At 50.7% G+C, this 56745-nt stretch overlaps 1 protein-coding gene across 3 annotated transcripts; it reads right to left on the bottom strand.

Annotated features, from left to right (window-relative positions):
* Positions 1-28712: 28712 nt before the first annotated feature.
* Positions 28713-55726, bottom strand: rce1a (Ras converting CAAX endopeptidase 1a). 3 transcript variants are annotated; one of them, XM_078428004.1, is made up of 9 exons: positions 55594-55717; positions 50193-50268; positions 42724-42826; positions 40788-40871; positions 39029-39107; positions 37214-37381; positions 36163-36234; positions 33360-33422; positions 28713-30920 (listed from the first exon to the last, which is right to left on the bottom strand). In XM_078428004.1, the coding sequence occupies exons 4-9, from the start codon at positions 40851-40853 to the stop codon at positions 30691-30693; spliced, it is 678 nt and encodes a 225-aa protein (XP_078284130.1). In that variant the 5' UTR covers positions 40854-40871; positions 42724-42826; positions 50193-50268; positions 55594-55717; the 3' UTR covers positions 28713-30690. The 3 variants fall into 3 exon arrangements, with proteins under 3 accessions (XP_078284130.1, XP_078284127.1, XP_078284131.1); XM_078428001.1 differs by lacking the exon at positions 50193-50268 and having other exon boundaries at positions 55594-55725; XM_078428005.1 differs by lacking the exons at positions 42724-42826; positions 50193-50268 and having other exon boundaries at positions 55594-55726.
* Between the last annotated feature and the right edge of the window lie 1019 nt (positions 55727-56745).

Here is a 56745-nt window from a genome sequence, read left to right as displayed (position 1 = left end):
TGACAATAAAGGCATATTATTATTATTATTATTTCTCTCTCGCTTTTGCTCTCTCTCTCTCTCTCTCTCTCTCTCTCTCTCTCTCTCTCTCTCTCGATCTCGATTAGTATCTGAAAGCAAGAGAGCATCTCAGAGCCAAGGCTCCTTCCACAAAAAACAGTCTGTGAACAAACGCCCACCCTCGGAAGCAGCGCTTTTGAGGATTTGACTAATTGAAAGAAATGAAACGCTTGACGAAGCTGAGTTCTCGTCGTACGTCCGCTCTGTTGGATTTGTGTGTCGGGGAGGGGCGCTGAGCATCCAATCGCATCCAGATTCAACTAATGCATGAACACTGCAAAAGAGATCTACCATAAAGTAATATGCTGAAGTTGCTGGCAAAACACACCCTCATCGGTCTTCAAACCCCCCACACAATTATTTCTATGCAAATTCTGGAAGCCTACAGGTCTCTCCAGCTCCGTCCAAAAGAAAGGAGTGATTTAATGCTTAATTAAATCGGTTGCGTTTAAATTGGGATTCCCAGAGGAACATGTTTCTTGGTGTGTAGGCGGGATGAGAACAATATTATGCTTCATCCAGACATCATTTCCTGAAACATCACCTTAGGCAGTCGTAACTGTACTAGGGAACGTAGGATGCCTTGTATGTCCAAACTGGCTTCCAACTATGCCTAAAGCTATTCATCTCTGGTGGCACTGTGAGGTAAGCCTTCTTCTTCTTCTCCTCTATATTTATTTCACGGGAGTTTCGATCATTATTTACCCTAGTGAAATCACTCTAGCTTCCCACAAGAGGTCAGATGTTTGCATTAGGGGAATTTCACGCTAATGAGCAGTTGCCGTGTGTATTCCCCTGCCGATTCTGACATAAAATGGATAGGAAAGTAACTGCAGGTGCTGGTTAAAAATCGAAGGTGTCACAAAAAGCTGGAGTAACTCAGCGGGTCAGGCAGCGTCTCGGGAGAGAAGGAATGGGGTGACGTTTTGGGTCGAGACCCTTGAAGGGTCTCGACCCGAAACGTCACCCATTCCTTCTCTCCTAAGACGCTGCCTGACCCGCTGAGTTACTCCAGCTTTTTGTGAAACCTGACATAATGGATACATTTGTGAGGGGGTAATATTTATTTATATAAGAATCTGATATGAGTTGGACCATGAATGTGTGTGTGTGTGTGTCTCAGCGTCTGCTCCTGTGCTTGTACTGTGTGCGTGGTATAAGGGGATTGTTTGAAACATAGAAACATAGAAAATAGGTGCAGGAGGAGGCCATTCGGCCCTTCGAGCCTGTACGCACCGCCATTCAATATGATCATGGCTGATCATCCAACTCAGTATCCCGTACCTGCCTTCTCTCCATACCCCCTGATCCCTTTAGCCACAAGGGCCACATCTAACTCCCTCTTAAATATAGCCAATGAACTGGCCTCAACTACCTTCTGTGGCAGAGAATTCCACAGATTCACCACTCTCTGTGTGAAAAAAAACGTTCTCATCTCGGTCCTAAAAGACTTCCCCCTTATCCTTAAACTGTGACCCCTTGTTCTGGACTTCCCCAACATCGGGAACAATCTTCCTGCATCTAGCCTCTCCAACCCCTTAAGAATTTTGTAAGTTTCTATAAGATCCCCCCTCAGTCTTCTAAATCCCAGAGTTGGATTTGAATGTGTGTGTGTGTGTGTGTGTGTGTGTCTCAGCGTCTGCTCCTGTGCTTGTACCTTGTGCGTGGTATAAGGGGATTGTTTGCTTCTGCTCCTGTTCCAGTACAGGGCATGTATGCCTCAGTGCTTTGCTATATGTATCGTGCATAGTATACTCGAGAGAGAGAGAGAGTAGTCCACGAGAGAGTAACTGCATGGGCTTTTAATGTGGTCAGCTGCTGTACATTTATGGCACCCAGCCGGTGGCAGGCAATAATTTGCTCCCAATACAACCACATGTGTCTCTGCTGTAGCTCCTGTATATGTAGAGTACCCAGCAGGTAGAGGTGAACAGTTCTTTACCCTCTGGTATTGTACAGCCCTTAGATTCATAGAGTGATACAGTGTGGAAACAGGCCCTTCGGCCCAACTTGCCCACACCGGCCAACATGCACCAGCTACGCTAGTCCCACCTAGTCCGTCATTGAATGATACCGCGTGGAAACAGGCCCTTCGGCCCAACTTGCCCACACCGGCCAACATGTCCCAGCTGCACTAGTCCCACTATGTGTATCTACACCGATCAGCCAAAACATTATGACCACTGACAGGCGAAGTGAATAACATTGATTATCTTGTTACAATGGCACCTGGGCAGGTGGGACTAGTGTAGCTGGGACATATTGGGCGGTGTGGGCAAGTTGGGTCGAAGGGCCTGTTTCCACACTGCATGATTCTATGACTCCTATGTTGGAAGGAACTGCAGAGATGGGCTTAAATCGAAGATAGACACAAAATGCTGGAGTAACTCAGCGGGTCAGGCAGCATCTCTGGAGAGAAGGAATGGGTGACATTTCGGGTCGTGACTCTTCTTCAGACTGATATCAGTGGAGTGGGAGATACATAGATAAGGAAGTGTCAGGTGTGAAAACAGGACAAAAGGAATGGAGATCAGGGAAAATGTAGAATAGATCATTGTTAGTTAGGAGAAGGTAACAACAAAGCAAACAGAGATAAAATGTACATAGATACATAGAAAATAGGTGCAGGAGGAGGCCATTCGGCCCCCATCGAGCCAGCACCGCCATTCAATGTGATCATGGTTGATCATCCATAATCAGTACCCCGTTCCTGCCTTCTCCCCATGTCCCTTTATTCTGCTAGCCCTAAGAGCTCTATCTAACTCTCTTTTGAATGCATCCAGTGAGTCAGCCTCCACTGCCTTCTGAGGCAGAGAATTCCACAGATTCACAACTCTCTGGGTGAAAAAGTTTTTCCTCGTATCAGTTCTAAATGGCGTACCCCTTATTCTTAAACTGTGGCCCCTGGTTCTGGACTCCCCCAACATCGGGAACATGTTTCCTGCATCTAACGTGTCCAAACCTTTAATAATTTTATATGTTTCTATAAGATCCACTCTCATCCTTCTAAATTCCAGTGCATACAAGCCCAGTCGTTCCATTCTTTGTAGTTGGAGACAGTAAGACTGGTCGGAGAACTAGGAAGGGGGAGGGGATGGAGAGAGAGGGAAAGCAAGGGCTACTTGAAGTTATAGAGGTCAATGTTCATACCGCTGGGGTGTAAGCTGCCCCAAGCGAAATATGAGGTGCTGTTCCTCCAATTTGCGCTGGGCCTCACTCTGACAATGGAGGAGGCCCAGGACAGAAAGGTCAGTGTGGGAATGGGAGGGGGAGTTGAAGTGTTTAGCAACCGGGAGATCAGGTAGGTTTAGGCGGACTGAGCCGGGATGTTCAGCGAAACGATTGCCGAGCCTGCGCTTGGTCTCGCAGATGTACAAGAGTCCACACCTGGAATAGCGGACACAGTAGATGAGGTTGGAGGAGGTGCAGGTGAACATCTGCCTCACCTGAAAAGATTGTCGGGGTCTTTGGGCGGATTCGAGGGGGGGAGGTAATCTCCTCCTATCTAGCACAATAGACAACAGGTGCAGGAGGAGGCCATTCGGCCCTTCGAGCCAGCACCGCCATTCAATGTGATCATGGCTGATCATCCACCATCAGTACCCTGTTCCTGCCCACTCCCCATACCCCCTGACTCCGAATAGATCATGTAAATCTTATGTGCCTCGATGTTTCCTGTACACGTGTGAGGTACACAGCAGGGAAGGAGAGCCATTCTGTCCCATCTGATGCTGTATGACCCATGTGTGTCTCATAGACGTCTCCTGTGCACATCGGGGAGGGGAGGGGGAAGCATTCAACTTGTTCCCATGAATAATCTGGGCTTTAAATTATTGGATAAACACAAAATATGACTGGGCGATCACGGTGGCGCAGCGGTAGAGTTGCTGCCTTCCAGCGAATGCAGCGCCTGAGACCCGAGTTTGATCCTGACTCCGGGTGCTGTCTGTACGGAGTTTGCACGTTCTCCCCGTGACCTGCGTGCGTTTTCTCCGAGATCTTCGGTTTCCTCCCACACTCCAAAGACGTACAGGTATGTAGGTTAATTGGCTGGGTAAATGTAAAAAAACGTTCCTAGTGGCTGTAGGATGGTATTTGTGTGCGGGGATCGCTGGTCGGCGCGGACCCGGTGGGCCGAAAGGCCTGTTTCCGCGCTGTATCTCTAAACTAAACTAAAACTAAAATGCTGGAGCACCTCAGCTGGTCAGGCAGCATCTCTGGAGAGAAGGAATGGGAGACGCTTCGGGTCGAGACTCTCCTTCAGACAGAAGAGATTTCAATTTGTCACCCATTCCTTCTCTCCGGAGACGCTGCCTGTCCAGCTGAGTTACTCCAGCTTTTTGTGTCTATCTTCCATTGCACTGTAAGGAGTTTGTACGTTCTCCCCGTGACCTGCGTGGGTTTTCTCCGAGATCTTCGGTTTCCTCCCACACTCCAAAGACGTACAGGTATGTAGGTTAATTGGCTGGGTAAATGTAAAAATTGTCCCTAGTGGGTGTAGGATAGTTAATGTACGGGGATCGCTGGGCGGCACGGACTTGGTGGGCCAAAAAGGCCTGTTTCCGGCTGTATATATATGATATGATATGATATGATATGATGATACATGAATAGCAGGCATAATGAATGTGGAAGGTTCAATTAGTGGAAAACAATTGTTTTCCCTTTGTGGGCGGCCATTACTTAATTCCCTGGGCTTTGAACCAGATAATTAGTAAACACAATACACAGATGCTGTTTATTAGTTTGTTTTTAGCACCTTTGGATGTTTTCTATATTAAGAGCCACTACACACTGATGAGCCAAAACATTATGACTGACAGGCGAAGTGAATAACGTTGGTTATCTTGTTGCAATGGCACCTGTATACACTAGGCTAGTACAAGCGACTAGGCTTGTATACAGTGGAATTTAGAAGGATGAGAGGGGATCTTTAGATTTTTTAGATTTAGAGATACAGCGCGGAAACAGGCAACTTCGGCCCACCGAGTCCGCGCCGCCCAGCGATCCCCGCACATTAACACTATCCTACATACACTAGGGACAATTTTTACATTTACCCAGTGAATTAACCCACATACCTGTACGTCTTTGGAGTGTGGGAGGAAACCGAAGATCTCGGAGAAAACTCACGCAGGTCACGGGGAGAACGTACAAACTCTGTACAGACGGCGCCCGTAGTCAGGATCGAACCTGAGTCTCCGGCGCTGCATTCGCTGTAAGGCAGCAACTCTACCGCTGCGCCACCGTGCCGTTTTTATCAAAACATATAAGATTATTAAGGGGTTGGGCACGTTAGAGGCAGGAAACATGTTCCCAATGTTGGGGGAGTCCAGAACCAGGGGCCACAGTTTAAGAATAAGGGGTTGGCCATTTAGAACGGAGATGAGGAAAAACCTTTTCAGTCAGAGAGTTGTAAATCTGTGGAATTCTCTGCCTCAGAAGGCAGTGGAGGCCAATTCTCCGAATGCATTCAAGAGAGAGCTAGATAGAGCTCTTAAGGATAGCAGAGTCAGGGGGTATGGGGAAACATAGAAACATAGAAAGTAGGTGCAGGAGTAGGCCATTCGGCCCTTCGAGCCTGCACCGCCATTCAATATGATCATGGCTGATCATCCAACTCAGTATCCTGTACCTGCCTTCTCTCCATACCCCCTGATCCCTTTAGCCACAAGGGCCACATCTAACTCCCTCTTAAATATAGCCAATGAACTGGCCTCATGGTGAGCAAATAGTTAACATTTACCCTAACTTTGACATTTTCATCGTCCGAGTGGATTAGATTTTCCACTGCGACACCAAAGTTTCAAGTTAAATCTGTTTCCCCGCTGACATTTACACAAACAGAGGCAGGAAACATGTTCCCAATGTTGGGGGAGAAGGCAGGAACGGGGTACTGATTGAGAATGATCAGCCATGATCACATTGAATGGTGGTGCTGGCTCGAAGTGCCGAATGGCCACCTCCTGCACCTATTGTCTATTGTCAAGGGGCGGGATATATTCGGCAGCAAGTGAACAGTCAGTTCTTGAAGTTGATGTGTTGGATGCAGGAGAAATGGGCAGGAGTAAAGACCTGAGCGACTTTGACAAGCGCCAAATTGTTAGGCCCTTGCCTGGGACTATCCCAACATTTAAGCAACAGTGAGACGGGTACATGGACAGGTCAGGTTTGGAGGGACACGGGCCAAACGCGGGCAGGTGGGACTCGCGTGGCTGGGGCATGTTGGCCGGCGTGGGCAAGTTGGGCCGATCGGCCCGTTTCCACCCTGTACCACTTCATGATGGTGTGGCCTTGGTCTTGGAAATGCTGTTCGCTTGTTGGCCTCCGTCAGATGGCGGACATCTTGGCTGGATTGGTTTAGTGGAGTTGAAAAGGCGAGGTGGGAGTTGAGGAGCGAATAGCTGGGTGCCATTGAAAAGAAAAACAAGGCTGTTCTCCTCATTTATCTTTTCCACAGAGGCATCAATGTTCCGCAGTCTTCCTCCAGCCCACAGTGGAAGATGGTGAAGCTTCTGTCTGATAGTTGAGCTCCTGGAGTCTGCTTTTCTTGCTCTTTACTATTTCCCCCACATTGTCCTATGCAGAGGAAAGGCGTGAGTAACTGTCCTCCCTCTCACCAGAAACTGTTACAGCTGCACCCGATTGCCACTGAAATGGAGCGTTCTTCGGGCACTGAGTACCACAGTGGGTGGGATTGCAAAGAAGATCGGGAGGAGTCGATTCTCGGCCTGCTGGGGATTATTGGAACAATCTTGAACTTGATGGTGATCATTTTTGTCTACGTCTACACATCTGTTTAACTGAAACACAACTGCAGACACGCCCTGACTCAGCAGCTGGACACATTGCCTTGTGACCAAGACTTACTGCCTCTCAACACTGTTCACCCTAACAAGAAAGAAGCTCGCCCTAACTAGGGCATCAAGAAAGAAGCATCACCTGGCGCCATTTCAAGGATGTTAAAAAACAAGTGGGATTTTCACCGGGAATAGCCTCGGGTTTTGCAGTTTTCTTTGAAATGAAAGAATGAAGACATCATGTTGACCCATCTGGAAAGGCTGGCTTCTTCAATAATGTTGACGCTGCCTTATAAACAACATGTTCGCATTCTCAGGTCGTGCTAATGCTGAGTGGCCTAAGGAGCACTTCCGAACTACTGTATCGACAGCGTTGTAGTGCGGGGATTTATTCACAAAATGCTGGAGTAACTCAGCAGGTCAGGCAGCATCTCGGGAGAGAAGGAATGGGTGACGTTTTGGGTCGAGACCCTTCTTCAGACTGACGTGTCTGAAGTAGTGTGGGGAACCTGAGACAGTTCACGATCTTGACAATCGAGATGACGCCACCGATTTACTGAATGGCCACATCTGTTTGTGTAAATGTCAGCGGGGAAACAGATTTAACTTGAAACTCTGGTGTGGCAGTGGAAAATCTAATCCACTTGGACGATGAAAATGTCAAAGTTAGGGTAAATGTTAACTATTTGCTCACCATGACGATGCAGGAAGGCAATGAGACAACGCCTTCTAAACCTGGAATCTCTCTATCTATATACTAAAGCTCTCATCTTGTATGTATGTATATATATTTGTTTGTTCCCGAATTACAGCCAAAACGGTACACGATAGCGCAACAATTTTAGGCCCACCTTACTCACCATTCACCTGCGTTGTACAGTAGAAAGTTGTGTTATTTTTTATAAGTAATTAAGGTTATAAACTTTAATAAATGCGCTCCCTCCTGCTCAGCAGCGCCGGGAGGACCGGCGCCCGTCCCAGCATGCCCCGCGCCTGACCTTCCTCCCATGGTGCGCGGCGGAAGAGGGCCAAACAAGATGGCCGCCGGCAGGGCGAACATGCGGCATAGTCTTTGCGGACGCTCTCCTGCTGCTGGCCGCCGCGATGGCCGACCGGGGCTCTGGTGAGTGGCCCCCCTTCGCCCGCCCCCGGCCCCGGGGGAGACTCCCTGGCTGGCAAAGGGGTCCACAGGTCGTCAGGTGTGGGAGGGTTGCCGGGCCTGCAGGAGAGGTTCGGACCCAATGAGTCCACAGGTCGTCTAGTAGTCTACAATATTTCCCTTTGAATCTTCCTCTTGAGTTTGCAGTGGGTTTTCAAGCAACACATTTGAGATCATCACTGGCTCAAATCTGTCATCCAACTTTCTACAATTGGAAATACTGTCATTACTCCTTACTTACTCTCAATCAAACGTTTAAGAATTTTAACATCTCTGTTAAACCTTCTGACAATTTTCTGTGGTTCGAGAAAATAGTTTTACGTACAGTTGTCAGATCAGAAAATGAAATGTTGGACAGTACGAATAAAATAATTTCAGGGTATTCAAGATTCAAGATATCTTTATTTGTCATCCAAAAAACAAGTTTTATGGACGAAATTTAGTCACCCACAGTCCAACAATAAAAGCAATAAAATAAGCAAATTACACAACCCCAACCAACACACAAAAAAAAGAAACATCCATCACAGTGAGTCTCCTCCAGTCCCCTCCTCACTGTGATGGAAGGCCAGAATGTATTTTCCCTTCACCTGCCGTCTTCTCCCGCGATCAGGCTGTTGTGGTTCCAGGCCGCGCCGGACGGTGAAAGGTCCGCATCGGGCCGACCCAAGCCCCGCGATCCGGGGCGGGCGAACACGCTGCCACTGCACGTCGGGGCGGTCGTGGCTCCCGACATTGAAGCCCCCGCCAAGCAGAGAAAAATCCCGCGGCCTATTTCAGGCCGCGCCGGCTGGTGAAATGTCCGCGGCGGGCCGACCCAAGCCTCGCGATCCGGGGCGGGCAAACACGCTGCCGCTGCCGGAGCTCCCGATGTCGGCATCCACGCGGCCCGCGCCGAAGGCAAGTCGCAGCCGCTCCTGCAGCCTCCGAGGACGGCCGGCTCCGGTGATGGTGAGTCAATAGACAATAGACAATAGGTGCAGGAGTAGGCCATTCAGCCCTTCGAGCCAGCACCGCCATTCAATGCCATCATGGCTGATCACTCTCAATCAGTACCCCATTCCTGCCTTCTCCCCATACCCCCTCACTCCGCTATCCTTAAGAGCTCTATCCAGCTCTCTCTTGAAAGCATCCAACGAACTGGCCTCCACTGCCTTCTGAGGCAGAGAATTCCACACCTTCACCACTCTCTGACTGAAAAAGTTCTTCCTCATCTCCGTTCTAAATGGTCTACCCCTTATTCTTAAACTGTGGCCCCTTGTTCTGGACTCCCCCAACATTGGGAACATGTTTCCTGCCTCTAATGTGTCCAATCCCCTACTTATCTTATATGTTTCAATAAGATCCCCCCTCATCCTTCTAAATTCCAGTGTATACAAGCCCAATCGCTCCAGCCTTTCAACATACGACAGTCCCGCCATTCCGGGAATTAACCTAGTGAACCTACGCTGCACACCCTCCATAGCAAGAATATCCTTCCTCAAATTTGGAGACCAAAACTGCATCCAGTACTCCAGGTGCGGTCTCACCAGGGCCCTGTACAACTGCAGAAGGACCTCTTTGCTCCTATACTCAACTCCTCTTGTTATGAAGGCCAACATTCCATTGGCTTTCTTCACTGCCTGCTGTACCTGCATGCTTCCTTTCATTGACTGATGCACTAGGACACCCAGATCTCGTTGAACTCCCCCTCCTATCTTGACACCATTCAGATAATAATCTGCCTTGCTATTCTTACTTCCAAAGTGAATAACCTCACACTTATCTACATTAAACTGCATCTGCCATGTATCCGCGCACTCATACAACCTGTCCAAGTCACCCTGCAGCCTTATTGCATCTTCCTCACAATTCACATTACCCCCCAGCTTAGTATCATCTGCAAATTTGCTAATGGTACTTTTAATCCCTTCGTCTAAGTCATTAATGTATATCGTAAATAGCTGGGGTCCCAGCACCGAACCTTGCGGTCCGGTCCGCGGGCTCTGCGAACCAGAGCCCTGGAGGCCGCCAGCTCCAGGAGTTTGGCCGATGGTAGGCCGCTGCAGGAACGGAGACACCACCCAGAAAACAAAGGTCGGGTCTCCGTTCGGAAGGGACACATATTACAATTTTACAGATCCCCCCCACACACACATAGTACACAACCACAAAAACACATCACATCTACAATTAAGACCAAGCAGCATCTCGGGAGAGAAGGAATGGGTGACGTTTCGGGTCGAGACCCTTCTTCACACTCACCCAAGTATCCCGTTTGTAAGGCGGCCAGGTATCAACCTGTTTCCGTGCTGACGTCTCACTTTTACGTGAGTCCAGCGCCTTTTCAAAAGGCGGCACGGTGGCGCAGCGGTAGAGCTGCTGCCTTACAGCGTTCACAGCGCCGGAGACTCAGGTTCGATCCCGACCACGGGCGCCGTCTGTACGGTGTTTGTACATTCCCCCCGTGACCTGCGTGGGTTTCCTCCGAGATCTTCGGTTTCCTCCCACCCTCCAAAGACGTGCAGGTTTGTAGGTAAATTGGCTTGGTGTATGTGTAATTTGTCCCTGGTGTGTGTAGGATAGTGTTAGTGTGCGGGGATCGCTGGTCGGCGCGGACCCGGTGGGCCGAAGGGCCTGTTTCCGCGCTGCATCTCCAAACTAAACTCAATTAAGGCCTTGAGCGTGAAAATCCAGACTGAATCTTCCCAGTGCCACAAGGGAGAGTCAGTCTCACAAGGGAGATGTTAAATGAAAGCTCTGTTTGCGTTCTCAGGTAAAATATTGTGTGGAATTATTTCAGAGTTCTACCCTGGGAGTTCCACCCTGTCTCCTAGCATTAACAAACATGGTAAGGAAGCTTGTGTAGGAAGGAACTGCAGGGTCTCGGCCCGAAACGTCACCCATTCCTTCTCTCCAGAGACGCTGCCTGTCCCGCTGAGTTACTCCAGCTTTTTGGGTATATCTATGGAGCTGCAGATGCTGGTTTAAACCGAAGATAGCCACAAAAAGCTGGAGTAACTCAGCAGGTCAGACAGCATCTCTGGAGCAAAAGGAATAGGTGACGTTTTCGGGTCCAGACCCTTCTTCAAAGGAATAGGTGACATTTCGGGTCGAGACCCTTCTTCAGGCTTCGGCCCGAAACGTGACCTGTATTGTCCAGGATGTTCCGCAGTTTGAGGAGCCTCCTCCCCTCCAAGACCTCCTCCTTGTCAAACGTAGACACAAAATGCTGGAGTAACTCAGCGGGACAGGCAGCATCTCTGGAGAGAAGGAATGGACGGAGTTATGGGTCGCCCATTCATAGAAACATAGACAATAGGTGCAGGAGTAGGCCATTCGGCCCTTCGAGCCTGCACGCACCGCCATTCAATATGATCATGGCTGATCATCCAACTCAGTATCCCGTACCTGCCTTCTCTCCATACCCCCTGATCCCTTTAGCCACAAGGGCCACATCTAACTCCCTCTTAAATATAGCCAATGAACTGGCCTCAACTACCTTCTGTGGCAGAGAATTTCACAGATTCACCACTCTCTGTGTGAAAAAAAACGTTCTCATCTCGGTCCTAAAAGACTTCCCCCTTATCCTTAAACTGTGACCCCTTGTTCTGGACTTCCCCAACATCGGGAACAATCTTCCTGCATCTAGCCTGTCCAACCCCTTAAGAATTTTGTAAGTTTCTATAAGATCCCTCCTCAATCTTCTAAATTCCAGCGAGTACAAGCCGATCCAGCGATTGCTTCTTTCCAGAAATGCTGCCTGTCCCGCTGAGTTACTCCAGCATTTTGTGTCTATCTGTGGTAAAATAGCTTATCAGCTGGATCTAGAGCCAATGTCAATGTATCTTGACACTGCAACATGGCAATATGAAATACACTGAAGGCCTTTCAAAAGATACCTTCGGGGTAAGTTCTTCAAGTTAATTTACAGTATTTCCATCTGAATGTATTTGTTATTGTAAATTAAATCCTGTATCATTTTTTTGTACTTGAATTCTTTTAAGTGGAGATATTTAAAGCTTCCAGCTGCCAGGGACCATCACATTTGGGAGGGAAGGGGGGTAGGACCCTCTGGTACCTCAGGCATATTTGCCATTCATGGGCCACTTTGAGTAAAGGGGAGGCTCAACCAGCAGGTACTGCTGTAGAGGACAGACACAAAATGCTGGAGTAATTCAGCGGGTCAGGCAGCATCTCTGGAGAGAGTCGGGTTGCCAACTGTCATGTATTAGCTGGGACATCCCGTATTTTGGGCAAATTGGTTTGTCCCGTATGGGACCGCTCTTGTCCCGTATTAGGCCTGGGGGGCGCTGTAGGCCCGGACACTGTAGGTCCGGACACTGTAGGTCCGGACACTGTAGGTCCGGACACTGTAGGCCCGGACAGTGTAGGTCCGGACAGTGTAGGTCCAGACAGTGTAGGTCCGGACACTGTAGGTCCAGACAGTGTAGGTCCAGACACTGTAGGTCCAGACACTGTAGGCCCGGACAGTGTAGGTCCGGACAGTGTAGGTCCAGACAGTGTAGGTCCGGACACTGTAGGTCCAGACAGTGTAGGTCCAGACGCTGAATGTCCGGACAGTGTAGGTCCGGACAGTGTAGGTCCGGACAGTGTAGGTCCGGACAGTGTATGTCCGGACAGTGTAAGTCTGGACAGTGTAGGTCCGGAGGGTGTAGGTCCAGACAGTGTATGTCCGGACAGTGTATATCCGGACACTGTGGGCCCGGACATTGTAGCCCCGGACAGAGTAGGTCCGGAGGCCCGGGCGCCGCCTAATGGAGGTTGCCTAGCAACCCACCTCCCAGGCCGGGCGGCCGCCATTGGTGGAGCAGGAGCACGTGGCCGCTGGCTGGGTGAGGTCACGTGGGGCGCGGGGCGTCACCTTGTCCCTTATTTGGGAGTGAGATAGTTGGCAACCCCTAGGAGAGAAGGAATGGGTGACGTTGCGGGTCGAGACCCTTCTTCAGACTGAGAGTCAGGCTATTGGCTGCACCATGTAGGAAAAGCTTACTCTCCTCGCATAAAAATATAAACCCGTTCACAGGTTTCAGAAATAAACGCAAAGGATTTCCAGGAGAATTCCAGGTGAAAGACAGAACCCAGATCACAGGTGAGGCAGAGGTTCACCTGCACCTCCTCCAACCTCATCTACTGTATCCGCTGTTCCAGGTGTCAACTTCTCTACATCGGCGAGACCAAGCGCAGGCTCGGCGATCGTTTCGCTCAACACCTCCGCTCAGTCCGTCTCAACCAAACTGATCTCCCGGTGGCTCAGCACTTCAACTCCCCCTCCCACTCCCAGCCTGACCTTTCCGTCCTGGGCCTCCTCCATTGTCAGAGTGAGGCCCAGCGTAAATTGGAGGAACAGCACCTCATATTTCACTTTCCCAGCGGTATGAACATTTGACTTCTCTAACTTCAGATAGTCCCTGCTTTCCCTCTCTCTCCATCCTCTCCCCCTTCCCAGTTCTCCCACTAGTCTTTGTCCCTCCCCCTCCCCCCGACATCAGTCTGAAGAAGGGTCTCGACCCGAAACGTCACCCATTCCTTCTCTCCCGAGATGCTGCCTGACCCGCTGAGTTACTCCAGCATTTTGTGTCCACCTTTGATTTTAACCAGCATCTGCAGGTTTTGTTTTCCTTCACAAGGGACCATTGTGAGTCTGCATGGAATCAGAGTGGGTAAAGCTCGCCAGGAACAAATTGACAAGGCAGAGCCATATCTCTGAGGCGTGCTGTCATTTTTAACGCTGCCACTCTTCATTAAGCCGCGGCATGTTTGGTCTTTGTTTTGGCCTAACCGTTTGGAACTGCTCGTCGGGGAATTTTCACGAATTAGTTGCTTTCTTTCACAACGCGACTTGTAAATCTACTGTGACAAACGCTGGCTGAACTGAGTGCTTGTTGGGGCCGACTCAATCATCTCACGTTATCAGGGACTCAGAACGACTGCTTGCAGTGGAGATTCTTCCACCTTCCCCCCCTCCCCCAACCCCGGCTAAATTTTCTTCCTTTTAAATGCACCCTCCCATCTATCTATATACTAAAACTCTCGTTTGTTTGTTTGTTTGTTTGTTTGTTCCTGAACTACAGCCAAAACGGTACACGATAGCGCGACAATTTTAAGCCCACCTTACTCACTGTCGTCCTTTGGTGCTAATGGGAGAAGTTTCATTGAAATCAGTGTTAGATTTTTTTAATTATTCACATTTTAAAGTTTAAATCTATCTCCTAGGGAGGGATGGGGGAAGGAGGGAGGGAGGGGTGGAGGGAGGGAGGGGGGAGGAGGGAAGATAAGGGGGGGGATTGAGGTGGATGGAGTGGGGGGGGAAGAGGGGGAAGGAAGAGGTTTGGGCCCAACGGGTCCACTTGGTCTAGTAAGGTCATAAGGGATTGGAGTACAATTAGGCCATTCGGCCCATCAAGTCTACTCCACCATTCAATCATGGCTGATCCATCTCTCCCTCCTAACCCCATTCTCCTGCCTTCTCCCCATAATCTCTGACACCCTCACTAATCAAGAATCTATCTATCTTTGCCTTAAAAATATCCACTGACTTGTGGCCTCCACAGCCTTTTCTGTGGCAAAGAGTTCCACAGATTCACCGCCCTCTGACTAAAGAAATTTCTCCCCATTTCCTTCCTAAAAGAACCTCATTTAATTCTGAGGCTGTGCCCTCTGGTCCTAGACTCTCCCACTAGTGGAAACATCCTCTCCACATCCACTCTATCCAGGCCTTTCACTATTCTGTATGTTTCAATGAGGTCCCCCCTCATTCTTCTAAACCCCAGCGAGTACAGGCCCAGTGCCGACAAACGCTCGTCATAGGTTAACGTACTCATTCCTGAGATCACTTTCTGCCTTATCAGATCAACAGTCTGTAGTACAGCCAGTCAGATGTTGGATTGCATTAAAAAGGTCAATATTGAGGCAAAACTGTGTGGAAATCCTGTCACTTTATAAATGATTGATGCAAAGGCACTTGGGATATCCTGGACTCTTCCGGTAACTGCAGTTTCAATAATGTGTTGTAACTAGGGATGCCAACTATCTCATATTAGCCGGGACATCCCGTATTTTGGGCTAAATTGGTTCGTCCTATAGGGCATCGCCCTTGGCCTGGGGGGGCGCAGTCCCCATAGGCCCGGACGCTGTAGGCCCAAATACTGTAGACCCGGATACTGTAGGCCCGGACAGTGTAGGCCCGGACACTGTAGGTCCAGACGCTGTAGGCCCGGACACTGTAGGCCTGGACACTGTAGGCCCGGACGCTGTAGGCCCGGACACTGTAGGCCCGGACACTGTAGGCCCGGACACTGTAGGCCCGGACACTGTAGGCCCGGACACTGTAGGCCCAGACGGTGTGGGCCGGACACTGTAGGCCGGACGCTGTAGGCCCCCAGACAGTTTAGGTCCCGACACTCTAGGTTTCTGACATTTTAGCTCCGGACAGTGTAGACCCGGAGGCCTGGGCGCCGCCTAACGGAGGTTGCGTAGCAACCCGCCTCCCGGCCCGGTCGGCCGCCATTGGTGGAGCGGGAGCACGTGGCCGCTGGCCGGGTGAGGTCACGTGGGGCGCGGGGCGGTGACGTCACCTTGTCCCTTATTTGGGAGTGAGAGAGTTGGCAACCCCTAGTTGTAACAGTTGAGAACTTGTTACGTGCCACAGTGGCGTAGCGGTGGAGTTGCTCCATTACCGTGCCAGAGACCCCAGGTTCGATCCTGACTACAGATGCTGTCTGTACAGAGTTTATACATTCTCCCTGTGACCGCGTGGGTTTTTTCCAGGTGCTCAGGTTTCCTCCCATATTCCAAGACTTGCGGGTTTGTAGCTTCTGTAAATTGTCCCGAGTGGGTAAGGTACTAGTGTACGGGGATCGCTGGTCATCGTGTTTCCGTGCTGCCCCTCTAAACTAATCTGAACTAAACAATACCTTTAAGTTAAACCTGGATAAGATAGCAGATGGTACAGTTGACATTTGCCGCGCGGTGGCGCAGCGGTAGAGTTGCTGCCTTGCAGCACCAGAGACCAGGGTTTGATCCTGACTACGGGTGCTGTCTGTACGGAGTTTGTACGCTCCCCCCGTCACCTGCGTGGATTTTCCCCGGGACAGTTTTGGTCTTCTAATCTGAGGAAAGACATTCTTGCCATAGAGGGAGTACAGAGAAGGTTCACCAGATTGATCCCTGGGATGGCAGGACTTTCATATGAAGAAAGACTGGATAGACTCGGCTTGTACTCGCTGGAATTTAGAAGATTGAGGGGGGATCTTATAGAAACTTACAAAATTCTTAAGGGGTTGGACAGGCTAGATGCAGGAAGATTGTTCCCGATGTTGGGGAAGTCCAGAACAAGGGGTCACAGTTTAAGGATAAGGGGGGAAGTCTTTTAGACAATAGACAATAGGTGCAGGAGTAGGCCATTCAGCCCTTCGAGCCAGCACCGCCATTCAATGCGATCATGGCTGATCACTCTCAATCAGTACTCCGTTCCTGCCTTCTCCCCATACCCCCTCACTCCGCTATCCTTAAGAGCTCTATCCAGCTCTCTCTTGAAAGCATCCAACGAACTGGCCTCCACTGCCTTCTGAGGCAGAGAATTCCACACCTTCACCACTCTCTGACTGAAAAAGTTCTTCCTCATCTCCGTTCTAAATGGCCTACCCATTATTCTTAAACTGTGGCCCCTTGTTCTGGACTCCCCCAACATTGGGAACATGTTTCCTGCCTCTAATGTGTCCAATCCCCTAATTATCTTATATGTTTCAATAAGATCCCCCCTCATCCTTCTAAATTCCAGTGTATACAAGCCCAATCGCTCCAGCCTTTCAACATACGACAGTCCCGCCATTCCGGGAATTAACCTAGTGAACCTACGCTGCACGCCCTCCATAGCAAGAATTTTAGGACCGAAATGATAACGTTTTTTTTCACACAGAGAGTGGTGAATCTGTGGAATTCTCTGCCACAGAAGGTAGTTGAGGCCAGTTCATTGGCTATATTTAAGAGGGAGTTAGATGTGGCCCTTGTGGCTAAAGGGATCAGGGATATGGAGAGAAGGCAGGTACGGGATACTGAGTTGGATGATCAGCCATGATCATATTGAATGGCGGTGCGTACAGGCTCAAAGGGCCGAATGGCCTACTCCTGCACCTATTTTCTATGTTTCTATGTTTCTAAATCGTCCCTAGTGTGTGTCGGACAGTGTTCGTGTGTGGAGATCACGCAATTGATGGGTCTGTTTCCCTTAACTAGACTCAAAACAATTCAGTTTGTTGTCTCTGTTTCTGTATTCACAAATGCAGCCTGAGCTCAACGATTTTCAGATTTTAACATTTGCAGTATTTCAACTTTATGGAGCGTTCAATAATTTCACCTTGAGACAGGGGGTCACTTCGGCCGACCAAAGTCACGCAAACCATCAAGACCTCGTTACGTTAATCCCATTTTATCCTCTCCACACGCCCTTCAACTTCCCCACATCGTCCACTTACTCACACATTAGGGAACGATTTACAGCGGGCAATTAATCTATCAGCTCGCAAATCCTCAAGATGTGGGAGGAATCTAGAAACGTCAGGGGAAACCCGGGTTTAGTTCAGTTTAGTTTACAGATACAGCGTGGAAACAGGCCCTTCGGCCCACTGAGTCCACGCCGACCAGCGATCCCCGCGCACTAACACTACCTTACACACACTAGGGAATATTTACGCTTACTAATTAACCTACAAATCCCTACGTCTTTTGGAGTGTGGGAGGAAACCGAAGATCTCGGAGAAAACCCACGCAGGTCACGGGGAGAACGTATACAATTATAAAAGGACTGCCCAAGCTAGATGCAGGGAAAATGTTCCCAATGTTGGGGGAGTCCAGAACCAGGGCCCACACACAGTCTAAGAATAAAGGGAAGGCCATTTAAAACTGAGGTGAGAAAAAACCTTTTCAGTTGTGAACTTGTGGAATTCTCTGCCACAGAGGGTAGTGGAGGCCGATTCACTGGATGGATTTAAAAGAGAGTTAGATAGAGCTCGAGGGACTAGCGGAATCAAGGGATGTGGGGAGAAGGCAGGCACGGGTTACTGATTGTGGACGATCAGCCGTGATCATGATGAATGGCGGCGCTGGCTCGAAGGGTCAAATGGCCTCCCCCTGCACCTATTGGCTATGTTTCTATACTAACGTACAAACTCCGCGCAGACAGCACCCGTAGTTGGGACCGAACCCGGGACTCTGGCACTGCTGGCATTGTAAGGCAGCAACTCTACCGCTGCCACCACTGTGGTTGCACAGCGAGAATGTATAAGCTATGGCAGTCAGCACCAGAGGTCAGGATTGAACCTGTCTGCTGAAGATGGTGGGGTCGTGGCTATACTCCCTGAGCGTTTATGGACAGAGAAGCAGAGGGAAGCATTTCAGACCGTCAACGACCTTTCATCACAACCCAGGAACGTCAGAGATTAAAAAAAGTTGTAAGATCCAGAGAAAGATGGGAAAAGAGCAACAGAGTTCCGGGATTTTGTGGAAGATGTTGATATTGCAGGATGATGTTCCTCATGAGAGGAAGAGATTGGGTGAACAGACAGGTTAATCCCTTAGGTTGAGCAGGCTGGGTCTCTATTCCTTGGAGCGCAGGAGGATGAGGGGTGATCTTATAGAGGTGTTCAAAAATCATGAGAGGAATAGATCGGGTAGAGTCTCTTGCCCAGAGTAGGGGAATCGAGGACCAGAGGAATAGGTTTAAAGTGAGAGGGAAAAGATTTAATAGGAACCTGAGGGGTAACATCTTCACACGAAGGGTGGCGGGTGTAAGGACGAGCAGCAAGAGGAGGTAGTTGAGGCTGGGACTATTAGGGTTGCCAACTGTCCCGTATTAGCCGGGACATCCCGTATATTGGGCTTCATTGGTTTGTCCCATACGGGACCGCCCTTGTCCCGTAATAGGCCCGGAGGGCGCTGTAGGCCCGGACACTGTAGGCCCGAACACTGTAGGCCCGGACACTGTAGGCCCGGACACTGTAGGCCCGGACACTGTAGGCCCGGGGACCGCTGTTGGCTCAGACACTGTAGGCCCGGACACTGTAGGCCCGGACACTGTAGGCCCGGACACTGTAGGCCCGGACACTGTAGGCCCGAATACTGTAGGCCCGGACACTGTAGGCCCGGACACTGTAGGCCCGGGGACCGCTGTAGGCTCGGACACTGTAGGCCCGGACACTGTAGGCCCGGACACTGTAAGCCCGGACACTGTAATAATAATAATAATAAGCATTTATTTTATATAGCGCCTTTCCAGAAGCTCAAAGCGCTTTACAAAAACAATCATAACATAAAAACAAACAGACAAACTATCCTAACGGAGAAGCAGCGAATAAACAACGCCAGCGTCCTCTCACGTCAGGGTCCGGCAGTACACAACAAAAAAGCACAGGACACACAGATACAATTTTTACACAAACAGCCATCACAGTGATTGCTCCAGGCACACCCTCACTGTGATGGAAGGCAAAGAAAAGTTTTTTCTCCTCCTCATTCTTCTCCCGTGGTGCCACGAGGTGATCGAGGCTCCCAACTTTTTGAAGCCCCCACCGGGCGATGGAAAGTCCCAGGGCCGAGCCGAGCAGGCCGATGAAGGTCCTGAGCCCCCACCAGGCGATGGAAAGTCCCAGGGCCGAGCCGAGCAGGCCGATGAAGGTCCCGAGCCCCCACCGGGCGATGGAAAGTGCCGCGGCCAGGCCACACAGGGCGATGAAGGTCCTGCGAGCGGGTCGATCGTACCTCGCGCTTCGGGGCGGTCGAAGTTGCTACGGCTGGAGCTCCCAAAAGCCGGTCGCCAGCCAGGGACCTGCGAGCTCCCGAGGTTGCGGTCTGCAGGGCCCACGGCCGAAGCCTCCGAGATGGTAAGTCCAGGCCCTGCGACCGGAGTCTTCAAGGTCGATCCCAGCTGGAGGCCGCCGACTCCACGGTGTTAGGCCGTAGCGCGAACGGAGACACGACACGGCAAAGGTCGCATCTCCGCTGAGGAGGAGACCAGAAAAAAGGTTTCCCCCACCCCCCCCACCACCCCCCCACATACACAGAGCCAAAAATAGAACAAAACGTACATTAAACGATGACAATAGACAAAAAAACAAAAAAAAGACAGCGAGACTGCCGGTGAGCCGCAGCTGCAGAACACAGCCACACAACTGTAGGCCCGGGGGCCGTTGTAGAAAAATCTATCTATCTCCAACTTAAAAATATCCACTGACCTGGCCTCCACAGCCTTCTGCGGCAATGAGTTCCACAGATTCACCGCCCTCTGGCTAAAGAACTTTCTCCTCGTCTCCTTTAATCCGTAGAACGTCCTTTAATTCTGAGGCTGTAACCTCCAGTCCTAGATATCGTCAACAGGAATTATAGAAACAGTATTAAATCAAACGTTAAATCCAAAAGGCAGCAACGCGTCCAGAGGAAAAATTGAGGGGCTGTTCCTTAAGATTATGTTAAGCCTAACCGTAATAGTGTCGGACGCAGGGAATAGGGAGATCAGCGCGGAGCAGGATGGAGAATTAATGAGATGGTAATTGGAAGCTTGGGGTCATGCTAATGGCCTGAGCCTAATGGTCTCCCATTCAAAAGCACTTAACTGACTCCTTAGCATTTCATTCCCGAGGTCATTTCTATAAACCGCTCCTTATTCTGATTAGTTTCTACGCCGTTCGCCTAACAAATTCAATTTGAGGTTTCTAAAAATATTCCAGTGCGTTAGCCTCTCTTGTGAGGAAGTAGGCATTGAAAGTAGGCATGCAGGTGCAGCAGGCAGTGAAGAAAGCGAATGGTATGTTAGCATTCATAGCAAAAGGATTTGAGTATAGGAGCAGGGAGGTTCTGCTGCAGTTGTACAGGGCCTTGGTGAGACCGCACCTGGAGTATTGCGTACAGTTTTGGTCTCCTAATCTGAGGAAAGACATTCTTGCCACAGAGGGAGTACAGAGAAGGTTCACCAGATTGATTCCTGGGATGGCAGGACTTTCATATGAAGAAAGACTGGATAGACTCGGCTTGTACTCGCTGGAATTTAGAAGATTGAGGGGGGATCTTATAGAAACTTACAACATTCTTAAGGGGTTGGACAGGCTAGATGCAGGAAGATTGTTCCCGATGTTGGGGAAGTCCAGAACAAGGGGTCACAGTTTAAGGATAAGGGGGAAGTCTTTTAGGACCGAGATGAGAAAGTTTTTTTACACACAGAGAGTGGTGAATCTGTGGAATTCTCTGCCACTGAGGGTAGTTGAGGCCAGTTCATTGGCTATATTTAAGAGGGAGTTAGATGTGGCCCTTGTGGCTAAAGAGATCAGGGGGTATGGAGAGAAGGCAGGTACGGGATACTGAGTTGGATGATCAGCCATGATTATATTGAATGGCGGTGCAGGCAAGAAGGGCCGAATGGCCTACTCCTGCACCTACTTTCTATGTTTCTATGTTTCTAACCCCTGTGTGGTTTTCTGCCCCTCGTCAGACACACCGCGTCCTTCTCTGCAACGCGGTAATAACGCTGCTCAACTGAACCATAAATTCCTCCCCCCCCCCACATTGCCCCGGAGGACGTGTTTTAAAATGCATGCTGTAAATCAGGAAGCGAGCCGGAAAATCTGGAGAGGTTAATGAATAAATTAGGGCTCCCCTCTCCCAGGAATCTCGACTTGGCCGTTTTTTGTCGTCGGCTATTTTTAAACCACGCACGCAGACGCCACAGTGCGAGTCTTTCCGCTCAACGGCTTAAACTGAACCTGTCGGAACAATGGCGGAACGGGGCGTAGAAAGGTGTTCGCAAATCGACGGTTTTAGTCAGTCAGACGTCAGCGAGATCGGTGGTCACCCTCTTCAGGGAAATAAATTGTACATTTCAGTAGAACAAGCCAACAAAGACAAAAGAAAGTCAATAGACAATAGGTGCAGGAGGAGGCCATTCGGCCCTTCGAGCCAGCACCGCCATTCAATGTGATCATGGTTGATCATTCTGAATCAGTTCCTGCCCTCTCCCCATACCCCCTGACTCCGCTATCCTTAAGAGCTCTGTCCAGCTCTCTCTTGAATGCATTCAGAGAATTGGCCTCCACTGCCTTCTGAGGCAGAGAATTCCACAGATTCACAACTCTCTGACTGAAAAAGCTTTTCCTCGTCTCAGTTCTAAATGGCCTACCCCTTATTCTTAAACTGTGGCCAGAAGTCACTGATAGATGAGTCTGATCTTAGTGAGAGGCCTCCGAGAGGTGTAGTCGCAGGAGAACTTTACTCTGGTTTAGTTTAGTTTTGGAGATACAGCGCACAAACAGGCCCTTCGGCCCACCGAGTCCGCACGAACCAGCGATCCCCACACATGGACTGTCTGAAGTTAGCTTACACCATTGACATCTCTAACCAGATAGCCCTTCCTGTCCCTCTCTATCCCCCCCCCCCCTTCCCAGTTCTCCCACTAGTCTTCCTGTCTCCGACGACATCCTATCTTTGTCCCGCCCCCCCCTCCCCTGACATCAGTCTGAAGAAGGTATTTATTTCACAAAATGCTGGAGTAACTCAGCGGGTCAGGCAGCATCTCAGGAGGGAAGGAATGGGTCGAGACCCTTCAGTCTGAAGAAGGGTCTCGACCCGAAAACGTCACCCATTCCTTCTCTCCCAAGATGCTGCCTGACCCGCTGAGTTACTCCAGCATTTTGTGTCTACCTTCGGGTTTGTAGATTCATTGTCCTCTGTAAGTTGCCCCTAGTATGTTGTAGTGTGGTTCGATGGCCGGCATGGACTCGTATGGGCCGGCATTGGCTCGGCGGGCTGAAGGGCCTGTTTCCCTGCTGTGTCTTTCAATTCAATTCAATTCAAGTTTTATACTTTGGCAGGACTTATAAAAATGATTGGCTGATTTGAGGAAAGTTTTCTATCGAGTTCAAGAGACACAAGGTGAGATTCCTCAGGCCTCCAACGGTACGAGAGGTCTAGACAGGATGAATAAGGACCTTTTTTCTTCATAGACGGGTCAAAACTAAAGTCAATAGTCGGATTGGGCGGAGGTGAAGAAAACTATTTTCACACTGATGGTTGTGGGCATCTGAACCTCATTGCCTGAAAGGGCAATAGAGGCAGAAACCCTCCTCACATGTTAAATGTACCTGGGACTAGGAGCCATAAAATGGAATTATTTAGCCATCTTTCCTGTGGCCTGCGTGAGATGGGTAGGGGTTGCCAACTATCTCACTCCCAAATACGGGACAAGGTGACGTCACCGCCCCGCGCCCCACGTGACCTCACCCAGCCAGCGGCCACGTGCTCACGTTCCAACAATGGCGGCCGCCCGGGCCGGGTTGCTACACGACCTCCATTAGGCATCGTCCGGGCCTCCGGACCGACACTGTCCGGAGCTAAAATGTCGGAAACCTAGAGTGTCGGTACCTAAACTGCCGGGACTTACAGCGTCGGGCCCTACAGCGTCCGGGCCTACAGTGTCCGGGCCTACAGTGTCCGGGCCTACAGTGTCCGGGCCTACACTGTCCGGGCCTACAGTGTCCGGGCCTACAGTGTCCGGGCCTACACTGTCCGGGCCTACACTGTCCGGGCCTACAGTGTCCGGGCCTACAGTGTCCGGGCCTACAGTGTCCGGGCCTACACTGTCCGGGCCTACAGTGTCCGGGCCTACAGTGTCCGGGCCTACAGTGTCCGGGCCTACACTGTCCGGGCCTACACTGTCCGGGCCCCTGGTTCTGTACTCCCGCAACATTGGGAACATGTTTCCTGCCTCGGAGTGGTTTGTAATCCGGGGTGTTAAAGTTTGCTTCTTCTTAAAACAGACAATAGACAATAGGTGCAGGAGGAGGCCATTCGGCCCTTCGAGCCAGCACCGCCATTCAATGTGATCATGGCTGATCATTCTCAATTAGTACCCCGTTCCTGCCTTCTCCCCATACCCCCTGACTCCGCTATCCTTAAGAGCTCTATCTACCTCTCTCTTGAATGCATTCAGAGAATTGGCCTCCACTGCCCTCTGAGGCAGAGAATTCCACAGATTCACAACTCTCTGACTGAAAAAGTTTTTCCTCATCTCAGTTCTAAATGGCCGACCCCTTATTCTTAAACCGTGGCCCCTTGTTCTGGACTCCCCCAACATTGGGAACATGTTTCCTGCCTCTAACGTGTCCAACCCCTTAATAATCTTATACGTTTCGATAAGATCCCCTCTCATCCTTCTAAATTCCAGTGCATACAAGCCTAGTCGCTCCAGTCTTTCAACATATGACAGTCCCGCCATTCCGGGAATTAACCTAGTAAACCTACGCTGCACGCCCTCGGTTGTGGCTGAGACTATCGCAACATTTACAGGTACTTGGATAGGACGGGTTTAGATGGAGTTTCTTCCCACAGGCCATCAGGACTGTTAACTCTCATATCACCAGGGACTAATTTAATTTACTGTATTAATTTATTTTTTGTGTGTTAAAAAAAAATTGTTCTATTCTGTTTTGTAGTTTTAGCACAATCCGCAGGCGTTGGCACTTTCATTTCACTGCACATCTTGTACGTGTATGGGACAAATATAGATGACTTGATACGGGCCAAACGCGGTCACAGAGAGAACGTAGGAACTCCGTCCAGGGAGCAAACACTGTCAGGACCGAACCCAGGTCTGTGGACGGCCTCAGAACATCTGTGGGGACAGAGCAAGGGTAAATGGAATTGATGGAAGAGGACTTACAAGATGCTATCATGGAGGCAACTTGGCCTGTTGAAACAGTGATCAGACTCTGTGTGCAATCCTGCCCACCATCACCACCTGGTGGTATAAGAAAATAACTGCAGATGCTGGTACAAATCGATGGTATTTATTCACAAAATGCTGGAGTAACTCAGCAGGTCAGGCAGCATCTCAGGAGAGAAGGAATGGGCGACGTTTCGGGTCGAGACCCTTCTTCAGACTGATGTCAGGGGGGGCGGGACAAAGGAAGGATATAGGTGGAGACAGGAAGATAGAGGGAGATCTGGGAAGGAGGAGGGGAAGAGAGGGACAGAGGAACTATCTAAAGTTGGAGAAGTCAATGTTCATACCACTGGGCTGCAAGCTGCCCAGGCGAAATATGAGGTGCTGTTCCTCCAATTTGCGGTGGGCCTCACTATGGCACTGGAGGAGGCCCATGACAGAAAGGTCAGACTGGGAGTGGGAGGGGGAGTTGAAGTGCTCGGCCACCGGGAGACCAGTTTGGCCAACGCGGACCGAGCGCAGGTGTTCAGCGAAGCGATCGCCGAGCCTGCGCTTGGTTTCGCCGATGTAAATAAGTTGACATCTGGAGCAGCGGATGCAATAGATGAGGTTGGAGGAGGTGCAGGTGAACCTCTGTCTCACCTGGAAAGACTGTTTGGGTCCTTGGATGGAGTTGAGGGGGGAGGTAAAGGGACAGGTGTTGCATCTCGTGCGGTCGCAGGGGAAAGAGCCCGGGGATGGGGTGGTTTGGGTGGGAAGGGACGAGTGGACCAGGGAGTTACGGAGGGAACGGTCTCTGCGATCACCACCTGGTGGCATCATTAAAGCTATTGCAGAGGCAGACACTGGGCGGGAAGGAACTGCAGGTGCTGGTTCAAACTGAAGACAGACACAAAAAGCTGGAGTAACTCAGCAGGTCAGGCAGCATCTCTGGAGAGAAGGAATGGGTGATGTTTCGAGTCGAGACCCTTCTTCAGACTGAGTGTTGGGGGGGGGGGGGGGGTGGGAGGGAAACGAGAGATATAGATGGTGATATAGAGAGATATAGAACTAATGGATGAAAGATATGCACGGAAGGAACACAGTAGTGTTTAGATAGTTCCTCTGTCCCTCTCCTCCCCTCCTCCTTCCCAGATCTCCCTCTATCTTCCTGTCTCCACCTTTATCCTTCCTTTGTCCCGCCCCCCCTGACATCAGTCTGAAGAAGGGTCTCGACCCGAAACGTCACCCATTCCTTCTCTCCCGAGATGCTGCCCGACCTGAGTTACTCCAGCATTTTGCAAATAACACCCTTCGATTTGTACCAGCATCTGCAGTTATCTTCTTATACTACAGTAGTGTTGGTGCTGTTTTGTTTTAATAAACCAGCATTTGCAGTTCTTCATGTTTCCATCCTGAATTAATCACTCCACAAAGTGCTGGAGTAACTCAGCGGGTCAGGCAGCATCTCTGGGGAACATGAATGGTTGACATTTAGGGTCGGGACCCTTCTGCACACTCTCCAGAGAACATGGGTAGACGATGTTTTCGAGGTGGGACCCTTCTTCAGACTCCTCTGGAGAAACGTAGAAAACAGGTGCAGGAGGAGGCCATTCAGCCCTTCGAGCCAGCACCGCCATTCAATGTGATCATGGCTGATCATCCACAATCAGTACCCTGTTCCTGCTTTCGGCCCATATCCCTTGAAATTAGGTCTCCTAATTTGAGGAAGGACGTCCTTGCTATTGAGGCAGTGCAGCGTAGGCTCACGAGGTTAATCCCTGGGATGGAGGGACTGTCGTACGAGGAAAGATTGGAAAGACTGGGGCTTGTATTCACTGGAGTTTAGAAGGATGAGAGGGGATCTTATAGAGACGTATAAAATTATAAAAGGACTGGACAAGCTAGATTCAGGAAAAATGTTCCCAATGTTGGGGGAGTCCAGAACCAGGGGCCACACACAGTCTAAGAATAAAGGGGAGTCCATTTAAAACTGAGGCGAGACAAAACTATTTCACCCAGAGAGTTGTGAATTTGTGGAATTCTCTGCCACATAAGGCAGTGGAGGCCAATTCATTGGATGAATTTAAAAGAGTTAGAGCTCTAGGGGCTAGTGGAATCAAGGGATATGGGGAGAAGGCAGGCACGGGTTACTGATTGTGGATGATCAGCCATGATAACAATGAATGGCGGTGCTGGCTCGAAGGGCCAAATGGCCTCCTCCTGCACCTATTTTCTATGTTTCTATGATTATGTTAGTCCTAAGAGCTATATCCAATTCTCTCTTGAATATAGCCAGTTAATTGGCCTCCACTGCCTTCTGTGGCAGAGAATTTCAGATTCACAACTCTCCGAGTGAAAAAGGTTTTTCCTCATCTCAGTCCTAAATGGCCTACCCCATTATTCTTAAACTGTGACCCCTGGTTCTGGACTCCCCCAACATCGAGAACATTTTTCCTGGATCTAGCCTGTCCAATCCCTTAAGAATTTTATGTTTTTCTATAAGAACCCCTCTCATCCTTCTAAATTCCAGTGAATTCCAGCCCAGTCGATCCATTCTTTCATCATGTGTCAGTCCCGCCATCCCGGGGATTAACCTGGTGAACCGACGCTGCACTCCCTCAATAGCACGAATGTCCTTCCTTAAGAAGACGACACAAAGTAGTGGATTAACTCAGCAGGTTGGGCAACGTCTCTGGAGTGAAGGAATGGGTCGAGACTGTTCTTCAGACCAACATCACTGGGCATTCGTGTGAGGAAGATGCTATGAGGTTGCAGGGTGACTTGGACAGGTTGTGTGAGTGGGCGGATGCTTGGCAGATGCAGTTTAATGTGGATAAGTGTGAGGTTATCCACTGTGGTGGTAAGAATAGGAAGGCAGATTATTATCTGAACGGTGTCAAGTTAGGAACAGGGGACGTACAACGAGATCTGGGTGTCCTAGTGCATTAGTCACTGAAAGGAAGCATGCAGGTACAGCAGGCAGTGAAGAAAGCCAATGGAATGTTGGCCTTCATAACAAGAGGAGTTGAGTATAGGAGCAAAGAGGTCCTTCTGCAGTTGTACAGGGCCCTAGTGAGACCGCACCTGGAGTACTGTGTGCAGTTTTGGTCTCCAAATTTGAGGAAGGATATTCTTGCTATTGAGGGCGTGCAGCGTAGGTTTACTAGGTTAATTCCCGGAATGGCGGGACTGTCATATGTTGAAAGACTGGAGCGACTGGGCTTGTATACACTGGAATTTAGATGGATGAGAGGGGATCTTATCGAAACGTATAAGATTATTAAGGGGTTGGACACGTTAGAGGCAGGAAACATGTTCCCAATGTTGGGGGAGTCCAGAACCAGGGGCCACAGTTTAAGAATAAGGGGGAGGCCATTTAGAACAGAGATGAGGAAAACCTTTTTCAGTCAGAGAGTTGTGAATCTGTGGAATTCTCTGCCTCAGAAGGCAGTGGAGGCCAATTCTCTGAATGCATTTAAGAGACGTAGATAGAGCTCTTAAGGATAGCGGAGTCAGGGGGTATGGGGAGAGGGCAGGAACGGGGTACTGATTGAGAATGATCAGCCATGATCACATTGAATGGCGGTGCTGGCTTGAAGGGCCGAATGGCCTCCTCCTGCACATATTGTCTATTGTCTATTGACCAGACAGCTTCTTTCGGGATATTTAAAAGAACTGATAGAGAAGACAAATTATTTTTGCTGGGCAGATCAAAGAGAAGACAAAATCTTAAAAGTTTAAGGCGTGGCCAATCACAAACAGAAATTGGAAGCATTCAGGCAAAGACTGGGTAAGATGTCAGACGGTCAGAACGTGTGTCAGGGGTTATGGGGAGAAGGCAGGAGAATGGGGTTGAGAGGAGGGAGTGATAGATCAACCATGATGGAATGGCGGAGTAGACTTGATGGGCCGAATGGCCTAATTCTACCCCCCCTTACGGCCTTATGAGGCACTCCCACAAAAACAAATGATGCGAATTCAGTTAACTGTTTTATATCAGTGATCAGTACATATTCTGGCTAACCGAGGTTATTAAAGGTTACATGGCAAATGTCGATAATTGGATACAAAGCAGCAAAATAAACATTTGACTTGTTCAAAGGAATGCATGGCCTCTGTCTATTAGCACACGGCTCCATTAGAAACCAGGGACAATTGTAGATCAGCAGAGACAAATTCAGCTGGAGGTTTACCATTCTGTCTGTGAAGCTGAGAATTGCCCCAATGAACACAGTCTCTCTCTCTCTCTCTCTCTCTATCTATATATATATATTTTTTTTTAAATCAGAAATTTATATTCTACTTAATACACAGTACACGATTGTCGGTTCCATTTTGCAAATCAAGTAAGTAAAACTCTTCTCTTGGTTAATCATACAATCTCATGTCAGGAAAATAGGTACTTTCAGAAAATATATTGTTTGATTTACAAACATTTCCGTGGTCACGCTAGAAAAAATATTTCTCTTCTGGTTCAACTGGAGGACCCAACCTCGAGCCAGAAGTGAATCTGTGGTCATTTTCTTTTCCGTTTCAGTCGCGAGGTTAAACCTGAAACTTGTCAGCATTCGCAATGTTCTGAATTCGCTGGTGGCAGCTTTCTGAGAGCTTGGTTGTGTATTGCTGGAGTGGGCGCTGCGGGTCAGAGGCTTGCAGCAAATGGCTGGGAGATTCAAGCCCACCAAAGGGCATCCTGAACACCGTAACGTCGCCTTCACCCCGAGGGACATGTGCACACCGTCGGCACCCTTTCCCCTTCCTCCTTCCCCTTGGCACCTTCTAAAATGGCCGCCGTCGAAACGTAGGAAACAGCAGCAGGAATGAGCAGGGGGGAACTGCAGATGTTGGTTCACACTGAAGGTAGATGCAAAATGACTCAGCGGGATCTCTGGAGAGAAGGAATGGGCGACGTTTCGGGTTTGAGACCCTTCTTCGTATTTCATGAAGACCACAACCAGAGAGCAGTCCTGAACTACTGTCCACCTCGTCGGTGATTATCTTTGATCGGACTTTACCTTGCACTGACCGTTATTCCCTTACAATGTGCCTGCACACTGTAAATGGCTGTTATAATCGTGTGTGCCTTTCCACTGACTGGATAGCACGCCACAAAAGCTTCTCACTGTACCTCGGTACACGTGACAATAGACATCACTGAGGTGAGCTGATGTTAAAGGCTCACGAGGCGCCCCGGTTGCCAGCGGGGGAACGTGCACTGCGCGAGAGGGGGGTTGACGAGAGGATGGCGACGTGGCTGGGCATCGTGACCAGGCAGGCGCCGGAAGCGGTCTCGGATCTCGGAGCCCGTGGGATGAATGTGCGGGCGCCCCCCTCGCCTCACGGTGGGGGTTACGATCCAAGAAACCCATCGCAGGCCCAAAATATCGCAGGTCGAAAATGCGGTTTGATACGGCGGATCACGTGGCCGTGAGCGAGTGGGCGGCGGCTCGGCTCGGGGCCGATGCCCACCAGGGGGGGGCGCTCCTGCAGTTAAGGATGTAAACAAATCCTGAGCAACGGTGACACTGGCAGTGTGGGCGCTGCTGGGACAGGCTGGGGGTGGCGATGGCAGAAACTGAAGTGTGGTCCTCTTCCCTTTGCCCGTGAAGGGGTGGCCCTGGATTTGATTTAAAGCACGTGGGGGGGAGGTAGTGACTGCAAGAGCTCGGAGGTCGATGGGCGCGTCGATGTGTCTGCATGATCTTAGCGTTCCCCGCGGAGGCTGCCCGGCGTGCTGAGGTTTTTTTGTTTTGGTTTTTATTTCTCCCCCTTTCGCTGGGAAACGAGTGCAGCGGCCGCAGATTCCCAGGCCGCCCGTCCCGAGCGGGATTCTCCCTCCTCCGCGATCTCCGTCCCCCGTTTCCTGAGAGGTCCCTCGATCCACGATCGACTGGGGCACAACCCTGAAGGCGAATTCCCTGAATGTTCGGATGTTCGGGTGGGCAGGAGGTGGCTGTGGGAGGGAGGGACGGAGGGAGGGAGGGTCAAGTGCAGACTGACGTGCTGGTCTCCGGCCGGGTGAGGCGGCAGAGGGCGAGGGGCCCGTACAAGGAGGGGTCAGTCAGCGGGAACAGCAGCAGAAGGAAGAGCACCACTCCCAGCACGTAGAAGAAGAAGATGGCCAGTTTGTGAGGATGCTCCACAGCCGCCCCCATGGCTGGGAATCCCATGTAGTTGCAAAACGAGTGGCAGAGTACCGGGCCGATCAAGTGACCTGCAAAACAAGGAAGGCGTCAGAGGAGCAAGGGGTCACGTACCCAGCCCAGCCGCCTGCAGCTGCCAGCACCCCACATTCAGTTCATCGTCACCTGTACCGAGGTACAGCCACACAGCTTCTGTTGCGTGCTAACCAGTCAGCAGAAAGACAACACACGATTACAATCGAGCCATTCACAGTGTAGATACAGGATAAAGGGAATAACGTTCAGTGCAAGGTAAAGTCCAATCAAAAATAGTCCGAGGGTCTCCAATGAGGGAGATAGTAGTTCAGGACTGCTCTCTGGTTACGGTCGGACGGTTCAGTTGCCTGATAAACAGCCGGGAAGAAACTGTCCCTGAATCTGGAGGTATGCGTTTTCATACTTCTGTACCAGCGGTAGAGTTGCTGCCTCACAGCGCCGGAGACCCGGGTTCCATCCCAACTTCGGGTGCTTGTCTGCACGGAGTTTGTACGTTCTCCCCGTGGGGTTTCTCCGGGTGCTCCGGTTTCCTCCCACACTCCAAAGACATGCAGGTTTGCAGATGAATTGGCTTGGTATAGTTGCAAATTGTCCCTAGTGTGTGTAGGATAGTGTTAAATGTGCGGGGATCGCTGGGCGGCATATCTTTAATCGGACTTTATCTTGCACGAGACGTTATTCCCTTTACCCTGTATCTGTACACTGAGGACGGCTCGATTGTAATCGTGTGGTCTTTTCGCCGACTGGACTGCATCGCTGTATCTCGGTACATGTGGTGATAAACTAAACTAAACTAAACTATACTACATACAGGTGTCCGCTTCCAGGGACAATAGAAGCACCCAACGCCTAGACTTGCTTGGAAAGCTCGGTTTGGGAACAGCTCCATCCAAGACCGCAAGAAATCGCAGAGAATTGTGGACGCAGCCCAGACCATCACACAAACCAACCTCCCTTCCATCGACTCCACCTACACCTCACGCTGCCTTGGCAAGGCCAGCAGCAGAATCAAAGACCAGTCTCACCACCCGGTCTCACTCCCTCTTCTCCCCTCTCCCGTCGGGCAAGAGGTACAGAAGTGTGAAAACGCACACCTGCGGATTCTGGGACAGTTTCTTCCCGGCTGTTATCAGGCAACTGAACCATCCTGTCACAACCAGAGAGCGGTCCTGAACGATTATCTACCTCATTGGAGACCCTCGGACTATCCTTGATCGGACTTTACCTTGCACTAAACGTTATTCCCTTAATCATGCGTCTGTGCACTGTGACCGGCTCGATTGTAATCGTGTGTTGTCTTTCCGCTGACTGGTTAGCACGCAACAAAAAGCTTTTCACTGTACCTCGGTACACGTGACAATGAACTGAACTCAATACAGGCGTCCCCACCCCGCGATAGTAGGAGAGTAGAAGTGCCTTCTCCCTGGGAAGTATTGCAAGCACAGTTATCCCCACTCAGAAACAGTCTCAAGCTCAGGTAACCCATCCCAATGCAGGCAGCATCCGTGCTTTACACTCATTCTGAGCCTAAAACCCCAAGCCAGACACAGTGGAGATGTGGAAGGCACTAGAGGAATGCAGGAGTTTTTCTAAGCCGGCAATTGCGGGAAGGGGAAAGTCTCACCGTGCAGAGAGCGGGGGAAGATGGCGCCCAACCCAGACCGACTATTTGTGTGCTAGCCACAGGGCGGCACGGTGGCGCAGCGTTAGAATTACCGCCTTACAGCGAATGCAGCGCCGGAGACCCGGGTTCCATCCCGACTACGGGCGCCGTCTGCACGCAGTTTGTACGTTCTCCCCGTGACCTGCGTGGGTTTTCTCCGAGATCTTCGGTTTCCTCCCACACTCCAAAGACGTGCAGGTTTGTAATTAATTGGCTCGGTAAATGTAAAAATTGTCCCTGGTGTGTGTGGGATAGTGTCAGCGTGCGGGGATCGCTGGTCGGCGCGGACCCGGTGGGCCGAAAGGGCCTGTTTCCGCGCTGTATCTCTAAACTAAAAGCAGATCCACGATCACAAATGTCAGGGGTTGCGGGGAGAAGGCAGGAGAATGGGGTCGGGAGGGAGAGATAGATAGACAATAGACAGACAATAGACAATAGGTGCAGGAGGAGGCCATTCGGCCCTTCGAGCCAGCACCGCCATTCAATCTGTCATGGCTGATCATTCTCAATCAGCCATGATTGAATGGCGGAGTAGACTTGATGGGCCGAATGGTCTAATTCTACTCCTATCACTTATGACCTTACGATTTCAATCGATCCACACTCTTAAACCTATCTGTACTTGGCTGGATTGTACTCATGTGTTGTCTTTCCGCTGACTGTTTAGCACACAATGAAAAGCTTTTCACTGTACCTCGGTACACGTGACAATAAACTGAACGGAACTCAACAGTGACAACAGGGGCTGCAACAGAGGTGGAGGGCAGGAGGCAGAAGCACGTGAAGCAGCTCGGATTAAACGCACACTGACCTGTCCTGATGAAGATAAACGCCGTGTACGCCCCGAACACGGCGGTGTAAGAAAACTGGAAAACTGGCAAGGAAGGGAAATGAAAATGCACAGGTTAAGGGAAGTATCTGCCGGAAGGAACTGCAGGTTGAAACTGAAGATAGACACAAAAAGCTGGAGTAACTCAGCGGGACTGGCAGCATCTCTGGAGAGAAGGAGTGGGTGACGTTTTGGGTCGAGACCCTTCTTCACACGGAGATGAGGAAAAACTTTTTCAGTCAGAGAGTTGTGAATCTGTGGAATTCTCTGCCTCAGTGGAGGCCAATTCTCTGAATGCATTCAAGAGAGAGCTGGATAGAGCTCTTTAGCGGAGTCAGGGGGTATGGGGAGAAGGCAGGAACGGGGTACTGATTGAGAATGATCAGCCATGATCACATTGAATGGCGGTGCTGGCTCGAAGGGCCGAATGGCCTCCTCCTGCACCTATTGTCTATTGTCTATTGTCTATTGATATCTCCCTATAATCACCATCCATATCTCTCGTTTTCCTTTCCCCTGATTCTCAGTCTGAAGAAGGGTCTCGACCCGAAACGTCACCCATTCCTTCCCTCCAGAGATGCTGCCTGTCCCGCTGAGTTACTCCAGCTTTTTGTGTCCATCTTTATTCAAGTGTGGCATGGTGTCAGTGTGAGCAGCTTAGCCTAACGGCTGAGGTATCTATTGAGCACTGAACCTGCTCTGGGGGGTGTGTCAAAGACCAGAGACGATGGCCTGAAGAAGGGTCCGGACCCGAAACGTCACCCATTCCTCCTTTTCAGAGATGCTGCCTGTCCCACTGATTACATATCTCCAAACTAAACTAAACCTAAACCTGTTGTGCTGCTGTAAGTAACTGGTCCTTTTCGGGATACATCTATATACTACAACTCTTGTTTGTTTGTTTGTTTGTTCCTGAACTACAGCTAAAACAGTACCCGATAGCGCGACAATTTCAGGCCCACCTTACTCACCGTCGTCCCTTTGGTGCTAATGGAAGAAGTTTAATTGAAATCGGTGTTATATTTTTTAAGTTATTCACATTTTAAAGTTTAAATCTATCTCCTAGGGAGGGAGGGTTAGGGAGGGAGGAGGGGTGGAGGGTGGTGGGAGAGGAGGTGGGATAAGGGGGGTTGAAGGGGATGGAGTGGGGAGGGAGGGGGAGGAGGGGAGAGGGAGAGAGGGAGGGGTGTGGGAGGGGGAGAGGAGGGGGTTGATGGGAGGGGGAGGGAGGGGAGAGGGTCGGGGAGGTGGGGGTGGGGGAGGGAGGGGAGAGGGTGGAGGAGGTGGGGGTGGGGGAGGGAGGGGGTTGAAGGAGGGGAATGGGTGGGGGTGAAGGAGGGGAGAGAGGGGGAAATGAGGGGGAGGGGGGTGGAGGGGGAAGAGGGAGGGAGGGAGAGGGGGGAGTGGAGGAGGGGAGGGATGTGGGGGGAGCGAGGGAGGGGGAGGGGGAGGAGGAGGGGGAGGAGGAGGGGGAGGGGGAGGAGAAGGGGGGAGGAGAGGGTGCTGCATCAATGCAGGAGAGGTTTGGGCCCAACGGGTCCACTTGGTCTAATGGCAATTAAAAACTCTCGAAGTCCCAGTTTGCCCAATCTCTCCCTACAACTTAGTCCTGGCAACATCCTCGTGAAAAAGATGAAACATCTTTCTTGAAACATGAAACCTTTCTGGTCCCAAAGCCCCATTCAAAATAATGACCAGACACCCAATGAAATATTACCCCACACAATTTCACACATGGTGAAGTTAACATCGATTTCTCTGCATCAGCAAAGCTCAGCAGAAAACTATGTCATAGAGTCACAGAGTGATACAGTGTGGAAACAGGCCCTTCGGCCCAACTCGCCCACACCGGCCAACATGTCCCAGCTACCCTAGTCCCACCTGCCTGCGCTTGGTCCAGATCCCTCCAAACCCGTCCTATCCATGTACCTGTCCAACTGTTTCTTAAACGATGGGATAGTCCCAGCCTCGACTACCTCCTCCGGCAGCTCGTTCCATACACCCACCACCCTCTGTGTGGAAAAGTTACCCCTCGGATTCCTATTAAATCTTTTCCCCTTCACCTTGAACCTATGTCCTCTGGTCCTCGATTCTCCTAGTCTGGGCAAGAGACTCTGAGCGTCTACCCGATCTATTCCTCTCGTGATTTTGTACACCTCTATAAGATCTCCCCTCATCCTCCTGCGCTCCATGGAATAGAGACCCAGCCTGCTCAACCTCTCCCTGTAGCTCACACCCTCTAGTCCTGGCAACATCCTCGTAAATCTTCTCTGAACCTTTTCAAGCTTGACTAAGCTGTGGGCTCGTGGAGCAAGGAACTGCAGGTGCGTTTTGCGTAGAACACAAAGTGCTGGGGTAACTCAGCAGGTCAGGCAGCATCTCTGGAGGTAATGGATAGGGGATGCATGGGGTCGGCACGTCTTCTTCAGACCCTTAAACTAAAGTGTGATTCAGTTTCTGCAGCCAGTTAAATCTGCACTGCAAGCTCATTGACAATGGCCACAAACACGCGTGCACACACACACACGCGCGCACACACACACGCGCGCACACACACACGCGCGCACACACACACACGCGCGCACACAAACACGCGCACACACACAAACACGCGCACACACAAACACGTACACACACACACAAATATATGCGCGCACACACACGCACGCACACACACAGTAACGAGCGTGCAAACCCCCACCACAGACACAGAATCAGTGTCCACCAAGTCACCAACTCGCCCGCCCCCTCCTCCTCGCCAGCGACCGCCCGCCGTGCTTCCTACCTGCTGAGAGGAAAATGCCACCGACTGTTCCTTGTCTGAACTTCAGCAGCTCGATCACATGGTGAAAGTGAGCTGGGGAAAGGAGAGAGAGAGAGAGAGAGAGAGAGAGAGAGACAAATCAGGAAACATTACCTCCTGCATCTTTCTCTGCCTTAAAAATATCCGTTGGCTTGGCCTCCACAGGACTTCTGTGGCAATGAATTCCACAGATTCACCGCCCTCTGACTAAAGACATTCCTCCTCGTCTCCTTCCTAAATGGCGGAGTAGACTTGATGGGCCGAATGGCCCAAATCTGCTCCCAGAACTCATGAACATTAAAAGCTCTATTAAAAATTAAAAGCTCATCATTAAAACTCCTATCTTCTCATCCTCTGGTTTAAATCGTGAGCTGCCGGAATGGAATTCAAATAATCGAAACGTACAGATGCTCCTCAACTTACGATGGGGGTTACGTTCTGATAAACCCATCGTAAACCGAAAGTATGGTAAGTCGAAAATGCATTTAATACACCTAACATACCAAACATCATAGCCACCTAACCTACGGTTTTTACTGAATGCTTAGTTTAGTTCAGTTTAGAGATACAGCGCGGAAATAGCCCTTTCGGCCCACCGCGTCCGCGCCGACCAGCGATCCCCGCACGCTAACGCTATCCTATACCCACTAGGAACAATTTTTACCAAGCTGCATGTCTTTGGAGGGTGGGAGGAAACCGAAGATCTCGGTGAAAACCCACGCAGGTCACGGGGAGAACGTACAAACTCCGTACGGACAGCACCCGGAGTCGGGATGGAACCCGGGTCTCCGGCGCTGCATTCGCTGTAAGGCAGCAACTCTACCGTGCCGGATGTGTCTCACTTTTGCACCACCGAAATATGGTAAGTGGAAGCATCGTAAGTGGAGGAGCATCTGTATTTTCAAGGGAAGTAAATATTGAGGGGAATGGCCTAATTCTGCTCCAATGACCTGTGTGGACAAACACGATGGGCGCGCGGTGGTCGACACAATGCTGCGCTCATCCGGTCGGACTCACTCACTCACTCACTCACCGACTCCGAAGAAGAGCGGGCATGTCACGATGGCGCGGCTGAGGCCAGTGCAGGGCACCAACATGGGCAGCATGCACGCCCGGAACACCAGCTCCTCCGTCAGTGGGGCCACCACCTGGTTACGTATCCACCGTATGTCCACAAGACACTGCACCCAACACCGAGGGTCTGGCAAAGAAACAAACGGCAGGACCATTAGTTCAGGTCGACACAAAATGCCGGAGTAACTCAGTGGGTCGGGCAGCGTCTCCGGAGAGAAGGAATGGGTGACGTTTCGGGTCGAGACCCTTCTTCAGACAGTCTGAAGCCTAGCCTGAAGACTTCAGGATTAGTTTACTTTAGTTTAGAGATACAGCGCAGAAACAGGCCCTTCGGCCCACCGGGTCCGTGCCGACCAGCGATCCCCACACACTAACACTATCCTACACACACCAGGGACAATTTACATTTCCACCAAGCCAATTAACCAACAAACCTGCACGTCTTTGGAGTGTGGGAGGAAACCGAAGATCTCGGAGAAAAACCCACGCAGGTCACGGGGAGAACGTACAAACTCTGTGCAGACGGCGCCTGTAGTCGGGATGGAACCCGGGTCTCCGGCGCTGCATTCGCTGTAAGGCAGCAACTCTACCGCTGCGCCACCGTGACCGCCCCTGGAGAGATTACTGCACTGGTGGTGCAGCGGTAGAGTCTCATTACTGGACTGGAGAAGTATGTTACGTCCATACCGCCCAAGATGCCCATCTAACCAAGACCCATTTGCCCATGTTCGGCCCATATTCCTCTAAACCTTTCCTATCCATGTACCTGTCCAATTGTCCTTTAAATGTTGTTATGGTACCCGTCTCAACTACCTCCTTGGACAGCTCGTTCCATATTAAATCTTTCCCCTCTCACCTTAAACCTAAGTCCACAGAAGATAAGACATCGGAGCAGAATTATGACATTCGGCCCATCGTGTACTCACTCCTCCATTCAATCATGGCTGATCTATCTTTCTCCCCCAACCCCATTCTCCTGCCTCCTCCCCAAAACCTTCCTTCCTTAGCAACCCACAGCAGAAAATAAATCCATCCACCACCTAGTTATCTTCCAGCGGCAATGGGGAACTAAGGGGCGGCACGGTGGCACAGCGGTAGAGTTGCTGCCTTTCGGTGCCAGGGAGAAGGAACGAGGATATTGCCAGGACTAGAGGGTGTGAGCTACAGGGAGAGGTTGAGCAGGCTGGGTCTCTATTCCATGGAGCGCAGGAGGATGAGGGGAGATTTTATAGAGGTGTACAAAATCATGAGAGGAATAGATCGGGTAGATGCACAGAGTCTCTTGCCCAGAGTAGGGGAATCGAGGACCAGAGGACATAGGTTCAAGGTGAAGGGGGAAAGATTCAAGGGGAATCCGAGGGGTAACATTTTCACACAGAGGGTGGTGGGTGTATAGAACGAGCTGCCAGAGGAGGTAGTTGAGGCCGGGACTATCCCAACGTTACATGGATAGGACGGGTTTGGAGGGTTATGGACCAAACGGACTAGGGTAGCTGGGACATTGTTGGCCGGTGTGGGCGAGTTGGGCCGAAGGGCCTGTTTCCACGCTGTATCACTCTATGACTCTATGACGATGACACCGGTGAAACAAATGTTGTCGACTCCGATATTGACCGCAGCTTTTTATTGTGGGATTTGTTAACGGAGTTTCCGTTTCCCCGGCCACTTAGCGGCACTTGGACGCACGCCTCTGGGTCTATTCCGCTCACTTACCCGCCGCGAGTTAAACTCTTATAAATCCTGGTTTAACGAGGTACCGCAAGCGTGAACTCACCAAGAAACGTCTTTAAGCCGTCGTTGAAATCCCATGAATAGTCCATGAGCAGCTGAATGAGCGGGCCACAGAACAGCACCTGGCAAATACACGAGAGATGAACCATTCCATGCGGGGGATTCCAGGCCCCGTGAACTTCCTCCCCTCCCTCTCCACCTCCAACCTCCAACCCCTCACCCCCCCCCCCCCGCCCTTTCTTCCACTTTAGTTTCTTCAGAACACCCTAAAATGCACCTCTGCTCAAAACCTGACCCCTCCACACAGGAGTGAAGGGCCTGTGTGAGTATCAGCCAAAACATTATGACCACCCGCCTAATATGCTGCTGGTCCTCCGTGTGCAGCCCCATACGCAGCAGGGTGCGATGCACTGTGTATTGTGACACATTCCCTCCCGTGACCACCTTTAAAAATGTCCTGTGACTTGTGCCACAGTCGACCTTCTGTCGGTTCGGACCAGACGGGATAGCCTTCGTTGCCCTCGCGCATCGATGAGCCTTGGGCACCCAACACCCTGCCTGTCGCCGGTTTGTGGTTTGTCCCTCCTCGGACCACTGTCGGTCGGTCGGTACTCACCACTGCTGACCGGGAGCACCCCACAAGCCTTGCCGTTTCAGAGATGCTCTGACCCAGTCGTCTGGCCAGAACAATTTGGCCCTTGTTAAAGTCGCTCAGGTCTTTACTCCTGCCCATTTCTCCTGCATCCAACACGTCAACTTCGTGAACTGACTGTTCACTTGCTGCCTAATATATTCTACCCCTTGGCAGATGCTATTGTAACAAGATATTCAATGTTATTCACTTTGCCCGTCAGTGGTCATAATGATTTGGCTGATCGATGTAATTGTGCACGCATGTGTGTGTGTGTGTGTGTATATATATATGTGTGTGTGTATGTGTGTATATATATATATATATATTATACACACACACACATAGTACACTATAAACAATATAATAAACGAGAGAAAAAAACTTCAGTGTGTACACACACAGACACACAGAGCTTTTTTCTCGTTTATTATATTGTTTATAGAGTAGTATGTTTACATATTCTGTTGCGTTGCTGTAAGTAGGAACGTCGCTGTTCTGTCCGCGACACAGGACTATAAAACTCTCCTGACTCTCACTAAAAAATTCTCACCCCTCTGGCGGCACGGTGGCGCAGGGGTAGAGTTGCCGCCTTACAGCGAATGCAGCGCCGGAGACTCAGGTTCGATCCTGACCACGGGCGCCGTCTGTACGGAGTTTGTACGTTCTCCCCGTGACCTGCGTGGGTTTTCTCCGAGATCTTCGGTTTCCTCCCACACTCCAAAGACGTGCAGGTTTGTAGCTGGGCAAAATGGTGGGTGTAGGATAGTGTTCGTGTGCGGGGATCGCTGGGCGGCGCGGACCCGGTGGGCCGAAGGGCCTGTTTCCGCGCTGTATCTCTAAATCTAAAACAAAATCTCTCTTTTCTTTAGACTGTGCAGAAACAGCGTGCGAACAGGCCCTTCAGAAAACCCACGCAGGCCACTGGGAGAAGGTACAAACTCCGTACAGACAAGCAGGGTGGAACCCGGGTCTCTGGCGCCGTGAGGCAGCAGCTCTACCGCTGCGCCACCGCGCCGCCCACATCGGGCCTGATCAATGTTCTAACGATCTCACGTGACTTCTCCTCCTGCCGCTCCAAACTTGCCAGTGAGAATTAAAACGTGCTTGACCCTTAAAAAAAAGATATCGATGGAGAACGCTTCTCAAGAGGTGCAGCATCCACACTCACCAACGTCAGCAGGAGAGGAAAGCAGGCGGCAGCAACGATGCCCTCCGAGTGGACGCCCATCAGCATCAGCAGTGACGGACCTGTCTAATCGAAACATGCAAGGTCAGACCCAGGGTAGAACTGCTGCCGAATAGATCGGGGTAGACGCGCTGAGTCTCAGTGGGTTCCAGACTGTCTAAAGAAGGGTCTCGGCCCAAAACCTCGCTTAGCCCTCCTCTCCAGAGGTGCTGCCTGTCCCGCTGAGTTCGCCCAGCATTTTGCATCTATCTCCCGAAGCTGAAACGCTGCCTTCCCATTCATAGAAACATAGAAAATAGGTGCAGGAGTAGGCCAATCGGCCCTTCGAGCCTGCACCGCCATTCAATATGATCATGGCTGATCATCCAACTCAGTATCCCTACCTACCCTCTCTCCATACCCCCTGATCCCTTTAGCCACAAGGGCCACATCTAACTCCCTCTTAAATATAGCCAATGAACTGGCCTCAACTACCTTCTGTGGCAGAGAATTCCACAGATTCACCACTCTCTGTGTGAAGAAAAACTTTCTCATCTCGGTCCTAAAAGACTTCCCCCTTATCCTTAAACTGTGACCCCTTGTTCTGGACTTCCCCAACATCGGGAACAATCTTCCTGCATCTAGCCTGTCCAACCCCTTAAGAATTTTGTGAGTCTCTATAAGATCCCCCCGTCAATCTTCTAAATTCCAGCGAGTACAAGCCGAGCTTATCCAGTCTTCCTCCGCAGATGCTGCCTGCCTGACCCGCTGAGTTTTGCTCAGGATTCCCGCAGCTGCAGTTCCTGGTGGCATTGACCAAAAGCTGGTTCAGATTTTAAAGGAGCATCTTAAATGAAGACAGAGGTAAAGGAAGAGCCTGGAAGCTGGAACTGTAGAAAGGCACCAGTGGGGAGTGACAGGAATTCGGGATGTTTAAGATGGATGCCAGAGCAGAGATATCAACAATGTTCGATTACATCACGGGCGGCCTGGTGGCGCAGCGTTTGAGTTGCCGCCTCACAGCGCCAGAGACCCGTGTTCCATCCTGACTACAGGTGAAACATAGAAAATAGGTGCAGGAGGAGGCCATTTGGCCCTTCGAGCCAACGCCGCCATTCATTGTGATCATGGCTGATCGTCCACAATCAGTAACCCGCGCCTGCTTTCTCCCCATACCCCTTGATTCCGCTAGCCCCTAGAGCTCTATCTAACTCTCGTTTAAATTCATCCTGTGAATTGGCCTCCACTGCCCTCTGTGGCAGAGAATTAATTCCACAAATTCACAACTCTCTGAGTGAAAAAGGTTTTCCTCATCTCCGTTCTAAATGGCCTACCCCTTATTCTTAAACTGTGGCCCCTGGTTCTGGACTCCCCCAACATTGGGAACATGTTTCCTGCCTCTAACGTGTCCAACCCCTTAACAATCTTACATGTTTCGATAAGATCCCCTCTCATCCTTCTCAGCTTAGCTTAGATACACAGCGCGGCAACAGGCCCTTCGGCCCACCGAGTCCGCGCCGACCAGCAATCCCCGCACACTAACGCTCACTAGGAACTATTGAACATTTTACCGAAGCCAATTAGCCTACAAACCTGTACGTCTTTGGAGTGTGCGAGGAAACTCTTAATTGGCACGGGCCTTAATTGGCAGAGAGTTGTAAATCTGTGGAATTCTCTGCCTCAGAAGGCAGTGGAGGCCAATTCTCTGGATGCATTCAAGAGAGAGTTAGATAGAGCTCTTAAGGATAGCAGAGTCAGGGGGTATGGGGAGAAGGCAGGAATGGGGTACTGATTGAGAATGATCAGCCATGATCACATTGAATGGCGGTGCTGGCTCGAAGGGCTGAATGGCCTCCTCCTGCACCTATTGTCTATTGATCCTTCCTGGCAGCTGGAGGTCGGCTGTAAACGCGGCACAGAGCGGACGACGTCGACGTACCTTGAAGCCCGTGTACTGCCGCCACAGCCAGACCCACAGCGGAGACAGCGCCGAGACGACCAGCACGCTGGCGAACCGATGCTTGATCACGGTGGGGTGATCCCTGTCAGACACAAGGAGAATAAACCAGTCATTCCTGCAAGCTTCGTGGGGAGGCCTCACGGTCGTGTTCAACTCGGGGTACAGCTGGAAAGAAGGTAAGATACAAGAAGCTGGAGTAACCCAGCGGGTCAGGCAGCATCTCTGGAGCGAAGCTGGAGTAACCCAGCGGGTCAGGCAGCATCTCTGGAGAGAAGGAATGGGTGACGTTACGGGTCGAGACCCTTCTTCAGACTCGATCTGAAATGTCACCCATTCCTTCTCTCCAGAGATGCTGCTCGTCCAGAACCAGGGGCCACAGTTTAAAAATAAGGGGTAGGCCATTTAGAACGGAGATGAGGAAAAACTCTTTCAGTCAGAGAGTTGTGAATCTGTGGAATTCTCTGCCTCAGAAGGCAGTGGAGGCCAATTCTCTGAATGCATTAAAGAGAGAGCTGGATAGAGCTCTTAAGGATAGCGGAGTCAGGGGGTATGGGGAGAAGGCAGGAACGGGGTACTGATTGAGAATGATCAGCCATGAACACATTGAATGGCGGTGCTGGCTCGAAGGGCAGAATGGCCTCCTCCTGCACTTTTTGTCTATTGAGTTACTCCATCATTTTGCTTCTAACTTCGGTGTAAACCAGCATCCGCTGTTCCTTCCTACAGAGAGAAGCTATTTGTTGCATGCTATCCTGTCAGTGAAAAGAATAAACATCATTACAACCAAGCCGTCCACAGTGTACAGATAAAGGACAAAGGGAACAACATTTAGTGCAAGATCAAGTCTGATTAAAGATAGTTCAATGGTCTCCAATGAGGTAGATTGGAGGTCAGGACCGCTCTCTAGCTGGCGAGGGCGTGCTATTGAGGGCGTGCAGCGTAGGTTCACTAGGTTAATTCCCGGAATGGCGGGACTGTCATATGTTGAAAGACTGGAGCGACTAGGCTTGTATACACTGGAATTTAGAAGGATGAGAGGAGATCTTATCGAAACGTATAAGATTATTAAGGGGTTGGACACGTTAGAGGCAGGAAACATGTTCCCAATGTTGGGGGAGTCCAGAACAAGGGGCCACAGTTTAAGAATAAGGGGTCGGCCATTTAGAACTGAGATGAGGAAAAACTTTTTCAGTCAGAGTTGTGAATCTGTGGAATTCTCTGCCTCAGAAGGCAGTGGAGGCCAATTCTCTGAATGCATTCAAGAGAGAGCTAGATAGAGCGCCTAAGGAAAGCGGAGTCAGGGGGTATGGGGAGAAGGCAGGAACGGGGTACTGATTGAGAATGATCAGCCATGATCACAGTGAATGGCGGTGCGTACAGGCTCGAAGGGCCGAATGGCCTCCTCCTGCACCTATTGTCCATTGTGAGAGGACGGTTCAGTTGCCTGATAACAGCCGTGAAGAAACTGTCCCTGAATCTGGAGGTGTGCATTTTCAAACCTCTGTACCTCTTGCCTGATGGGAGAGGGGAGAAGAGGGAGTGACCGGGGTGAGACTGGTCCCTGATGATGCTGCTGGCCTTGCCGAGGCAGCGTGAGGTGTAGATGGAGCCAATGGAAGGGAGGTTGGTTTGTGTGATGGACTGGGCTGCGTCCACAACTCTCTTTAATTTCTTGCGGTCTTGGATGGAGCGGTTCCAAACCAAAAAGTACCTGAAGATCAAAAAAGCTGGCGACAGCTAGATATATTTAGGGTTATAAATGCCAAACCATTATTTTGATCTTAGTGATGAGATATGTAGGAATTAACTGCAGATGCTGATTTACACTGAAGATAGACACAAAATGCTGGAGTAACTCAGCGGGACAGGCAGCATCTTTGTAGAGAAGGAATGGGTGATGTTTCGGGTCGAGACCCTTCTTCAGACTGAGAGTCAGGGGAAAAGGGAAACGAGAGATATAGATGGCACAAAAGGCAAATGAGTGGAAGACATGCAAAAAGCTTAAAACAAAATATGGAACTCTTCGCAAATTTACAGAAGATGTCTGAAGAAGGGTCTCGACCCGAAACGCCACCCATTCCTTCCCTCCAGAGATGCTGCCTGTCCCGCTGAGTTACTCCACCATTTTGTGTCTGTCTTTAGTGATGAAATAGTCCCCCAGAGAATCCAGTACAAAATCCTCCTCATAACCTACAAAGCCCTCCATAACCTGGCCCCATCCTACCTGACCGACCTCCTCCACAGGCACACTCCCACCTGCACCCTCCGCTCTGCCGCTGCCAATCTCCTATCCCCCCACATCCGGACTAAACTCAGATCCTGGGGGGACAGGGCTTTCTCCATCGCTGCTCCCACCCTATGGAACTCACTACCCCAAACCGTTAGAGACTCCCCCACACTCACCACATTCAAAACATCGCTGAAGTCTCACCTGTTCAGTACTGCCTTCAACCACTGAAGGTCACCTCACCTTCTGTCTCCTTTCTCTGTTCATTTATTTATTTACTTATTTATCTATTTATTAATTTCCCTATGTTCTCAAAATCTCTGTAAAGCGTCTTTGAGTATATGAAAAGCGCTATATAAATAAAATGTATTATTATTATTATTATTATTAGATAGTGGTTCACTTCCCTATTTCCCCGGCCCTCTTCCTCATTTACAAAGCACAAGTCAGGAGAATGAGCGTGAATGAGAACAACAGACAATAGGTGCAGGAGGAGGCCATTCGGCCCTCCGAGCCAGCACCGCCATTCACCATGATCATGGCTGATCATCCACAATTAGTACCCCGTTCCTGCCCTCTCCCCATATCCCCTGACTCCGCTATCATTAAGAGCTCTATCTACCTCTCTTGAAAGCATCCAGAGAATTGGCCTCCACTGCCTTCTGAGGCAGTGAATTCCGCAGATTTACAACTCTCTGAGTGAAAAAGTATTTCCTCATCTCCGTTCTAAATGGCCTACCCCTTATTCTTAAACTGTGGCCCCTGGTTCTGGACTCCCCCAACATTGGGAACATGCTTCCTGCCTCTGGCGTGTCTAATCCCTTAATAATCTTATATGTTTCAATAAGATCCCCTCACATCCTTCCTAATTCCAGTGTATACAAGCCCAGTCGATCCAGTCTTTCAACATGCGACAGTCCCGCCATTCCGGGAATTAACCTAGTAAACCTACGCTGCACGCCCTCAATAGCAGGGATTATTAAGGGGTTGGACACGTTAGAGTCAGGAAACATGTTCCCAATGTCCCCAGGCAGTATCTCAGGAGAGAAGGAATGGGCGGCGTTTCCAAATTCCAGTGTATACAAGCCCAGTCGATCCAGTCTTTCAACATACGACAGTCCCGCCATTCCGGGAATTAACCTAGTGAACCGACACTGCACTCCAATAGAACAGCAGCGATTCCTTGTGAATGCCACCTCTTTCCCACACCACGCCAACTTGGAAACTATTTGTCATTGCTTCTTCGTAACTGGGTCTAAACACTGGAACTCCCCACCCAAAAGCACCTCCAACACAGTCCGCAGTGGTTGACTCACCACCTTCCCCATGTGCCTTTAGAAATGGCCAAGAAATGCAAGGCCAAGCCACCAAATGTACACACACCGTCAATGGATATAAAGGCACCACACATTAAAAACACCAAGGCCTCAACAGTGCAAACGCTTATCTATAAAACATAGTCAGTCATACAGCGTGGACACAGGTCCTTCGGCCCAACTTGCCCACACCGAACAACATGTCCCCTCTATACCAGTCCCACCTGCCTGCGTTTGGCCCATATCCCTCTAAACCTGCCCTATCCATGTACCTGTTCAAGTGTTTCTTAAATGTTGGGATAGTCCCAGCCTCAACTACCTTCATTCCATTCACCCACCACCCTTTGTGTGAAAACGTTACCCCTCAGCTTTCTATTAAATGGGCGGCACGGTGGCGCAGCGGTTAGAGTTGCCGCCTTACAGCGAATGCAGCGCCGGAGACTCAGGTTCGATCCCGACTACGGGCGCCGTCTGTACGGAGCTTGTACGTTCTCCCTGTGACATGCGTGGGTTTTCTCCGAGATCTTCGGTTTCCTCCCACACTCCAAAGACGTACAGGTATGTAGGTTAATTGACAGGGTAAAATGTATAAAATTGTCCCTAGTGTGTGTAGGATAGTGTTAATGAGCGGGGATCGCTGGGCGGCACGGACTCGGTGGGCCGAAGGGCCTGTTTCCGCGCTGTATCTCTAAATCTAAATCTAAATCTAAATCTAAATCTTTCCTCCCTCACCTTAAACCTAGGTCCTCTGGTTCTCGATTCCCCTACTCTGGGCAAGAGACTGTGCGTCTACCCGATCTATTCCTCTCATGATTTTGTACACCTCTATAAGATCACCCCTCATCCTCCTGCGCTCCAAGGAATAGAGACCCAGCCTGCTCAACCTCTCCCTATAGCTCAGGCCCTCGAGTCCTGGCAACATTCATGTAAATCCTCTCTGCACCCTTTCCAGCTTGACGACATCTTTCCGATAACACGGTGCCTATAACTGAAGACAATACTCTATATGCGGCTTCACCAACGTCTTGTACAACTGCAACATGACCTCCCAATTTCTATACTCGATGCTCTGACTGATGAAGGCCAATGTGCCAAAAAGCATATTGTCAGATTAAAAAATCCTGTACCCAGGAAATAAATCCTTCTACGAAATAGGAACACTCAAACACCAATTAAACCAGCAAATTTGGGACAAATGTGGGCAAATGGGACTTGGTCGGCATGAACTAGTCAGGCCTGTTTCCACACTGTCACACTGTTGGAAGCAGATTGAAAATAAAATGTATTTGTCTTATCTATATTCTAAAACTTTCGTGTGTTTGTTTGTTTGTTCCTGAACTACAGCCAAAACGGTACACGATAACGCGACAATTTTAGGCCCACCTTACTCACCGATGTCCCTTTGGTGCTAATGGAAGAAGTTTAATTGAAATCGGTGTTATATTTTTTAAGTTATTCATATTTTAAAGTTTAAATCTATTTCTTAGGGAGGGAGGGGGGGAGGAGGGGGGATAAGGGGCATTCAGGGGGATGTAGTGGGGGACTGGGAAGGAGGGGAGGGGAGGGAGGAGGGGAGGGAGGAGGGGGGAGGGAGGAGGGGGGAGGGAGGAGGGGGAGGGAGGGGAGGAGGGGGAGGGGAGGAGGAGGGAAGGGAGGAGGGGGAGGGAGGGGAGGAGGGATGGGACGGAGGGGGAGGGGAGGAGGAGGGAAGGGGAGTGGGGAGGGAGGGGGAGTGTTGGGATGTGGAGGAGGGACGATAAGGGGGGTTGAGGGGGGTGGAGCGGGGGAGGGAGGGGAATGGGAGGAAGGGGAAGGGTGGAGAGGGAGGGGGAAGGGGGGAGGGGAAGGGGGAGGGGAAGGGGGAGGGGAGGGGGGAGGGAGGAGGGAGGGGACGGAGGGGGAGGGGAGGAGGGAGGGGGAGTGTTGGGATGGGGAGGAGGGACGATAAGGGGGGTTGAGGGGGATGGAGCGGGAGAGGGAGGGGAATGGGGAAAGGAGTGGGAGGGGGGAAGGAGGAGGGGGGAAGGAGATGGGGGGGACGGGGGATGGGAGGGGGAGGAGGAGGGGGGAGGGGGGGAGGTGGGAAAGGGAGGGAGGAGGGAGGGGACGGAGGGGGAGGGGAGGAGGGAGAGGGAGTGTTGGGATGGGGAGGAGAGACGATAAGGGGGGTTGATGGGGGTGGAGCGGGGGAGGGAGGGGAATGGGAGGAAGGGGAAGGGGGAGAGGAGGAGGAAGGAGGAGGGGGAAGGAGGAGGGGGAAGGGGGGAGGAGGGAGGGGGGGGGGGGAGAGGGTGCTGCACCAAGGCAGGAGAGGTTTGGGCCCAACAGGTCCAGGTGGTCTATTTTCTACCTAAAACCCAAAAGCATCAACAAACATGTCCCAACGTTTTGTTTCGCCGGCCTGTGTCAGTGAGAGACAGTGGCACTCATTTTGCGTGTCTGTACTGGTCCTTCCTGCAAAATTGACTGCAGCACAAACATGCCATTATACTGCGGATAAATGGTGGCAATGTACAGCTGCCGACAAAAACAAATTCTTCACTTGCAATCGATGAAAGCAAAACAAGTCTTGACATTGTAGCGGGCACGTGCTAAAGCCAACCCGAGTCACTGTTTGCAAGTTATATAAGTGTAAGAAAATAACTGCTGACGCTGGTACAAATCGAAGGTATTTATTCACAAAATGCTGGAGTAACTCAGCAGGTCAGGCAGCATCTCAGGAGAGAAGGAATGGGTGACGTTTCAGGTCGAGACCCTTCTTCAGACTGATGTCGGGGGGGCGGGACAAAGGAAGGATATAGGTGGAGACAGGAAGATTGTGGGAGATCTGGGAAGGAGGAGGGGAAGAGAGGGACAGAGGAACTATCTAAAGTTGGAGAAGTCAATGTTCATACCACTGGGCTGCAAGCTGCCCAAGCGAAATATGAGGTGCTGTTCCTCCAATTTCCGGTGGGCCTCACTATAGCACTGGAGGAGGCCCATGACAGAAAGGTCAGACTGGGAGTGGGAGGGGGAGTTGAAGTGCTCAGCCACCAGGAGATCAGGTTGGCCGATCTCCCGGTGGCTGAGCACTTCAACTCCCCCTCGCACTCCCAGTCTGACCTTTCTGTCATGTTTGTACGTTCTCCCTATGACCTGCGTGGGTTTTCTCCGAGATCTTCGGTTTCCTCCCACACTCCAAAAGACATACAGGTATGTAGGTTAATTGGCTGGGCAAATGTAAAAAAATAAATTGTCCCTAGTGTGTGTAGGATAGTGTTAATGTGCGGGGATCGCTGGGCGGCGCGGACTCGGTGGGCCGAAGGGCCTGTTTCCGCGCTGTATCTCTAAATCTAAAAATCTAAAAAAATCTAAAATCATTCCATTCCAGGTTGCGGGATCATTGGCCATGGTAAAAGACTGTCAGTAACTGGAAGTGCGTAGGGGGATCGCTGGTCGTCGCGGACTCAATGGGCCGAAGGGCCCGTTCCTGGGCTGTATCTTGAACTGAAACGAGACTAAACAATGACCTGGGATTGAATCCTGACCCCTGAACTGCCTCTGTGGAATTTGCACCTTCTGCCCGTGACGAAATGGGTTTTTTCCCCCGGCTGCTGGTCGACGGATTTAATAAATTGATGGGGAGGCAGAAGAGGAAATCTGCAACCTTCTAAGCAAGAAGACGGCAGTCTGAGCCACAGTGACATGTGAAAAAAGACAACAGGATTTGTAATATCCCTCCACACCCATTTACCGAATAGTGAAAGGCCTGGATTTTAATTTAGTTTAGTTTCGAGATACAGTGCGGAAACAGGCCCTTCGGCCCACCGAGTCCGCACCGACTAGCGATCCCCGCCCATTAACACCACCCTACACACACTATGGACAATTTTATACATACACCCCACGCCAATTAACCTACATACCTGTACGTCTTTGGATAGAGTGGATGTGGAGAGGATGTTGCCACTGGTGGGAGAGTCTAGGACCAGAGGTCACACCCTAGGAATAAAAAGGACGTGCCTTTAGAAAGGAGATGAGAAGGAATCTCTTTAGTCAGAGGGTGGTGAATCTGTGGGATTCATTGCTGTGGAGACCTATACATCAGGAGGTGCAGATCCAGAGCAAGCAACATTATGGGGGACCCCTACCACCCCAGTAACGGACTGTTCCAGCTGCTACGGTCAGGCAAACGCCTCCGCTGTCACACTGTGAAAACGGAGAGGATGAGACGGAGTTTCTTCCCACAGGCCATCAGGACTGTCAACTTTTATAACTCCAGGGACTAAATTTTGTCTTCTCTGTATTAACTTTATTTATATCATATCATATCATATCATATATCTACAGCCGGAAACAGGCCTTTTCGGCCCTCCAAGTCCGTGCCGCCCAGCGATCCCCGTACATTAACACTATCCTACACCCACTAGGGACAATTTTTTTTTTTTTACATTTACCCAGCCAATTAACCTACATACCTGTACGTCTTTGGAGTGTGGGAGGAAACCGAAGATCTCGGAGAAAACCCACGCAGGTCACGGGGAGAACGTACAAACTCCTTACAGTGCAGCACCCGTAGTCAGGATCGAACCTGTGTCTCCGGCGCTGCATTCGCTATAAAGCAGCAACTCTACCGCTGCGCTACCGTGCTATACGTTATATGCTGTAACTGTAATTCTTTTTTTGTGCACAATCCGCAGGCGTTGCCACTTTCATTTCACTGCACATCGTGTATGTGTACGTGACAAATAAACTTGACTTGACTAAGTCAATGGATAATTTTTACTGTGGAGATTGGCAGATGCTTGATTAGTAAGGGTGTCACGGGTTACGGGGAGAAGGCCGGAGAATGGGGTTGAGGGGGAAAGATAGAACAGCCATGATTGAATGGCAGAGTGGACGTGATGGGACAACAGAGTCGACCTGACGAGATGTGTGGGAAGAACTTGCAGATGCTGATTTAAACCGATGTGGAAGAAAAGATTAATATCCTTTCTTACTTAATTTCATGTTTACATTTACCATCCACCCTTCAACACACTCCTAGACTAGAGGTAATACGTCTGATCTTACTTTGCCGATTCCCATGCACCACTTCTGCACCTGGCCAACGAGAGATGCCAATTCTCACGTCCAAGCACCATATAAAATAGGTGCAGGAGGCCATTTGGCCCTTCAAGCCAGCATCGCCATTCATTGTGATCAAGGCTGATCATCCACAATCGGTAACCTGTGCCTGCCTTCTCCCCATATCCCTTGATTCCACTAGCCCCTAGAGCTCTATCTAACTCTCTTTTAAATTCATCCAGTCAATAGACAATAGACAATAGACGCAGGAGGAGGCCATTCGGCCCTTCGAGCCAGCACCGCCATTCAATGTGATCATGGCTGATCAGTCACTCCAAAGACGTGCAGGTATGTAGGTTAATTGGCTGGGCAAATGTAAAAATTGTCCCTAGTGGGTGTAGGATAGTGTTAGTGCGCGGGGATCGCTGGGCGGCGCGGACCCGATGGGCCGAAGGGCTTGTTTCTGCGCTGTATCTCTAAATCTAAAAAAAAAGAAAAATCTAAAATTGGCCTCCACTGCCTTCTGTGGCCGAGAATTCCACAAATTCACAGCTCAGTTAACAGTACGAAAGATGCAAATATTACCATCTTGATGTTCCTTAGAAGGTTTGGTGATCATTAGACTTAGTGAACCCCTTAATGTTTTTGATTTGATAGTCCCATCACATTCATTCCTATAATGTAATGTTAACAGAATACTTTGCTAGAAGTTGCAAAATGATAGTCGTATCCAGTGAATTGGCCTCCACTGCCCTCTGTGGCAGAGAATTCCACAAATTCACAACTCTCTGGGTGAAAAAGTTTCTTCTCACCTCAGTTTTAAATGGCCTCCCCTTTATTCTTAGACTGTGTGTGTGGCCCCTGGTTCTGGACTCCCCCCAGCATCGGGAACATTTTTCCTGCATCCAGCTTGTCCGGTCCTTTTATGATTTTATACGTCTCTATAAGCTTGCAGCTGACCGTAACAAGGTGGAGAGGTACCCTGAACCAACATCTCAAAACGGGGGAAGAGAAACTGATCAACGCAGCGGCAGAAAAGCGGGCACGTAGAAAGGAGTGCAGCAACTTCAACAGACCAGAGTCCACACACAAATGTGACCTTTGCGACAGAGACTGCCACTTCCGCATTGGTCTCTTCAGCCACCAGCGACACAGCTCTAGCTGAGGTGTGGAGCAAACAGCCAACTAGGATGCATCACCCATGGTCAGCCTTGACCGAGGGGGCCTAAGTGAAGAGTTAAGATCCCCCTCTCATCCTTCTAAACTCCAGTGAATACAAGCCCGTCTTTCCAATCTTTCCTTGTATGACAGTCCAGAACCAGGGGCCACACACAGTCTAATAATAAAGGGGAGGCCATTTAAAACTGAGGTGAGAAGGAACATTTTCACCCAGAGAGTTGTGAATTTGGGGAATTCATTCTCTGCCACAGAGGGCAGTGGAGGCCAAATCACTGGATGGATTTAAGAGAGAGTTAGATAGAGCTCTGGGGCTAGCAGAATCAAAGGATATGGGGAGAAAGCAGGCACGGGTTACTGATTGTGGATGATCAGCCAGGATCACAATGAATGGCGGTGCTGGCTCGAAGGGCCGAATGGCATCCTCCTGCACCTATTTTCTATGTTTCTATGTTTCTATGACCGTCCCTCCACCCCGGGGATTAACCTGGTGAACCTACGCTGCACTGCCTCGATGGCCAGGATGTCCTTCCTCAAAGTAGGAGACCAAAACTGCACACAGTACTCCAGGTGCGGTCTTCTTGATGTTGTGGTCGTTGTTGTTGTTGAAAGGATACCACACGGCTCCACAATACTCCAGGTGGGGTCTTGTTGTTGTTGTTGTTGTTGATGAAAGGATCCCACACGGCTCCACAACACTCCAGGTGCGGTCTTGTTGTTGTTATTATCATTGTTGTTGTTGCTGAAAGGATCCCACACGGCTCCACAATACTCCAGGTGCAGTCTTGTTCTTGTTGTTGTTGTTGATGAAAGGATCCCACACGGCTCCACAACACTCCAGGTGCAGTCTTGTTGTTGTTGTTGTTGTTGTTGTTGATGAAAGGATCCCACATGGCTCCACAATACTCCAGGTGCAGTCTTGTTGTTGTTGTTGTTGTCATTGTTGTTGTTGTTGTCGTCATTGTCGTTGTTGTCATCGTCATTGTTGTTGTCATTATTGCTGTCGTTGTTGTTGTCGTTGTTATTGTTGTTGTTATTGTTGTAGTCATTGTTGTTGTTGTCCTTGTTGTTGTTGTTGTTGATGAAAGGATCCCACACGGCTCCACAATACTCCAGGTGCGGTCTTGTTCTTGTTGTTGTCGTTGTTGTTGTCGTTGTTGTTGTTGTTGTCGTTGTTGTTGTCGTAAGGATCCCACACGGCTCCACAATACTCCAGGTGCGGTCTTGTTGTTGTCGTCGTTGTTGTTGTCGTAAGGATCCCACACGGCTCCACAACACTCCAGGTGCGGTCTTGTCGTTGTCGTAAGGATCCCACACGGCTCCACAATACTTCAGGTGCGGTCTTGTCGTTGTTGTTGTCATTGTTGTTGTTGTCGTAAAGATCCCACACGGCTCCACAATACTCCGGGTGCGGTCTTCTTCTTGTTGTCGTTGTTGTTGTCGTTGTTGTTGTCGTAAGGATCCCACACGGCTCCACAATTCTCCAGGTGCGGTCTTGTCGTTGTTGTTGTCGTTGTTGTTGTCGTTGTTGTTGTTGATGAAAGGATCCCACACGGCTCCACACGGATCACGTGGCGGCGCCTAACGGCAGCGGCTGACTAGCAGTCTGTCCGTCTTTTTTTTGTTGTGTGTCGGTGTTGGGATGGTTTTTATATATATTGTTTTGGTTGTGTATGTGTGGGAGGGGGTGGTGGTGTGGGTGGGTGTGGGGGGGGGAACTTTTCTCTTCCTCACGGCGCGGGGTGTGGCTCGGCTGCGGGGCCTAACATCGCCCGCTGCGGCTCGGCCGCTGGACTTTACATCACCCGGTGCGGCTTGGCCGCTGGACTTTACATCACCCGGTGCGGCTTGGCCGCTGGACTTTACATCCCGGTGCGGCTTGGCCGCTGGACTTTACATCCCGGTGCGGCTTGGCCGCTGGACTTAACAGTGCCCGGTGCAGCTCGGCTGCGGGGCTTAACATCGCCCGGTACAGCTCGGCTGCGGGGCTTAACATCGCCCGGTGCAGCTCGACTGCGGGGCTTTTCATCGCTGGTGCGGCTCGACTGCGGACTTGACATCGCCCGGTGCGGCTCGACCACGGGACTTAGCTGCGCAAGGCTTGGTCGCGGGCCTTTCATCGCCCGGTTCGGCCGCGGGACGTTTCAGCGCCCGGTGCGGGGACTGTGCGGGTCGGTCGGGGACGAGCTGTCTGTCCGTGGGCGTGGGGAAGAGAGTGGAAGTTTTGTTGCCTCCATCACAGTGAGGGGGTGTTTGGAGTCACTGTGATGGACGTTTGTGTTGGGGTTATGTGTCTTGTGTTCTTTTTTTTTCTATGACTGCTATGTAGTTTCGTTCGGTACTTCGGTACCGAACGACAAATAAAGCTCTGTTATACTGTTATATAATACTCCAGGTGTGGTCTTGTTGTTGTTGTCGTTGTCGTCATTGTTGTTGTTGTCGTCATTGTTGTTGTTGTCGTTGTTGCTGTCGTCATTGTTGTTGTCGTTGTTGATGAAAGGATCCCACACGGCTCCACAATACTCCAGGTGCGGTTTTGTTGTGGTTGTTGTTGTTGTTGTCATTGTTGTTGTTGTTGTCATCATTGTCGTTGTTGTCGTCGTTGTTGTCGTCGTCGTCGTCGTCGTTGTTGTTGGTGTTGTCATTCTTGTTGTTGTTGTCGTAAGGATCCCACACTGCTCCACAACACTCCAATTTGGGCCTGACCCAAGGACTTGTAGGCCTTCTCTTGGATGGATGCACAACATGCCCCTGGCAACCACCCCCCCCTCCTGCCAACGGCCGGCGTTGCCCCTGGCAACCTCCCCCCCCCTCCTACCAGCGACCGGTGTTGCCCCTGGCAACCCATCTCCCCCCCCCCACCCTCTGTCCAGCCACGCCGGCCGGCGTTGCCCCTGGCAACCCCTCTCCCCCCCCCCCCCACCCTCTGTCCAGCCACGCCGGCCGGCGTTGCCCCTGGCAACCCCTCTCCCCCCCCCCCCCTCTGCTGCCAGCAGCCGGCGTTGCCCCTGGCAACCGGCTGCTCCCTCCGCTGTCGTTTGCCACCGCGACCACCCCCCCCCCTCCCCCTCCCGGGGGCGTTACCTCGGCAAGCGGCTCCTCCACACGTACAGGCTGCCCACATAGCCGCAGGCCAGCAGCAGGCAGGACGCCACCGAGACCGAGCACAGCCCGGCCCCGGCGCCGGCGCCGCCATCGTCGTCGTCGACCGCCATCGTCGCCGTCGCGCCGAGTACACGCAGGCGAGCGTACGCACGCACGCACGCCGGCTCCCGCGGCGCGAGGAATGTGCGTCATCCGAGGACACCACCCCCCCCCGCCCCCCTTGAAGCTCCATTCATAATTCCGTGACCCGCTGAGTTACTACACACAGCGTAACCTTACTCAATTCATCAATGTCCGTGCAGGACACCATGCTTGGCTGCTCGCACTGCAGCCTGCCTGCCCATGCACTGGGGTCTGAAAGGAAGCATGCAGGCAGTGAAGAAAGCCAATGGAATGTTGGCCTTCATAACAAGAGGAGTTGAGTATAGGAGCAAAGAGGTCATTCTGCAGTTGTACAGGGCCCTAGTGAGACCGCACCTGGAGTACTGTGTGCAGTTTTGGTCTCCAAATTTGAGGAAGGATATTCTTGCTATTGAGGGCATGCAGCGTAGGTTCACCAGGTTAATTCCCGGAATGGCGGGACTGTCGTTTGTTGAAAGACTGGAGCGACTAGGCTTGTGTATACTGGAATTTAGAAGGATGAGAGGGAATCTTATCGAAACATATAAGATTATTAAGGGGTTGGACACGTTAGAGGCAGGAAACATGTTCCCAATGTTGGGGGAGTCCAGAACCAGGGACCACAGTTTAAGAATAAGGGGCAGGCCATTTAGAACGGAGATGAGGAAAAACTTTTTCAGTCAGATAGTTGTGAATCTGTGGAATTCTCTGCCTCAGAAGGCAGTGGAGGCCAGTTCTCTGAATGCATTCAAGAGAGAGCTAGATAGAGCTCTTAAGGATAGCGGAGTCAGGGGGTATGGAGAGAAGGCAGGAACGAGGTACTGATTGTGAATGATCAGCCATGATCACATTGAATGGCGGTGCTAGCTCGAAGGGCCGAATGGCCTACTCCTGTATCTATTGTCTATTGTCTCATCGTGTAACTCATCATCACCTCGCCCGCAGCCAACAATGGACCATTGTGGGCTCCACCTTTCCTTGATCATCGGTAGGGAAGGAAAAAAACTGCAG

Source organism: Rhinoraja longicauda, chromosome 34 (genome assembly GCF_053455715.1).
Source record: "Rhinoraja longicauda isolate Sanriku21f chromosome 34, sRhiLon1.1, whole genome shotgun sequence".
NCBI lineage: Eukaryota > Metazoa > Chordata > Chondrichthyes > Rajiformes > Arhynchobatidae > Rhinoraja > Rhinoraja longicauda.
Note: the sequence above shows the minus strand (reverse complement) of the source record. Positions and strands in the feature narration are given on the sequence as shown.

Bases quoted from the DNA above. Each gene is read 5' to 3' on its own strand.
- rce1a (XM_078428001.1), bottom strand. From the start codon at position 55,724: ATGGCGGTCGACGACGACGATGGCGGCGCCGGCGCCGGGGCCGGGCTG. The intron at 36,235-37,213 runs GTGAGTGAGTGA...TCCTTTCCCCAG, and splicing joins CCCGCTCTTCTTCGGAGTCG to CTCACTTTCACCATGTGATC. The intron at 33,423-36,162 runs GTAGGAAGCACG...CTTCCTTGCCAG, and splicing joins TGGCATTTTCCTCTCAGCAG to TTTTCCAGTTTTCTTACACC.